Below are 72,089 nucleotides of genomic sequence, written 5' to 3'. Positions count from 1 at the left end.
ACTCGTTACATCGCGCACAGGTGCCTCCGTAGCCAGGTGGCAGGAGCAGCAGTGCGTAGCACACGCTTCTTGATTGGACCGGGGTTCGAGCCCGTGAGCCACCAAATACGGAGGATGCAGATAGGTTAGGGAATGACCACCACATATCCCCAGAGCAATATGGCCTTAGTTGCTAATGCTCCTAAAAAAAAAAAGAAAAAAAGAAGAAGAAAAAACCATCGCGCACGCACAAAGACATTCCCCTTGGCAATATCATGTCCCGTTCGTGATTGCTCCACAAACATCAATAAGCAGTGCATTTCAATAGACTGTGATTCAGAGGACAACCGCCCCCCCACTCCCACCCCACTGAAGTGGGGGGGTTGTCCTCTGAATCTGAAGTCCTCTGAATCTGAAGTGCGGTTGTCCTCTGAATCTGAAGTGCTCTGGTCTGAGTCATGATTTCTATTCAAGTTTTCTGCAATACAAAATATAACCCTAAACCTATATCTCAATGCAGTTATAACACTATATATATGTATTTCGGTATCAAATATTATATCTGAGTTATATTCTGTGACTTTCTTATCCCCTGTCAACTTATATGTATTAATTTATGATGTTATGTTTATAATAACTAGGTCGCTATATTTATTTAGTTAAAAAAGTACAATTCAGTTGACAATGAAATTTAATAAGATTAATAAATTTTACTGATTAATTGATACTACTATACTCGCTGTCTAATTTTCCGTTAAACCTTACACGTTGTATCGTGTAACAATGGTGGCAAGTTACAAACTGTTAATCTACGGACACAAGGTTACTCTAGTATTACTCTAAGATTATGGCTACCCATTGCATTTATCAATGTGAAACTTCAACTGCAATTTCTCAGCCCATTGAACTAATTTTTCTAAATCTTGTTGCTCGTTATTGTTGGTAAGCACCTGTACAATGCAATGCAAAGCAGTGCCTGCCAATCTTTATATCATCTGTGAACTTTGACATTAAGCCTGATATACCTTCATCGGTATCATTAATAAATATTGTAAACAACAATGGACCCGGCACTGAACCTTAATCACAGTAAATGCTAATTAAAGTCAGATTTCGATTTAACTTCAGACAGTTTATGAGAATCTTATGTGCATTTAATCCTTCACCAACCTTACTTCAGTGTATATTAGTAGTAGCAGATGGTGCAAGAAAGCAAGCTTATACGGCATCAGCCAAAAAAAAAATCACCTGTCCATCCCCTCTAACAGTATGTCTAGTTCTTCCTCTCACTGGCTAAAGGCCAAATTCCACACATCTATCCTGCAACCATCCTTCCTCAGTTTGAATTTATGTCCCCTTGCGTGTAGTATGAAGAACTCATGTGAAATACCTTGTATTTTTCAATATTAAACTTCAATTGCCACTTCTCAGCCCATCTGACTAATTTGTCTAGATTTTGTTACAGTAGCACATCCAGACTATTCTCATTAACCACCCTGCCAGTTGTATCTTTTCAGACTTAGATGTTAAGCCTGATGCCTTCAGCAATATCATTAATAATAATATCAACAGTGGGCCCAGCATTGAACCCTGGGGACACTATTAACAACGTTAATCCAAGAAGAGCAGCACCAGTTAATAACCAGTTACTATTATCTTCTACCCAGCCATTACTTTGTGCATAGCAGTAGCTGCAGAATATGGAAACAGAACACAAAAAAATTTAAGTGCAACATTATCAAAAGTTTTTCTGAAATCTAAGTATATGATGTCAGAATTAATTTTTGCATCCAGTTCCTTTGTTACTGCATCATAATCTATAACAAGATTGTTCAAACCCTAACATTGGTCACCCCTTAACAAATCTGTTCTGTGGCTGCAGCATAATTGCATTCCTGTCTAGATGGTCCTTCATTACTTCTTTATCCATTATTTTTCCTGGAACAGAGGCCAATCTAAAAGCTCTTAATTAATAAATTTACACCCTTTGTAAATTGGAGATACATTCACATATCTCCAGTCCATACTGATTTCCCCTGAACCCAAGAATGCTCTCTTAATCATGGCCAAAGGTTTACTTCCCTCCTTTAATATAATTGAATAGATTCTATCCACCCCAGGTGCCTTTTTTAGGTTTAGCTTCAACAGTTTTGCATCACTTTCCTCTGTTATCACAAAATCATTCAGCTTCCTGTTAGAATGATTTAAAGATGTAACTATTGCATAGAAATTAAAAACGAAGACTATGCAGTTGCATTTGCCAAAGCCTTTTCCCTTCCATTTGGCAGTAGTTACATCTTTAAGTAAATCCCACATTGATCATCTAGAGCAGTGGTTTTCAACCGTTTTTTAATAACGGCACCCCTAAGAATTTATTTTATTTTGTGGTACCCCTACTCAATTTTCTTCCCGTTAGATCCAATTCTCTCTCTGTATATAGTTGTTGGGTGCCTTCTACTCTGGCGCGCCTCCGTAGCCAGGTGGGTAGAAGCAGCAGCAGCAGTAATGCATAGCACACACTTCTTGTCTTGATTAGACCGGGGTTCGAGCCCGTCACCACCAAATACGGAGGATGCTGAAAGGTCAGAGAATGACCACCGCATATCCCCGGAGCAATATGGCCTTAGTCTAATCCTCCTAAAAACCAAACAACAACAACCTTCTACTCTACATAGTAGTACTTCAGGTCTGTTTTCCTTCATATATTCCTCTTATTACAACTCCCATACCTATTACTTCTGTTCTATATATATATATATATATATATATATATGATAGTTATTACAATAATATAGCTATAAACAAAATTACAACTCACAATACAAATTATGCATATACTGTATATACATAATAAGTTTATTCTTTATATAGATGTACTAAATAAACATCAATTATAGATCACTACAAAATTAACAAGATACCGTACCCTTTTTATAATGAAATAAATATATAAATTTTTAAAAATTATTCCTAAAATAAGGCCTCCAGACTTGTATGCAGTACTCAAGGCGTGAGCCGACCATTGCCTTATACAAAAGTAAATGCTAAGTGGGAAGCATTCAAGGAATTAATCGTGGATGCTACTAAAAGTTTCATACCTATTAAGAAATATTGTTCAAGGTTTAGGCCTAAATGGTTATCAAATGAACTAATGAGACTCGTAACAGAAAAGAAAAATGCATGGGATGCATATAAATTATCAAGTGACTCAGAAGCCTATGGCAGATATAAGCAAGTCTGTAATCAGGTCACAAAGGAGGTTAGGCAGGCGAAGGCAGATTATGAGAAATCTTTGGCAAAAGATGCTAAGAAAACCAGCAAGGATTTCTTTACTTATATAAACTCTAAAAGGAAGGGGATGAATCTGATTGGTCCACTGGATATCGATGGTTCGGCTGTTGATGATCCTGCTCAGATAGCAAACAAACTGAATGAGTATTTTGCATCTATATTCACACATGAGTTCTTAAAAGTTTGAAAATGGCAGAAGATTATCAAATTGTAGCAGGGTGCTTAATGATTTTGTAATAAATGAGACAAAGTGGAGGAGAAATTGTTGAAATTAAACATAAGTGAGGCACCTGGGGTGGATGGGATCTAGCCAGTTATATTAAAGGAGGCGGCAAAGAAACTAAGCAAACCCTTAGCCATAATTATGAGAGCATCCTTGGACTCAGGGGAGGTCCCCATGGACTGGAGATGTGCAAATGTATCCCCAATTCACAAAGGGGGGGGATCAAAGGGTGACGCAAGTAATTACAGACCAGTTAATTTAACTTCTGTTCCGAGTAAAATAATGGAGTCAATGGTTAAAGATGCATTGCAGGATCATCTAGACAAGACTGCAGCAATAATTCAGACACAGCATGGGTTTGTTAAGGGAAAGTCTTGTCTGACAAATTTGATAGGATATTATAATGTGGTTACAAAGGAACTGGATGCAAAAAATAATTTTGATATATATTTGGATTTCAGGAAAGCTTTTGACACTGTTGCACATGGAAGACTATTGTACAAATTGGAGCAGAATGGTATTAAAGGTAAGTTGCTACAATGGATAAAAGGATGGTTGAGTGGGAGAAGACAGAGGGTGGTAATTAATGGGTGCTGCTCTTCATGGACTAATCTTATTAGTGGAGTCCCACAGGGTTCGGTTTTAGGTCCACTGTTGTTTTGTATATTTATAAATGATATTGATGAAGGTAGATCAAGCTTAGTGTCGAAATTTGCACATGATACAAAGGTTGGCAGGGTTGTTAACAACAGTAATGGAAGTGTGCTACTGCAACAGGATCTAGATAATTTGGGCAAATGGACTAAGAAGTGGCAACTGAAGTTTAACCTTGACAAATGCAAAGTACTGCATATGGGTAGAAGTAACCACAGAGAAACGTACCAACTGTGTGGTACTACACTTAAGGTTGTAGAAAATGAAGAAGAACTGTGAGTAATTGTGCAGTCAGATATGAAGTTTTCTGAACAATGCAGACAGGCTGCCAGGACAGGTCATGGGTTTTGTCAATGATATATAGAAATTTTGCTAGCAGGGAGAAGGAGGTAATTGTCCCTCTGTATAAGGCAATGGTAAGGCCACGCCTTGAGTACTGCGTACAGGTCTGGAGGCCTCATTTTAGGAAGGATGTAGATTTGCTTGAGCATGTACAGAGAAGGGCAACGAGATTGGTGAAGGGAATGAAGGGATCCTCTTACCAAGAGAGGCTTAAATTCTGCAAATTGCAGTGGCTGGAAACTAGGCACCTGAGCGGTGATCTGATTGAGGTGTATAAGGCCTTGAATGAGTTGAGCACGCTGAATTCAGATTGGATCCTTCCACTTGTTCAGATTACGAACCTAATGGGGCATAAATTCAAATTAAGAAAAGACAGATGTAGAATAGATGTGCGGAAATTTGCCTTTACCCAGTGGGTGGTTAATTGCTGGAACAAACTTCCATCTGTTGTTGTGGAAGTTGATAGGATAAATAAATTTAAGGAGGAACTGGACAGACATTTGGAGGGAATGGTGTGATTTTTTTTTTTTTTTTTTGGTTGATGCTATACATGCTTTCATGCATCACATGCCACTACTACTACTACCACAACTATAATCACCTCCTTCTCCTGCTAGCAAAATTACTGTATATCATTGACAAAATCCCATAACCTGCTCTTACAGCCTATCTGCATTGCTCAGAAAACTTCAGATCTGACTGCACAACCAATCCCAGGTCTTTTTCATTTTCTACCACCCTAAGTGTAATACCACTCAGTTGGTATGTTCCTCTGGGGATACTTCTACTCATACGCAGTACTTTGTATTTGTCAGTGTTAAACTTCAGTTGCCACTTCTCAGCACATCTGCCCAAATTTTCTAGATCCTGTTGCAGCACACTGCCATTTCTGTCATTAACAGCCGTTACCAATCTTTGTATCATCTGAAAATTTCAACACTAAGCCTGATATACCTTCATCAATATCATTGATAAATATACAAAACAACAGTGTGCCCAACACCGAACCCTGTGTGACTCTCCACTAATAACATTAGTCCACGAAGAGCAGTGTCCATTTATTACCACTCTCTGTCCCACTCAACCATCCCTTTATCCATTGCAGCAACTTGCCCTTAATGCCATAATGCTCCAATTTGTATAGTAGTCTCCCATGCGCAACAGTGTCAAAAGCTTTCCTGAAATCCAAGAATATGATATCAAAATTAATTTTTGCATCCAGTTCTTTTGTAATCACATCATAGTATCCAATCAAATTTATCAGACAAGACTTTCCCTTGACAAACCTATGCTGTGCATGAATTATTGCTTCAGTCTTTTCTAGATGATCCTGCAATGCATCTTTAACCAGTGAGTCCATTATTTTACCCAGAACAGAAATTCCAGGTAAAATAATTTCTCCTCCACTTTGCTCTCAGTGATTACTAAATCATTAAGCATCCTGTTACAATTTAATAAACTTCTGGTATTTTCCTTCCTTGATATGTGAATCAACTCCTCATGTGTGGATGTAGATGCAAAATTCTCATTCAGTTTGTTTGCTATCTGAGCAGAATCATCAACAGTCAAACCGTCGATATCAAGTAGATCAATCTGATTCATCCCAATTCCTTTTAGAGTTTATATTAGTACAAGAAATCCTCGCTGTATTTTTTAGCATCCTTTGCTAAAGATTTTTTTTAATCTGCCTTCACTTGTCTAATCTCCTTTGTAACTTGATTACAGACTAGCTTATATCTGCCATAGCCTTCCATGTCACCTGATAATTTATATACATCCATTGCATTTTTCTTCTCTGCCACAAGTCTCATTAATTTTCATTTGACTACCACTTAGGCCTAAACCTTGAACAATATTTCTTAATAGGTATGAAAAGTCTAGTAGCTTTCACGATTAATTCCTTGAATGCTTCCCATTTAGAATTTTTATCTGTATTTTCTTATTAGCCATAATTATGAGAGCTTCCTTGGACTCAGGGAAGGTACCCATAGACTGGAGATGTGCAAATGTGACCCCAATTCAAAAAGGAGGATCAAAGGCTGACACAAGTAATTATAGACCTGTGAGTTTAACTTCTGTTCCAGGAAAATTAATGGAGGCACTGGTTAAAGAAGCACTGCAGGATCAGCTAGACAAGACTTCAGTTATAACTCGGACACAGCATGGTTTTGTTAAGAGGAAGTCTTGCCTGACCAGTTTGATTGGATACTATGACAGTCACAAAAGAACTGGATGCAGGAAATAACTTTGATATTATATACTTGGATCTTAGAAAGGCTTTTGATACTGTTGCACATGGAAGACTGCAAATTGGAGCAGTGTGGCATTGGAGGCAAATTGCTGCTATGGATAAAGGGGCGGTTGAGGGGGAGAAGAGAGTGGTAATCAATGGACACTGCTCATCGGGGACTAATGTTATTAGTGGAGTCCTTCAGGGTTCAGTGTTGGGTCCATTATTGTTTTCTGTATTTATAAATAATATTGATGATGGTATATCAAGCTTAATGTCCAAGTTTGCAGACGATACAAAAGTTTGCAGGGTTGTTAAGGACACTACTGACGCTATGCTGCTGCAACAGGATCTGGAAAGGTTGAGCAGGTGGGCTGAGAGGTGGCAAATGAAGTTTAACATTGACAAATGTAAAGTACTACATATGGGAAACAGCAACCCCAGAGCAACGTATCAACTCTGTGGTATTACACTGACAGTGTAGATAATGAAAAGGACCTGGGGTTAATTGTGCAGGCAGATATGAAGTTCTCTGAGCAGTGCAAATGGGCTGCAAGAGTAGCTCATGGTGTCTTATCAATGATATACAGAAATTTTTCTAGCAGAGATAAGGAGGTGATTATTCCCTTGTATAAGGCAATGGTCAGGCCACACCTTGAGTAATCTATACAGGTCTGGAGGCCTCATTTCAAGAAGGATGTAGAGCTGCTGGAACGAGTACAGAGAAGGGCAACAAGATTAGTGAATGGAACAAAGGGTTGCTCTTACGAAGAAAGGCTTAAGTTTTCCAAATTACAGTGTCTGGAGACTAGGCACCAGCGAGGTGATCTGATAGAGGTATATAAAGCCTTGAATGGTTTGAGCATGCTCAATGCTGATGGGATTCTGCCTCTTGCTCAGAATAATCACCTGAGAGGGCATAAATTCAAATTGAGGAAAGACAGATGTAGAATAGATGTCCGGAAATTTGTCTTTAGCCGGCGGCTGGTTTGTTGGTGGAACAGACTTCCATCCCTTGTTGTGGAAGTTGATAGCCTAAATAAATTTAAGGCTTAGCTGGACAGGTATTTCGAACGAACGGAGGGGTGAAGTGGAAGTTTTTTTTTTTTTTTTTCCTGGCTGATGCTGCATGAGTTTCCTTTCTTGCATCATATGCCAATGCTAATGCTATTGCGTGAAGGGTTACTGCTGATAATCATATCAAGAGTACTCTTTTCTCTTGTCTCTCTAACATGCTAATGTAGAAAATATTCGTGCAATAAATGAACAAAAGCCTTTCTAGCATGGGTGACCAACTAATACAACTGACTAATGCAAAAAGGATAGGTGGAACAGGACCAGGGTATGTCTGCCAGGAGCAAAAGTTGATGATGTAGAGCAGATATCTTTTAAGGGCACAAAACGTGACACGTTGGCACTAATGACCTTAAGAGTAAGAGATCTGCAGATTTACTTAACAAGTATAGGTCAATGATGGAAAAAAGTTGCGAGCTAGGATTGAATTTGAAAGTGTCTGAAATTCTTCCCAGACACAATAGAAGGGAGTATATGATTGAGAGCCTTGTCAATCATTTCAGCCCTGGAGAGATTGTGCAAGGCTCATGGGGTGGAATTTTTTTCAGTGTGGTCTGTGTTTGCTAACAGGAGAGACTGCTTCTACAGGGATAGGATACACTTAAATAGAAAGGGTGCACGAATATTTGCTAATGCTATCGAGGCATTGTTAGGTGGGTAAGAAACTGCTAGCTTGGGGGGGGGGATTCACAGACTAAAAGATTAAGAGTAGCTGGAGGCAGAGGCAAAAGCGATTCTTGCACTGCTTCTATTGTAACGAGCAGCTGCCTAGAGAGCAAGTTGCATAGACTTCAAGAGTGGCTGGCAGTAATCATGGGACAAATAAATACATGGGCTGTGTTAGAGTAACTAAGAGTAAGAACAGGTGCATGTACACCAATGCTAGAAGTATAGTAAATAAATTTGATGTGCTGATCAAGGCATCGAAGGGAGTATTGTTGGGATATCAGAGATATGGTGTCACGCAGATATAAGCAGTGCAAATTGGAATTTGGGGATTACAATGTGTACAGAAAGGATAGATAGGATAGGAAGGGAGGAGGGGTTATACTGTTAGTTAAGAAACACATAAAATCTAACGAAGTGCATCCAGTTGACATGGGTGGACAGGCAATGTTGAGTCAGTTTGGTGTGACGTAAACACCGAGAAAGGGAAAATGAGAGTAGGAGTGTGTTATGGGCCTAATGACTCTGATGAGTATAAGGATAATTGTGCAGAAAAACAGAGTGAGCCAGTAAATCAGAATGTCTTGTAATGGGGAATTTAACTTTTCAGATATTGACTGGAATTTGTGGGTCGGTCACTCACACGCTAAACGTTTGTGGATTTATTGTAGGATTGTTTATTACAGAAAGATGTTTGAGGGGCAACCAGAGGGGGTAATACTCTTGATCTGATTATCAGCAGTGATGACTCATGCATTAGGAATTTGCAGATAAAGGAACCATTAGGTGACAGTGATCACAGTCTATCGATATGGGATTTACTTAAAGATGTAACGAACATCAAGGGTGTCCTTGCTTATGGGGGAGAATCCTCCCCAGTGTTCCTTCTGCCAATCCCAATTAACAATCAAGCATATTCTCATAGAGTGTCCTCAATATTCAAGTATCTGGAAATTCAGATTTCCCTCTTTAACTAACTTTCAGGAATCTTTAACTTTACAACACATACAAATTTGTACAGTAAACCCCCGCTATTCGCGGTATCTGTATTCGCGGTTTCGCGTATTCGCGATCGCCGATTTAATATAAAATGAAACCTAAAAAAATGTGAATTTTAAAACGCCGTGAATATTTTCCACCATAAAAAACATGGGCGTGGCTAAAATTATCTTTCCCGGTCAAAACAGCGCTCAGTGGGTGGGGGGAGAGGGGTGAAAAAATCGCGAGCGTGGATGTTTCTCGCTAATCCTTGTTCAGTGTGTTAGTCATGGAAGGTTTCATCGTTTGATTTTAATTTATATGTTTATAAATTGAATAAATTTATCAATTTATAAATTAATATGCTTCCAAAAATGATAACTCTACCGTTTTGCAGTGTAAAACAGACTTTTTCGAGTGCGTTAACGGAAGAAAGTGACTTTATTGTGGTCAAGTTCTTTCTAACCCCTACAAAAACATGGCTACGAATAAAAAGAGAAATGTGAAAATATCAAAGAAGGTGATGACACTAGCGAATAAAATTCAGTTATTAGACGAAATTTCTAATGGTGAAAGTGTCTCCTCAGTGGCAAAACATAAAATCAATGAGTCAACAGTACGATCAATCAAGAAATCGGAAGAAAAAATCTGCCATAGTGTCCGTGAAACCGCGCTAATTGCTTCAAAAATTTGCTCTGTAACTCGTGATGTTAAATTTAAAAAAATGGAATAGCTTTAAATCTGTGGATAGAAGACCGAATTCAAAATAAAATTCTATTAAGTTCACTCATCATTCGTGAAAAGGCAAAACTTCTTTATCAACACTTTAGCGAAACTGGTGATAGCACTGGCGGGATAGGTTTTTTAGCTAGCAAAGACGCTGGTTTGAAAGATTTGTTTGAAATTTCTAATAAATATTACATTTAATATTAAATTGTTTCTTATTTTCATTTCTATGCCTTATGCTTGCATTTCACTATGTACTGTCTATGTACATAGTCATATTATGAAGGTACATATAATACATAAATAGACAAAATTTTAGACTAGTTTTTCTTATATATTTCATACTTTGGGTTTACTGTACTTGGCAATTGTGCAGATTTCTAAGCTCTGTTTCAATACTTGACATGCATAAATATATATAATTGTCTCTGATAACTATAATATAAAATGTTTAGTCATAAGTTAATGATGAACAAGCACAATATGGCCCAGGAGGCTCTTGTGCCAAAAAATTCTCAGCACAACAGCAACAACCATCAAGGGTAAAGGGAAGAGTTTTTGTTTTCGTAAAAAAGGTGACTACAGTGGTCTCAGGCAGTTTTTGAATTCTATATAGTAGGATCAACTGATGATGTTAAACAGTGAATTCTAACTGGGAGGCCTTCAGGGAATTAATCTTGGAAGCTGGTAGGCTTTTACTTCAACTAAGAAATACTGTTCAAGATGTAGACCTAAATGGATGTCAGATGAACTAATGAGACTCGTGGCAGAGAAGAAAAATGTGTGGGATGCATATAAATTAGCAGACTATCTTATATCTGCCAAAAGCCTATAGCAGATATAAGATAGTCTGTAATCGAGTCACAAAGGAGGTTAGGCACGTGAAGGTTGATTATGAGAAATCCTTGGCAAAGGATGCAAAGAAAAACAACAAAGACTTCTTTACTTATGTAACTCTAGAAGGAAGGGGATGAATCAGATTGGTCCACCGTTTGTTTCGACTGTTGATGATCCTGCTCAGGTAGCGAGAATCAGTATTTTTCATCTACATTCACACATGAAGAATTCCGTAAGGAATGGGAAGACAGAAGTTTACTAAAATCTAACAGGGAGCTAACTGATTTTGTAATAACGGAGAGCAAAGTGGAGGAGAAATTGTTGAAGGTAAACATAAAAAAGGCACCTGGGGCAGATGGAATCTATCCAGTTATATTGAAGGTGGCAGTGAGGAAAGTAAGCAAACCCTTTGCCATAATTATGAGAGCATCCTTATATTTATGGGAGGTCATTGTGGACTGGAGATGTGCAAATGTATCCTCAATTCACAAAGGTTGACACAAATAATTATAGACCTGGTACACTCTCTTGCCAGGAGAGGCTTAAATTCTGTCAGTTACAGCATCTGGTGACTAGGCACCTGTGAGGTGATCTGATTGAGGTGTACAAGGCCTTGAATGGTTTAAGCAGTCTCAATATTGATGGGATACTTCCACTTGCTAAGATTAAGAACCTGAGGAGGCATAAAATCAAATTGAGGAAAGACAATTGTAGAATAGATGTGCAGAAATTTGCCTTTAGCCAGTGGATAGTTGATTGCTGGAACAAACTTCCATCTGTCGTTATGGAAGTTGATAGCTTAAATTCATGGAGGAACTGGACAAACAGTTAGAGGGAATGGATGTGCAAAATGGAGCGTGTCCGCTCACCTCGAACGCCAACATAAGTTTGCTACATAAGTTTGCTTTCTTGCATCACATGCCTCAACTACTACTACTCCCTCCTGGCATGTCTAGAAATTATATGGATTACTTTTGAATGTGATCCCTTATTTAAAGTTTTTTTACTTTTTTTTTTTTTTTAAAGTTATTTAAAGTTTACCATTTTTATGGCTTTATACGTTTTTTGTTTTTGTACCAACTGCAACTTGACATTTTAGGAATCCAACCTTACATACTGCGTATAATGAAACTGTGTATTTATTGAGCTATTTCGTTTAAATTTCAATTAAGCTTAAAAGAGATCTAGAAATGTTTCCAAATTAGTTGAGTAAGTTTATTGTAGTGGAGGAAAGATATGTGTTAATGCACACTACCATGATTCTCTAACCAAATATTTAGTACAGTAAATGTAAAATAATTCATGTTGTTGGCTAGTATTTCATCCAACAATATTTGTTTAAAATAGTGTTCAAATTTATAAGGGTGTATCTCATTTTTTTAAAAGGAGTATCACTTTATTTTCATTCCTGTTTACTTATTATTCTACATATAGGTAACATTTTCATGTAGTTAAACTGAATTATTGTGTGTCAGTTTGTTTATAATCTAAATAATTTTTTTAGATATTTTGTACATTTTATTGCTTCTTTTTTCCTCTCTTCCAGAACCCTTTGAACACACAAACACAGCAAGGTCAGTATATGATGAAGGTGCGTTTCTTCGTATACACCAAGCATTTAGGACAAGCTGGTCTAGGTTAAAGAATTCCAGGACCCTGTCTTCCGTACTTTGTATATAATTGTAAATTTTGAGCCCTGGGTTCACTGATTGTATGGTCTTGCCAGTTGTTGGCAATAATGTAAAGTTTGATGAGAGAATTAAGAATTCTGATTGTGTTTTCAACCTGACACGTACCAGTACTTCTGACTTCCTTTCAAGAGATTAAAAATGCATGAAAGAAATGCAGTGATTACACCAGTGTTAGAAGAACTGAGAACTAAATGAGAACAAAACATTAGTGCAACATTTTATTATTCCCCAAAGTGTTGAGTGCACAATAATTGTAGTTTTAATTTTCCCCCCTTTGTTGTGGTATAAATGTAAACCAAGATCATCACATGGAAGTGGAAATGACTTTTAAGTATGCTCATTCTCAGAATATGAACATACGGTTAAACACTTTTGTGGGAACGCCTGCTACACATTTTGATCAATGGCCGAAACAATAAAAAAAAATAAAAATAATTTAATTCTTGAGATCCAGTTAATGTATTGTGAGGGACTTGAGCACGAGGATCCAAGAAGATCCACTTATGGTGGATTTTATATTTTGTATCTATGTATGTACAATTAATAAAAGATTTATACATTGTTGAAACTGTAATTTTTGTTTGTTAGTTGAGACATTACTGGAATGTTTTTTCGTAAATTCAGTTCCTTACCATAATTGAAGTCTTTTTACTTGCATTTCTTAAGCAGATAAAAATGTTGCTTTACTTGACACATTGAAATGCACCTGTTATAGCAATACAGTAAGTACATTCTTTTCTAACTTGTAATTTTTCTTGTCAAACAAAATACTGAAGTATCTAAACATGTATCCTTCACACTAATATATTTTGGTTAATTTCTTTAAAAATTTTAATTCAAGAAATCTGTGTATCTCGGAATGTCTTTTAAACCTCTAAGGGTTGTTTAGAAAAGTTCAAAAGTAATCAAAAGTTGTCATTTTTGACAGATGGCAGTAACCAAAGTGATGCCAAGCTATATTCCATTCTGATGACTTTTCCTAATAAAAAAAAAAAAAAGTTTTCAAATCAAAAGTAGCTTACTCACACTGCCAGCATTGGAAAGTGACTCTCTTGGATATAATATTAGTAATGAGTGGCAAAATAATGTAAGGAAGCTTACTTCCTTGCATTATTTTGTCACTAATTTTGCCTTATACCCCTAATAGGTTTAATCTGTCATTAAATTTATTCAAACTACCCACTTCCACAACACCAGATGGATGTTTATTCTAACCATCAATCGTTCTCTGGTTAAAAGAAAATTTTGGCACATCTATCCTGCAACAATCTTTTTCCAATTTAAATCTGTCTGCTTGCATGTCATCTGCGAAAGACTAAGTATGCCATTATTTTGTTTACTCAATCCATTTAAGGCTCCTGTTAAGATGACTGATCCTGCATTACAGGTCTAATTACTCTCTTCACCCTTTGATCTTCCTTTGGGAATGTAAGGCATATTTGCACTTCTCCAATCTATAAAAACCTCTCCTGAATCCAAGGATGCCCCCAAAAATTAGGGCTAAAGGTTTGCTTACCTCTTTTGCTGCTGCCTTTAGTATAATTTGGATAGATTCCATCAGCCCTTATGTACTTATCTTATGGCTTATACCAGGAGTTCCCAAACTTTCTCGGTTCACAGTGCCCTTAGTGTCTCGGTAATTTTTCAGGCACCCCTAGGCCAAAAGAAATGCCTAACAGTTTCATTTATTAAATAGTTAGTTCCAAACTGCTTATTAAGCTATGTTGAAACTGTGAACTACCTTGAGCTAGTAGTTCACACGTTGTCCAACAGATGTCAAGTTTCGCTGTTTCCCTCAAAAATTTAAAATATCCTGTGGCAACTGTGAGTTCGCTGCCTTATATACTTATATTTAACAATATCTCTTCCAATTTTCCCTCAGATATCATAAAATTATTTAATTCCCATTAGAAGCAAATATACTTTTGGTAACCTTGAATGTAGATGCTTCTTTTGTTTGGGGCCCAAAAAAGATCATCAGTACTTATGCCATTCCTTTCCACTAGAACAGGGTGCCGCAACGACATTCCATGTGTGCCACGTAATTTGGGTTTAAGTTACTTAAACTTATTTTTTTTAATTTATGTTTATTTCATTATAAAAAGGTGTACAGTATCTTTTTAATTTTGTGCTGATCTAAAATCTACATCGAGTATTGTATCAACTGCCAAGGAGAACACCCTGCATACTCTCAAGCATGCCATAGGTGGAAGTAAGAAAAGGAAATACAAAGACTTAAGACAGAGCTGAACATATATCAGGAGGCAAGAAAAGCTGTGAAACCTATAAATGCAAACTAACCTACCTATGCTCAGAAGGCAGTAGAGAGATGTTCTATCAGAATAAGACCAAAATTCCCATCTCACCAAAAGTGTCATTCACTCACACACTACCTGTTAAGCCCAATAAAACCCGCACAGAAGGATCAATCAGCTGCCACTACTATATCCATACCTCCTAACACTCCACCAGTAACAAAAGAAATTACTCAAGAAAAGAATAAGAAACCTGAAGCACATCCTGGCTCAAAAAAAAAAAAAAAAAATGGATGTCAAGAAGAAAGCCTGAGTCTTGCAACTCTTTGCAGAGGAAGAAATGGACACAGGACAGCATCCTTACTTCCCCAGCAGATAAATCCAAGACTGAGAAAAAATAAGCCCTCAACTCTTCGGAAGCTGCTTGATGGACCCAAGAAGCCAAAATAATGGCTAAATTTCTATGATGGAATTGTGATTCCAGTGAAATACTGATGACATCAAGGCCCTCCTGCAAAACCATGAGTATGCTTTTGCTTGCTAGAGACATGAAAACCCATCACTTCATAATGTTAATATCACATATAAGGACAGAACTGGGGATGGACCTGCCCATGGAGGAGTTGCCATCCTTCTGTGCAACCATACCCCATACCAACCTTTACCGCTTTCCACTAACTTAGAAGCAACAGCAATTCACCTTACTTGGGTTTTTATTAACAGTCTGTTAAATTTATTTGCCATCTGGGGCTAACCTTGATAATCTCGTTGTGCAGCTGTTTATCCTATCCTACTTGGGGATTTCAGTGGACATAATACTCTGTGGGGTAGTGCTGACATTAATGGAAGTGGGACATACCATAGAGCATATGCTCACTGAAAATGACCTCTTCCTTTTAAATGTGGGAATTAACATGTTCCACTTGCCTACCCATGCTTTTTCTGTCATTGATCTTTCTATCTGCTCCCCTTCTCTCCTCTCAATTGGGAAATGGAGAACCTGTATGGAAGTGATCACTTCCCAGTGATAACCACACTGAATTAGTGGAAGATCATGTCTTCCTGTTAGGTTACCGAAGTCAAAGATTGCCCAGGTTGACTGGAATGCCTTTCAACATCTGGCAGAATTTGACATCACAGCAGCAATTCAGGAGCCTATCAGTGATGTAAAGTGTTAGTTGTCAAACGGCTCCTGGGGTTCCCCCATCTGCACATTGTGTACCACAGATCTTTGTGAAGGCCAGAGGTTTTCAAAAAGTGTGAAGTGTGCATTAGTGATGTGTGGTGTTATGTGTTGTTCTGGCCATTGTGCCCCCCCATTGCCCACACTTCGCTCTGAGGAGCAGGCCAGTCATAGAGAGAGAGATCGCATTCGTTTCAGAAGATTTCAGTGGCAGGGGCCTATCGCTAACAAAAAAAAAAATCACAAGTTAAAGTAGGGGTAAAGACTGAAGAGGGGGGGGGATTGATAGAGAAGGCAGACCCAGAGATTCAGTGGGGGAAAGCCCCACCAAATGAAAGAGAGGGCAGGAAGGAGGAGGAGACAGAACCAGTTCGGTCTGGTGCTGGTCATAATAAGGTAGGGAATCTGTTTTCTGGGTTGTGAAATACATTAGGAGGTTGGCTTTGATGTTGTTTTGCATCCTCCAAGTGTTTGTCATCTTGGGTTTCCCTGGTCTTTTTTCACTGCTGGCAGTGGGGGAGTAATCTGCCCCCCCCCCTTCTCCTGGTGGGAGAGACATTTACTTCATTCATAATCTGCATTCTCACTCTGCTTGCATTCTATTTTTATGCTTTTTTTCTTACACTTTATAATAATTTTTTTTGTTATGTTGTATATATATATTTTTTTTCTTTCTTTTCACTCATCTTTTTTCTCACCAGGAGGAGGACGCAATGGTGTGTAATGTAAATACTAATGCATAATAATTAAGCTAAATAAGTAAGAATATAAAAGATTAAAACTAAGGTTAGTGTGTACTTAACTGTAACATTTATGGTTTGTGTTCTTTCTCTCACACACACTCATTCATTCTTATGACTTTCATTTAATTTGTTTGACTCTTGCTTTCTGCACTGTACTCTCTGGGCACCAACTTTCTGTTATTCTTCACTTGTGGTGCAAGCCTAGCTGAAAGTTTTTGCAGGCCAGGGGAGAATGCAGTGGTAGTGTTTTTGTTAGTAAATGTTTGTTAGTACTGTATATATAAAGTAATATGTTATTATTAACTTTGTATTCTTTCAGCCAATTACATTTGCTCTTTCACTCATTTCTGTTCACCAAAATTGACATTTATTTCCTTTTACCGTAATTCACTCAGTGCCCAGCCCATTCATTCTACATTGTATCTCCTTGCTACTGGCTTAATATTTTTCAGCTAATCTGCTTTCCTGGCTACCTATATATCTCCCTCCCCTACATGGTTACTTATTTGATGAGGGCACCAGGTTCCTACACATGGCAGGATAGTCCTGTGGGATAATCAAGTCAATCCGGTTTTGTCATGTCAGGTTTCTGTCAGGGTGCAGAATACTGCTATCCTGACAGTTTTAAAATCATCGTCTGGGCATGGTGGGAGACACCGGCAATTTTAACTATTAATTATTGTTCGATTATTGCGGGGGGGGGGGACTGAATTTCTTTGGATAGTTCTGTGCATTTCAAATACGTTCTGTGTGAAAGTTGTTAAAGGCTTTATAATTTTCCTCTTCTATGATGAATAGATGTTCTTGTCCCCTGGGAAGGGGGCCAATCTGTGCTATTAGCTGTGTTCTGGGTATGTCATAAATTATACATTCATTCATATAGAATGTGTGCTCTCTCACCACAGGGCAGTTTGGGTCATCAGTCAGCTCGAAGGAGGTTAGTTTCACCTTTAGGGAGCAGTGACCTGTCAGTATAAATGTTGTAAAAATTCCAGGGGAATACCCATTGCCCATCTATGGCAGAAACCTTTTGGTAACCAGACCTCTTGTTTCCTGCTCCCAATTTGTTTGCCATAGCTTATGGAGCTTTGTGGCTTTTTTTTTCAGTCAGGTGAGTTGACTTCCATCTTTTTTTCTATCATCTCCCACTCAGTTCCCTTTGTTTCCACATCTTCTCGAATCTGATCTTTCCATTTCTTCCTCATGGCTTCTCCTTATCCATTTTCATCTCAAACATTCTTCTTCTTGGTAATCTGTCCAAGTTCATTCTCTTCATGTGCCCAAACAATCACAATCATGATGTAATCATCTTCTCCCTCAGACATTCTTTTCCCAAATTCATTCTTATGTCAGTATTTTGTATTTTATCTCTTCTAGTTTTAGCTAGGATAGTCCTTAGCATGTTCATTTCCATTGCTTGGATTCTGCTAGAATCGTTTTTATTCATCCTCCACATGTCATCAGCATAGGTCAATATAGGGACCTAATATGCCATATTTATCAACTTTTTACACTTCATTAGAACTTCCCTAGCCCATAACAGACTACAGGCGGGCCTCAATTAACACGATTAATTCGTCCCGCAAGCGCATCGCGCAAAACGGAAACGCGTTAATCGAATATAATAACCAATAGGAAAAATTATAATTGGTCCTTGACCTTCTGGAATGTCCATAAAGAATTTTAAAAATACTTTTTAAATAACTTTTTAACTGTATATAATATAAAAGATAATGAAAATAATTATGGAATTAAATGTTTATTGCATAAAACAGCGGTTCTTAAACTGTGCGCCGCGGAATATTTTAAATTTTCGAGGGAAACACAGCGATATTCGACATCTGTCGGACACCGCGCGAACTACTAGCTCGAGGTAGTTCACAGTTTCAGCATTTCTTATTAAGTTGTTTGGACCTAACTACTAAACGAAACTGTTAGGTATTTCTTTTGGTCTGGGTGCACCTTGAAAAAATTACTGAGACATTAAAGGCGCCGTGAACCGAGAAACTTTGGGAACCTCTGACATAAAATACACAATGAATAAATTACTGTTGCGGAAATATTTGAACAGTGTTGACTTTCTCTTTTCATCAATCAATTTCCGATAGCCGACAACAATCTTCTCTGGGCCCTGGCGAAATAAATATCACAGAGAACATCAAACCTTTTGTTTGAGGTTCTATGCGATACGAAAGATTTCATCTAATTCTTTTACCATTATCTCCTTCGCGGTAACATTTTCATCTGGCTCATTTAAAAATTTGAATTTTTAAATGCAAGTCTGCATTGACTTTATTAGCAGGAGACAAACATCCGATGGTTGATGGAACACACCGAGGTGGGCAGCAGGCAAACGTTTGTTTATTGACCATACGACTCGCGGTAAGCTTAACACATGATTCAAATCTTTTTCAACTATCGCATAAAAAAAAAAGATTTAACTGGAAATTTGCATCGTGTAAAGTGAAAAGTGGTATCATTTTTCAAATAGCGTTAACTGAATATCGCATTAATCGAACTCGCGTTATGCGAGGCCTAGCTGTATTAGCAATACAGAACAAACTCTGACTAGCTCCTATTCATTTCCATATCAAGGCTGCCATCCTTTGTTAATAAAATCCCTAGGTACTTAAAATTATCCACCACTTCCAACATTTCCTTCTCCAATTTTAAGCCTTTTACACTCGCCTCTCCTCATCATCATCTCTTTGCTTTTCTGGCTACTTACCTTTAGCCCATACTCACTAAGTACTCTTTCCCAATGTGTTAATTTCTCTTCAAGTTCTTCCTCCTTGTTTTCCCAAAGGGCAACATCACCTGCAAACACCAATGTTTCACCTTTTTTATCAACCACCTCTGCAAGAATATTGTCCGTGACAATAATAAAAAGTAGTGGTGGAAGTATCTTCTAAGTCCATTGGACAACAAAAACCAAATTGAATCCCGAAATTTTGTCCTCTTGCAACTTTCATTATATATTTTTAATCTTCACTATCTATTACCATTTTCTCCACACTTTTTCTCTTTGGGCACTTATCATGTGCCTCTTGAAGTCCAAGAATACCAGAAAAAGGCTCTTGGCAAACCCCCAGTGTCTTTCTAGCAATTCTCTTAAGGCAAATATCAAGCCAATCATTGACCTTCCTCTTCTAAATCCATATTGTTCTTCACTCATTCTCTTCTATTTTATTCCTCAATCTTGTCTCAAGAATTCACTCAGATTTTAGCACAGTGGCATAATAGGTTTATTCCCCTATAGTTATTGCATTCTCTTCTGGACCCTTTCTTAAAAAATTGGTATAATGATTTCCCTTGTCCAATCATCTGTTATTCTTTTCTCTTTCCATACTTTTTTTTTATAAAAACCCAAAACACGAGAGTTATTAGGAACTATAGTACTTAGTACCGTGCTTGGGTTGGAGGTTGAGAAGACGAAAGAAAATATTTGTTGACATTAGACTTGAACTTCTGTAGAATGTAATTTTCAGGAAATACATATGAAGGAAGATTGTTCCAGAAAACAGCAGTTGAATGAATAAACGAGGAAGATGAAAAGTTTGAAGTTGGACACTAAATGGATGTTGGCTGCACGTGTTCGGACTGTTTTGAAAGAGAGCAGGAATTACAGTAGCCAATTCAGAAGAACAGTACCCATGGAATTATCTGTAGAAAAAGGCATGCAGCAGAAACAGTATGCCTATGAGACAGCGAGTGGAGAGACTCTGTTAAAGAGGAGTCATTAATTAATCTAACTGCCCTCTTCTGAATGAAGCCTGAGAGGTTTTGGGGACACCGCCTGAGATGTGGGAACAATATTCCACAGTAGGGCAGATTTGTGATTTGTACAGTGAACAGCTGTTCACTGTAATGCTGAGAGCGAAAGAGAAAACCAAGTTTTTTAGATGCAGAGGAAGAAAAATTTGTAATGTGCTTGTGCCAAAAGAGATTAGAAGTTAGCGTAATCTCTAAAAGAGATATATCAACTAGAAATCAGTGTTACCAAAGATAAGCATAGGAGCAGAAGAATCATTTTTGCAAGATATAAGACAAGACTGATTTTTAGAAGGATTGAAATCAACTAAGTTGTATTTGCCCCACTGGAGATCGGCATTTAAGGAATTGGTAGCGGATATTCGAGAAGTTGAAGCTGATTGAGCAGGGCAAGGTTTCTCAAAATGGAAAGTAGAATGCAATGTGCTATCATCGGCAAAACTATGGATAGGATTTCTAGTCAATCGAAGGCGGTCATTAATATACAAGAGGAAGAGAGTAGGTGGAAAGAACTGAACCTTGGGGGACACCGGCATTAGTGGAGAAGTTAGAAGGCAGAGAGACATCTACCATCACCCTCAGTGAGCGATCAGAAAGAAAACTGGATAACCAATTACAAAAAATAGTTGGAAAACCATAAGATGAAAGCTTGTTTAGAAGATCTTTATGCCAAACACAATCGAAAGCCTTTGAGACGTCAAGAGCCACTTCTTGTGTTTCACCGAACTTTTCCATTGAATTTGTCCATAAATGGGTAACATAAGCCAGAATATCACCAGTGGATCGACACTGATGGAATCCATACTGGCGATCATTGATCAGACGGAAAGTTTCTAGGTATTTTAAGAACCGAAGGTTAATTGATTTCTGCATTACTTTAGAAAGAGTAGAAGTAATTGCAATGGGATGATAAATGGATAGGAGGGATTTGTCACCCTTTTTAGGAACTGGTTGGATATGAGCAAATTTCCAAGCAGAAGGAAAAATACCTTTGGAATAAAAAAGTGAAAAAAGGCGGCAATGAACAGGAGCACAGGTTTTGAGTGAAGAAATACCATCAGGACCTGGAGCTTTCATAGCATCAAAATTCGTCAAAATCCTTCTGACATTCTTTTAACGGAAGACCACAGGAGGCATTGAATGGTGGAGAGTTTTACCAAGATCATTAGTACATGAGTTGGAAGAAAAATGGGATGCTAGCAGGTCAGGTTTATCCTTGGCCGAAGTGGCAACAGAACCATTTGGTTTTGACAGAGATGGGCAAAAGTTGCGGCCAACAGCTTTGGCAAGAGACCAGAATGCTCGGCTACCATTAGGGCAAGAAGCAAGTTTTCTATTCTTAGCCTGTTCAAAATCTAGTTTGGACTGATTAATAACTACTTTACAATTGCTCCGAGCTTTGGTGTGGGCAGAAAATGAAACTGAAGATTTGGAAACAAGCCAATTAAGATATGCAATGTTCTTCTCTTGAACAGCCTTAGCACATTTATTGGAAAACAAGGTTTAGATAAAGGACGAGATTTTAAAGTGGAGTGTGGAATAAATGATTCCATTCCTACAAGAATAATTTCACTGACACGATCTGAGCAAACACTGACATCAGAAGTTTTGAAACAGTAGTCCGACAAAAGAAAGGAAGAAAAGAAATTTTGCAGGTCATCCCATTTTGCATTCTTGTAATGCCAAACAATATGAGGTTGGTAATAGCCATGAAATAAAGGTTCCATTGGAAAAAGAGAATCACCAAGTTGTGAACTGAAGTGTCTAAAGGACCACTCACTTCGACCATGTACTTAGAAGGGTTGTTTGTAAGAAAAAGATCAAGCGTGTTGGTTGTATGATTAGGATTGTCTGGTATTCTTGTAGGTAAATGAACAATCTGTTCATTTACCTCGACCAGTTGGGTCGGTGTGACTAGAAAATGGAAGCAACTATAGTTGTGAACATTAAAATCACCAAGGAAGATTACCTCATTGTTAGGAAAGTTGGACTGGAGAAAGTCAAGTTGCAAATAGAGGAAGTCAAAGAGCTCCAAGTGATTGGTGGAGCTGGGAGAACGGTAGAGCCGACTGATGAATATGACACAATAAGGTAGGGAGATTTTAAGCCAGAGAAGATCGAAAAGAGGAGATTCCAAATTACTAAGTTTCTGACACAGAATATCGAAATGGACATATGCACATGTAACACCTTTGAGGCGAAAGGAATCGTACAGCGAATAATTTGGGCAACTGAGATGAGCAGTAGTTGAATCAACCGATAACTGAGATTCTGTCAGAAAAAGTACATGGGCTTTGGCAGACTGCAAGTGGAAATGGACATTGTTGAGATTAGAATTGAGACCACATATATTTGCAAAATGAACTAGGAAGTGTTTGGGAGGTTTAGATCTTTTTGCAGATAAATTTATTCTATTAGTTTGACAATTCATGGTGTATTCAATAGTAAGAAAAAGTGGGGGGGACATGCTGTATGAAGTAATGAAATATTTGGATATGATGTTCACATGGTAAGAATATACTCATATTCTTGACATGATGTGGCCTCGAAAATCCCCCCCCCCCACGCATACACACTACTCGGACTCCCTCCAGTCACTGTCTGGCAGAGTAGAGGTAACAAGATCCGGAAGCCTCCTAAAGAGTTTCCAATAGGTTCGGTCCGATTTACTAACTAGCAGCCGGACTGCAAACACAGTTTTAGAGCTGTTGTTGTTTTGGTTTTTAGGAGCATTAGTAACTAAGGACATATTGCTCCGGGATATGCGGTGGTCATTCCCTGACCTTTCCACATCTTCCGTATTTGGTGGTGATGGGCTCGAACCCCGGTCTAATCAAGAAGCATGTGATACACACTACTGCTCCTTCCCATCTGGCTACGGAGGTGCCCATCCGTTTTAGAGCTGTACCCTCAAAATGTAAGGAAGATTGGATCTTGCCACGATGTTCACCATAACCTCAAGAGTCAGTAGTCATACTGCATGATGGAAGAGATGGGGAAGGGTTGACAGGAACTTAGCTCTGGGGACTAAACATGGGTTCCACCACTTCAAGCCTCCAATAAGCAAAGTGGTGGTATTGCACCGGCTGATGAGAGTCATCTACCACCTAATGCCATTTTAGTCCAATATTGCCTGCTGCCCTCATCTACTCCAAGTGATTTTCCATTCTTTTATCTTTTTCATTGCTGTTTTTACTTCATCAAGACCAACTTTTGAGCTCTCTTTTCCCAATTGGATTCTGCTCTTCTTACACCATCTTCCTTCCCATCAGCCTTACCATTAAGCAGGGTTGCAAAATAGTCCTGCTTCTCTTTCCCTTCTCATCAGTGACTAATTTTCCATCTTTATCACAGGAACCCAGGTTCTTCGTTGTTCCTTTTCTTATTCATTAACTACTGCTAATAACTATTATTGTATTTAATTTTTTTTTTTTCTACTAGACATTTTTCTGTGAAACATGCTTTATGATAAAGCTCCCCTGTGTGTAAAAATTAGTTCACACCAGAATCTTCAATAAACAAACAAAAAGCCTTATTTCATTTTGCCCCACCAACAAGGCACAATTAAATGTAACATCATCAACAACACAATTCTCGATTGTGTTAGGTAAATTAAAGAATAAAACTACAACCTGAATACTTAAAAATCAAAAAGAAACAAGCATGAAAACTAAACAGGCTGTATAGCAAAATTCAAAATATCAACTTAAAACCTCATTTTCATAGGATCAAATTTGAAATCATTGTCCAAAGATAGCCTACATATGTGGCTACCTGAAGATGGTAATGCCCATCTCCAGATAGCCACATACCTCTTTGCCTAGCCTACAAAAGTTCTATTGAACTGAAACCACCATTTGCCTACATACGTACATCCAAGAGAAAGATCATCCCAGAGTGTATGCTGGTGTCAAATTTATCCCTGGAGATTGAGTTGGTGTGATCCATATGTGGTCATTGTAAACATCCAGTATTCCTACCATTCAGAGGTATACCTCATTGGTTTACAACAAGTTTACCTTCAACCAAGGGGTGGTTGATTGCTGAAACAATCTTCCATTTGTTGTGTGGAAGTGAGTAGTTTGAATAAAGAAAGAATTAGACAAAACTATAGGTGAAATGGTTTGGTGTTTTTTTTTTTTGATGATGTTGCATAAGCTTGCTTTCTTGCATCATTTGTCATTAGTAGTACTAATACATCCTTAAGAAATTGTAATTGCAGTGCTGGAAGAGCTAGTATAGAAACTTCTGGTCACCAAGCAGAATCCCTCATGCTACTCTTTCAAGATGTGAAAAGAGTTCATAAGCTGGGGCCTGCAAGGATGTTGTGCTCCTTTTCTGGTGTTCAGACTACATCTAGACATAAAACCAAGTCTAAGATGCTGAATGGAATTAATTCTATTCTCTGGCTGCAATCAACCATTCATATGCATGTTAGAAAGAATGGTATTAAATGGAGAAATTAGGGCAATAATAATCTTTTGCAGGCCAGAATTATTTTTTGTCTTCATCTGTCGTTCATCTCTTAGAAAGTGGGGAGGGGGGGGGTGAACATTCAAAATGTGATGTTCAAAAATTATTTATTTTTAGGTTTATGCAAGTTACTATATAAAACTACGTGATGAAATACTTTAAAAACTCTTCAGACACTTTAAATATCGTTAATTATATGATTTCAGTTTTTCGTATTTCTCGTCAAACCATTATTTCACTTATTTTTCCATGCTAATACTTGAAAAGTATCCTGATTTCAAAAACAGGATAACTGTGTCTGTAAGGTGTATATTTAATTTACAAGCTTTTTTTTTTGCTAGTTGAATACTGGCATAAAATTGGTAAGCAAATAAATGAAATCCACTAACTTGAATACAAGATGTGTTAAAAATTTCAAGGACTGACTGTACCTTAAAATTGAGGCACAGTAGTGGCTTGTCACAACATGTGACTCAAGTAGGCAAATAATACACATGACTGGCCATTTATCCACAGTTAGCACATGAATTTAGCACATATTTAATAGAAGGTGGGTTAATTGTTTTGATATGGTATATTTATTTTTCCTAATCCTATATAGTAAAGATACTCATTCTCCTGTGTTGTTTCTTGCAATATAATTTATTTAACTATATAATTTGACATTTTGATGTGTTCTATTACACTTTTGTGAGGAGTCTTCTATGTCTTTTTCTCTTTTGTTGCCTTATACAGTGGTCCAGGTCTTTGTTCAACTGCTTTTTCTTCTTTTTACAGGAGAGTGGATTAGGTCCTTTAATCTTTTTTCGTTTTCTTTTATTCTGTTGAGATTCACCAAATGTTTCTCTTTTTAACTGTTTCAAAATGCTTGTCTGATATTCTGATGGTTTAAATTTCTCAATATTTTTTTTGGCAACTAGAGCTTCAGTAATTTTGGATGGTTTTTCCAATATGATAGCATTAAACTTCATATAGAGAAGGGGAGTGCCAATATTTTCGCGTACCTGTAAAATAAAGTTTCATGAGAAATAATTACATGCTAAACAAAAAAAAAAAGTAACTTTTTATTTACAGTTTGAAAAAAAAAAAAGGGCATTACATACATCACATAGTATATTACCTATAAATATAAAAACACTTTTTCCACTACACAAATGCAGTTTATTGAATTATAAAAGTGAGAAAACTTAAAACTTTTACAAGTTTTCTAACCCTGTATAGTATCCAAATAGACTATATAAAAAATGTTTCTGAATTCTATCCAAATGAGGTATTCATAAAATTATCACCACATTAGTTTATATGACACCATACAAGGTTAGGAAATTTGTAAACATTTTTCTATTTTCAATCAGTAAACTATAATTTTCATCACACAGAGAAACTATATTATTTACTAAAAGTAATTTTATCTTGCAATTTCATACTACCGACACTACAGCAATACACAAAACGTGAATTCAAATGTATGCTAATAAATGCTCACAGCTTGTCTGCAAATAATACAATTTATACTCATATTTTATAGCACAGAGAATTAAAAAAAAGCAAAATGTGATGGTAACCTTAAATTTAAGACATCAGCACCTTTCATTAGACTTATAACCTCTTTTTCCACTTGTAGCTACCAACTTTTGAATTTCAAAAAAGCTAAAGATCAGGCTTTTGTAAGCAGAAGCAAAACAGCAGGTTTCTGGGCTGCAAAGGCAGTAAAAAACAAGATGTTTTTTGCAAAAATCAGGCTCAAATTTTTTTTTTTTTTTTTTTTTTTCCAGAAAAGGTAGGAGGCTTTTCTGAAAAATTCAATTTATAATTAAAATACAGCTAGAGGATTGTGTACTAGTACAGTATACTTTTAAACATCAACTTACCTAACATTCTACTGTTTTTTTTTAACAAAAACAGAACATGCTACAAAGCACCCAATTACAGTGCATATGTAACAGAATAAAATAATTATACCAATACTATAAACACTATGCTATATAATACAATATATGATTATATATACTATATACAGCCACTCCCTGATTAGGTTACGGGTTGCATTCCACAGAACTCTACATAAGTTGGAATTTCCCCATGCTTATGCAGCACTCACACCTGCTTGCTGAATTGATTGAATCAAAAAAGAAATGTTCGACAAACATGTGAAGAGAATTATTTATTGTATTTATTCAATTTTTTTTTTTATCTCATGCATAAGAAAAATTACGAAAGTTTGCAATTTAAAAATTATAAAATTACAAAAAAAAAAAAGAGGAGACAGGTGCATAACCTCAGTAAGTTTTACCTCTCGAGCATCATTGCCAATATCGCCATCTTCAGCTGATAAGTATGCCACTGTGGAGATTTAGAAGGGGTTGGCCGCTCAACCTTATGACAGAACATATTAATGGATGACTGGACGGTAGATTTCTTTGTAGCAAGAAAGGATATTATTCACCCCTCTGTTAACTTCTAAGAATCATTCGCTGTGAGGATCCAACTTCTCAAATCTCGCCATTGCCACCTCTCTGGTGATGAAGTGTCTCAGCTCCACATTTGGTTCATCTTGAGCTTTGTCAGAATTTTCTTCTTTCACTATCGCTGCCTGCAAGTCAATAAGTTCTTCGTTAGATAATTCCTTCTCTTTTTCCTCTATTAACTGCTCCATATCTTTAGCATTAGCATTAGTAGAGGCATTTGATGCAAGAAAGCAAGCTTATGCAGCATCAGCCAAAAAAAAAAAAAAAAAAACCCACTTCCACTTCACCCCTCTATTCGTTCAAAATACCTGTCCAGCTGAGCCTTAAACTTATTTAGGCTATCAACCTCCACCACAAGGGATGGAAGTCTGTTCCACCAACCAACCACCCACTGGCTAAAGGCAAATTTCCGCACGTCTATCCTACATCTGTCTTTCCTCAATTTGAATTTATGCCCTCTCAGGTGATTTTTTTGAGCTAGAGGAAGAATCCCATCAGCATTGAGCATGCTTAAACCATTCAAGGCTTTATACACCTCTATCAGATCACCTCGCTGGTGCCTAGTCTCCAGACACTGTAATTTGCAAAACTTAAGCCTTTCTTCGTAAGAGCACCCCTTTGTTCCATTCACTAATCTTGTTGCCCTTCTCTGTACTCGTTCCAGCAGCTCTACATCCTTCTTGAAATGAGGCCTCCAGACCTGTATACAGTACTCTAGGTGTGGCCTGACCATCGCCTTATACAATGGAATAATCACCTCCTTATCCCTGCTGGAAAAATTCCTGTATATCATTGACAATACTCCATGAGCTACTCTTGCAGCCCGTCTGCACTGCTCAGAGAACTTCATATCTGCCTGCACAACCACCCCCAAGTCCCTTTCATTCTCTACCACTGTCAGTGTAGTACCACAGAGTTGATACGTTGCTCTGGGGTTGCTGTTTCCCATGTGTAGTACTTTACATTTGTCAATGTTGAACTTCATTTGCCATCTCTCAGCCCATCTGCTCAACCTTTCTAGATCCTGTTGCAGCAGCATAGTGTCAGTAGTGTCCTTGACAACCCTGCCAACCTTTGTATCATCTGCAAACTTGGACATTAAGCCCGATATACCATCATCAATATCATTTATAAATACAGAAAACAATAATGGACCCAACACTGAGCCCTGAGGGACTCCACTAATAACTTCAGTCCACGATGAGCAGTGTCCATTGATTACCACTCTCTGTCTTCTCCCCCTCAACCACCCCTTTATCCATAGCAGCAATTTGCCTCCAATGTCACACTGCTCCAATTTGTGTAGCAGTCTTCCATGTGCAACAGTATCAAACGCCTTTCTAAGATCCAAGTATATAATATCAAAGTTATTCCCTGCATCCAGTTCTTTTGTGACTGCATCATAGTATCCAATCAAGTTGGTCAGGCAAGACTTCCCCTTAACAAAACCATGCTGCGTCTGAGCTATAACTGAAGTCTTGTCTAAATGATCCTGCAGTGCTTCTTTAACCAGTGCCTCCATTAATTTTCCTGGAACAGAAGTTAAGCTCACAGGTCTATAATTACTTGTGTCAGCTTTTGATCCTCCTTTGCGAATTGGGGTCACATTTGCACATTTCCAGTCTATGGGTACCTCCCCTGAGTCCAAGGAAGCTCTCATAATTATGGCTAAGGGTTTGCTTACTTCCTTTGCTGCCTCCTTTAATATAACTGGATAGATCCCATCCACCCCGGGTGCCTTTCTTGTGTTTATCTTCAACAGTTTCTCCTCCACTTTACTCCCAGTTATTTCAAGATTCTGTAGCTTACTGCTAGAGTTGAATACACCTCTGGTATTCATTTAGTTTGTTAGCTACCTGAGCAGGATCATCAACACTTGACCCATCAATATCAAGTGGACCAATCTGATTCATCCCCTTCCTTCTAGAGTTTACATAAGTAAAGAACTCTTTGCTGTTTTTCTTTGCATCCCTTGCCAAGGATTTCTCGTAATCTGCCTTCGCCTGCCTAACCTCCTTTGTAACTTGGTTGCATATCAACTTGTATCTATCATAGGCTTCTGTGTCATGTGTTAATTTGTATGTATCCCATGCATTTTTCTTCTCTGCCATATGCCTCATTAGTTCATCTGACATCCATTTTGGCCTAAACCTTGAACAATATTTCTTAGTTGGTATGTAAAGCCTAGTAGCTTCCAAGATAAGTTCTTTGAATGCTTCCCATTTTGAATTTGCTGTTGGTAACATCATCAGTTGGTCCCACCGTATAGACTTTAAATACTGTCTCAGTCCATCGTAGTCGCCTTTACGGAAGCAATAACCCTTCCCTTTACCCCTAATGGTAGTTACCTCTTTGAGTAAATCCCACTTCAGCACACTGTGATCACTGCCACCTAGTGGTTCATTTATCTGCAGATTCTTAATGCATGAAGAATCACTGCTGATAATCAAATCAAGAGTATTACTCCCTCTAGTTGCCTCCCGAACATGCTGATGTAGAAAACAATCATCCAATAAATCCACAAAAGCCCTGCTAGTGTGTGAGTAACCAGCCCCCAAATTCTAGTCAATATCTGGGAAATTAAAATCTCCCATTATAAGACACTCTGATTTACTGGCCCACTCTATTTCCCTGTACAGTTCCTTATTATACTCATCAGAGTCATCAGGCCTATAGCACACTCCTACTCTCAATTTTGATCTCCCAATGTTTATGTCACACCAAACTGACTCCACACTGCACTGTCCAGCGATGTCGACTGGCTTTACTTCCTTGGTTTTTATGTGTTTCTTAACTAATAGCATAACCCCTACCCCCCTTCCTATCCTGTCTATCCTTTCTGTAGACGTTGTACTCCCCAAATTGCAGTTCTGCATCCCTTGTATCTGTGTGACACCACGTCTCTGATATCCCAACAATATCTGCCTTCGATGTTTTGAGCAATACCTCAAATTCATCAAATTTATTTACTAAACTCCTAGCATTGGTGTACACGCAAGTACACGCATTGGATACACGCAAGTATCTTTGGCAACAACCTCCAACTGAAGTAGGAGGTTGCTATATTTTATTGCTATATTATATTGCTATAATTTGCTATATTTCAAGCTTTCTTCTGCACTTGTCACTTCCTCAACCAGAGACCACTGTACATCAATTCTTTCTTCTTTCATAATACCATCTGGAAGTTCTCATACTGAAACTGATGCTACAAAATGTCTGTTGCTTCATCTATTTATTTATATTTAAAATCAAAAGTACTGGAAACTTGTCAATAAAAATTTTCAAATTCGAAAATGATACACTGCCAACTGATGAAATTTTTACTACCTTGGCATTTCTAAGAACCTCATTTTTAAATGGGTACTTGTGCACCATGTGGTCATTATGCAGCCATAAAGTATTTCCCCACTGAGCTAAAGACTCCACAATTTTGGCAGTAGAAATACCTAAGTCAGAATCATCTGGTTTAGTCTATGGTAATCAATTTGCAAAATATTGGCAAAATAAATTTGCACACACAACATATCTAAGGGTAATGACCTGTACATGGATGTGGGGTGTACTGGACTGGACTGAACAGCTGTCTATATCTTCAAATATTGGTAAAAGATTTAAAAAGAAACGAGCAAATTGTTTATTAAAGCCAGAAGAGAAAATATGTACACTTTCTTGCTAGAATTATCTGCCTATAGGATTACTTGCAGCAGAAGTTTAGTTCTTTTTCTTGGGGAATTCATTAATTTGTCTTCTTTTAGATCATGAAATATATTTGGATATGAGTTGGTGACTGCTTGTCACACTTTTCAAAGTGATAACTGTGAAATGTTCTTATGGCTTTTCTAATCTCTTCTTTAAACATACTTGTCAAAGGTTGCAATTGTTCTACCAGTCTAGTTACACCAAAGAGAGCCAACATGCTTCTTTTTTTTTCTTTTACTTCAGTAGCATGAATCAGTTGAAACTATTTAAATGTCTTTTCTTTTAGCACTTCTCTCCAAATGTCCACTAAATATTTGTCTATTTTCACAGGAAAGCATGCAGTTCCCTTTTCAGCACACAAATTAATGACAGCAAAGAGAACCTATTACCACAAAGGTTTCAATCTCCTCTTGCCACTCCCATTTTTAGACCTACCAAAACAGGCACACTATCAACACTAAGCGCCAGACAGTTCTTTGAAGGAATCCCACATGCTTTCTGGTTGTTCACAACATCTCATGTCACTTTCCAATAATGGAACATAGAATTCTTTTTTTTTTTTTATTACAAAAAGTTGCTGCAATGGGATATAACTTGGAATGGAATTACTATGATTACTGCCATCTACATAGGGCAATTGAAAGGAGCCATTTTTCACAGAGCCATCACTAAATCTTCTTTCCTGTGCAATTTGGAGCTTGAGGTTGTCACAGACATTCTCTCAGATATCCCAGACAAGCTGTATTTGCTACCTGGGAGTCTGAAACACGGATGGAACTGATATTTGGGTGACACACAAGTCGAGTGGACTCAATTTCGGCAAAGTCTGGATGGTTTGTGACAGCCAAATCCTCTGCTTGCACCTTCATGATGGTGGGACTGTTAGTAATCCTGGGTATAACCCACATGCACAAGTATACTGTGAGTGACCACCCAGGCATGAACCAACGTAAGCAGGGGTCAAGTTGTACAGCCCACACCACATGGAGGAATGCTGCCCCTCTGTGTTACCAGGCAATACTAAGTGGGAAATGACTCTCATCAACCAGTGCAATACCACCACTTTACTTATACTGATATGTTAATCTTGGAGTAACATATCAATTTGGTCTCTTCTCTTAGTCCTTGGGGGTGTCGCAGGCATTCTCTCAGATATGCCAAGCTGTGTTGCTACCTGGTAGTCTAAAACAATGATGGAACTGATATTTAGATGACACTCAAGTCAAGTGCACCTAATTTTGGCGACATCCAGTTGGTCTGTGACAGCCAAACCCTCTGCTTGCACCTTCATGATGATAGTACTGTTAGTAACCCTGGAAACCAAGTGCTAGTCATGAAATGCAGCACCTAGAACACAGTGGGTGACCACCCAGGCACAAACATAAGCATAGGTTGAGATATGGCACCCACACCACACAGAGGAATGCTGCCCACCCCTCTGAGTTACCAAGCATTACTAGGTGATAGATGACTCTCATCAACCAGTGCAATACCACCACTTTTCTTATTTGAGGCTTGAAGTGGTGCAACCCATGTTTAGTCTACAGAGCAAAGCTCCAGCAAACACTCCCCATCTCTTCCATCATGCAGTATGACTGATGACTTTTGAAGTTATAACAAGATCCAATCTTCCTTACATTTCGAGGGTACAGCTCTAAAACGGTGTTTGCAGGCTGGCCACTAGTTAGTACACCAGACCAAACCTATTGGTAACTCTTTAGAAGGCTTCCAGATCAGCTAGTGTATAATCTTGCTACCTCTACTCTGCCAGTCCGAGTAGTGTGTATGCGGGGAGCATTGTCGAGGCCACATGGCCTCAACAACAAGAGAGCAATAAATTTGATCTGATTATCAGCATTTATTCTTTAAGAATCTACAGATAAAACAACCACTAGGCTAGGTGGCAGTGATCATGCAGTATGACTGATGACTTTTGAGGTTATGGTGGACATCATGGTGAGATCCAGTCTTCCTAACATTTCGACGGTACAGCTCTAAAACGGTGTTCGCAGGCTGGTCGCTAGTTAGTACACCGGACCAAACCTATTGGAAACCCTTTAGGAGGCTTCCAGATCAGCTAGTGTATAATCTTGCTACCTCTACTCTGCCAGTCTGAGTAGTGTGTATGCGGGGAGCATTGTCGAATCCACTTTATGTCAAGGATCTGGGTATATTCTTACCACGTGTAACGCCATATCCAAATATTTCATTATTTCATACAGCATATCCCCCCCCACTTTTTCTTACTATTGAATACACCATGAATTGTCAAACTAATAGAGTAAGCTTATCTGCGAAAAGATCTAAACCTCCCAAACACTTCCTAGTTCATTTCACAAATATACGTGGTCTCAATTCTAATCTCAATGACGTCTATTTCCACTTGCAGTCTTCCAAACCCCATGTACTTTTTCTGACAGAATCTCAGTGATCAGTTGATTCAAATACAGCTCATTTCAGTTGCCCAAATTGTTCACTGTATGATTCCTTTTGCCTAATAAGGTGGTACTTGTACATATTCTGTTCCGATATTCCCTGTCAGAGATTTGTAATCTTCTCTTTTCGATCTTCTCTGGCTTAAAATCTCTCTACTTCGTTGTGTCAAATTCATCTGTCTCTACCATTCTCCCAACTCCACTAATCACTTGGAGCTCTTTGAATTCCTCTCTTTGCAGCTTTACTTTCTCCAGTCCCACTTTCCTAACAGTGAGGTAATTTTCCTTGGTGATTTTAATGTTCACAACTCCAGCTGGCTTCCGTTTTCTAGTCACATACCGACCCAGCTGGTCGAGATGCTGAGGCTTTCGCAATTACTAATGACCTTGCACAGATTGTTCATTTATTTACAAGAATACCAGACAATCCTAACCATACAGCCAACACGCTTGATCTTTTTCTCAGAAACAACCCTTTTAAGTACATGGTCAAAGTGAGTTGTCATTTAGGCACCTCAGATCACAACTTGGTGATCGTCTCTTCTTCAATGAAGCCTTTATCTCGTGGCTATTCCCAACCTCATGTTGTGATTGGCATTACAAGAATGCAAAATGGGATGACCTGCGAGATTTCTTTTCTTCTTTTCCTTGGTTGGACTACTGTTTCAAAACTTCTGATGTCAATGTTTGCTCAGATCGTGTCAGTGAAATTATTCTTGTAGTCCTTGGAATCCTTTATCCCACACTCCACTTTAAAATCTTGTCCTTTGTCTAAACCTTGGTTTTCCAATAAATGTGCTAAGGCTGTTCAGGAGAAGAATGTTGCATATCGTAATTGGCTTGTTTCCAATTCTTCAGTTTCATTTTCTGCTTACACCAAAGCTTGCAACAATTGTAAAGCAGTTATTAATCAGTCCAAACTAGATTTTGAAGGCTAAAAGTAGAAAACTTGCTTCTTGCCCTAATGGTAGCCAAGCATTCTGGTCTCTTGGCAAAGCTATTGGCTGCACCTTTTGCCCATCTCTGCTCCTACCTCTGTCAAAACCAGATGGTTCTGTTGTCATTTTGGCCAAAGATAGAGCTAACCTGCTAGCATCCCATTTTTCTTCCAACTCGGGTATTAATGACCTTGGTAAAACACTCCCACCATTCAAAACACGCTCCATTCAATGCCTCCTGTGGTCTTCTGTCAAAAGGATGTCAGATGGATTTTGACAAATCTTGATGCTATGAAAGCTCCGAGCCCTGATGGTATTTCTCCACTTGTTCTCAAAACCTGTGCTCCTGTTGATTGCTGCCTTTTTTCACTTTTTTATTCCAAATGTATTTTTCCTTCTGCTTGGAAATTTGCTCATATCCGATCAGTTCCTAAAAAGGGTGACAAATCCCTCCCATCCATTTATCATCCCATTGCAATTACTTCTACTTTTTCTAAAGTAATGCAGAAATCAATTAACCTTCGGTTCTTAAAATACCTAGAAACTCTCCGTCTGATCAACGATCGCCAGTATGGATTCCATCAGTGTCGATCCACTGGTGATATTCTGGCTTATGTTACCCATTTATGGACAAATTCAATGGAAAAGTTTGGTGAAACACAAGCAGTTGCTCTTGACATCTCAAAGGCTTTCGATTGTGTTTGGCATAAAGATCTAAACAAGCTTTCATCTTATGGTTTGCCAACTATTTTTTGTAATTGGTTATCCAGTTTTCTTTCTGATCGCTCACTGAGAGTGATGGTAGATGGCTCTCTGCCTTCTAACTTCTCCACTAATGCCGGTGTCCCTCAAGGTTCAGTTCTTTCCCCCACTCTTTTCCTCTTGTATATTAATGACCGTCTTCTATTGACTAGAAATCCTATCCATAGTTTTGCCGATGATAGCACATTGCATTCCACTTTCCATTTTGAGAAACCTTGCCCTGCTCAATCAGTTTCAACTTCTCGAATATCCGCTACAAATTCCTTAAATGCTGATCTCCAGGTAATTCTCCAGTGAGGCAAAGACAACCTAGTTGATTTAAATCCTTCTAAAACTGAGTCTTGTCTTATATCTCGCAAAAAGGATTCTTCTGCTCCTGTCCTTATCTTTGGTGACACTCCGATTTCTTGACAAGTTGCTATATCTCTTTTGGGGATTAACCCAACTTCTAATCTCTTTTGGCACAAGCACATTACAAATATTGCTTCCTCTGCATCTAAAAAACTTTCTTTTCTCTTTTGCTCTCAGTATAATTTTTCTTCCAAACAGCTGTTCACTCTGTACAAATTGCAAATCCATCCTACCATGGAATATTGATCCCACATCTGGGGTGTTGCCCCCAAAACCTCTCTCAGGCTTCTAGATTCCATTCAGAAGAAGGCAATTAGGTTAATTAATGACTCCTCTCTAACAGAGCCTCTCTACTCGATGTCTCATAGACATACTGTTTCTGCTGCATGCCTTTTCTACAGATACTTCCATGGGCTCTGTTCTTCTGAATTGGCTTCTGTAATTCCTTCTCTCGCTTTCAAAACAGTCCGAACACATACCGCCACCACCAGCCATTTACTTCCAACTTCAAACTCACAGAACAAACTTTTCATCTTCCTCGTTTATTCATTCAACTGCCATTTTCTGGAACAACTTTCCTTCATATGTCTTTCCTAAAAATTAGTCTACAGAAGTTCAGGTCTAATGTCAACAAATATCTTCTCTCGTCTTCTCAAACTCTGAGCACAGTACTAAGTACTATAGCTTCTAATACCTCTCGTGTTTGGGGTTTTCATAAAAAAAAAAATTTCATTAATAATGCCTGCTGTTTTTGTTTTTCCACAATAGTATTTTTTTTTTTTTTTTGTTATTTTACTATCAGGAAACGTATTTCTTAAAAAATGCACCTGCATGATCAGCAAAACTCAGAGGATGATTATGTTCTATGACAAAAGATGCAAATAAATATTCAGCATGCATGACATCATCAACATGAAATGCAACATCTATTTTTGTATTTATTTCTATGCATTAAACAGTCTTAATGTTTATTGGTTTGAAAACATCTGATTATGTCATATTTGCCGTTGTTTGAAATTGATTTTGAGATTGAACTATACACAAGACAAATGTGTTACTTTTTTTTCAGATTTAAAAATGCATGAAAAATTATTATATGTCCTTCAAAATTTTATATCATGTTTCATTGGCATCTTACTGAAAGATACTTAATTAGCTTTGCAGTACACAATCGAAACAATTAATGAAATGACTGCACATAACATAGCTTATCATGGCACACTTCCTAGTCAATTCATTAAAAAAACTAAGCAGAAATTCACAAAATTTGAAAAAATATCCAATGCTAACATAATTTCATAATTATTTTTGCAAAAGAAAAACTGAGTGTTTGCAAAAAAAGAAATTCTCTGTCATCAACTATATTTAATGGTAAAAAGACAAAGAAGGGTCAAATTGGTTAAAAAAAGAGAATCTCCTTTGTAAATCTAGAGAGCTGGCAGCTATGCATACAATTGCTGAACTTTTGTATTATTTACAAAAAGGCTTAGACATTAACCAATTTCTGAAAATTTATTATTCACACCATTTGGCACCTATCATCTTGTGAGTTAAACTGTCAATATATCATCAGATGTGGTACTGATGAGGTGCATAACCTCTACTCACTGCTCTGCATTAAAACATATAGAATAATTTCTAGAATCACACACAACGTACTGAGACAACCATGTGTCCTTTGTGATTGTGTTTTGAGTTTTGGATTTGTGAATTAAAAGGCTGAAAAATAAATAATTAAATACAATTAATGTTTGAAGAAAAAATTTTGTATGTTTTTTTATATTTTATGTAATTATATGAGTCTTGTCAATTAACACTAGACTGAAAGATTCTGCAGGGTTTAATATTTCTCAGCATGGCTTGCTGAGAAATATTGGATGGGATATGGAATTCACTTGAGTAGAAAACATGACTAAATATAAAACTGTTAATTGGGGGAGATTTGTCCAATTCCCAGTGTTCTACTTAGCCTAGTGACATGAACTAAGATTTATGCATTAGTTTGTACTTTCCTGCTATAGAGTACCTCTGCATGTTGAGTATAGAACCTGCTGGTGAGGTTCATTCCATAGACAACAATAATTTTAATTCATAAGGGGGAAAAAAAAAAAAAACTGCATGTGTACCAGTACATACGAAAGATGTTTTATTTTATGTGAAAACATGCGTGGCTTGAACTTTGAACAGCTAGAACCAAAATTATGAATGATGTAATGTTTTATACTCATGCCTGCTACTTACTCTACCAAATCAACATTAGTGACTGAGTTAGCATCATTTAAGAAGTGACATTTCTGTCTTCCATTTTCTTTACCAATCAATTTTACTTCAGTGTTAGTGACTGAGTTAGCGTAATTTGTCTCGCATTTTTGTTACCATTTGTTTCACTCGGTTTGAAATATTTAGTATGAACGATGTAACGTTTTATGCTCACACCCACTACTTACTCTACCAAATCAACATCAGTGACTGAGTTAGCATCATTTTCATTACCAATTGGTTTTATTTCACACCGAAAAATTTAGTAGGTGCTGCCTACTAAATTTGTTTACAAAGATGCTTTCACATCAAAAATATTTTAGAAACAGTCAAATATAATAACAAAAATAATAATAATAAAAAAATCATTTCCCAGACTGCCTTAAAAGTCAAATTTTGGCCAAGAAGCAAACAAAAAGCAAAACCAAAATTAAACTCTGTGGAAAATTAATATGGTAAGGTGCTCTTTTATTGCAAACTGGAGCCTTAAGAGAATTTTTTACAGCTATAGTTCTCCTATAAAAAAAATAACAATTTATGATGCAGTTGGATGACTTCAAGAATGCTAAAATATTCATATTTTTTAAAAAATTCATACAAAATTTTTGTTTTGAAATGGAATCTCTCTCATGAGATAGATTCCATTTCAAATGGGAACTCCCACTCCATGCATTTTCCAAGTGACTACAGCTCTCATAACAGGTTCACAAGCCCTCAAGCCCCAATGATGTCCCCCCCACCTAAACTGCATTCAATAGATTTATACAAGGTTACAAAAGATTGTAGTGAGGAGGACAGCTGTGAACAACACGGAACCTCAGGTAATGGACACAATATTCTGACTCCTTATAGCCTTAGTTGCTTTGGCATGAAATCAATTGACCTGTGTCCTGCATGTGAAATATACATGATTAAGTTGGAAATCTTATAATATACAACGTACAGGTAGCCCTCATTTTGCACCGATTCACAATAGCACCGGTCACTAACCACAAGGCCATTTTTATTTTTATTTATTTATTTTTGCAATTTTTTTATAAATTGAAAGTTTAAAATCGTCAGGCAAAATCTATAGGCATCGTACTGTACTATGCATCATGCACTATTCACATGATCAAGAACAATCTGCATTCAGTTGGTTGTTGTTTATGCTATGTACACATGTTGGAAATTTATTATGCTAACACTGTTTATTAATTGCTATTAATAAATTAAATAATAATTAATAATAGTGATAGCCATGTGCAGTTTATGCCAATAGTGATAGTTGTGTGCAGTTTATGCCAATCGTGATAGTGATAAACATGCACAATTTTTGCCAATCATGTTATAAAGTTTTTAATTTAATAGAATAAAGAGATGTCATGTCTAGTAAAAGAAGTTCAATGAATACTAGTGTAAATTAAAGCTTGAAAAAGGCATGTCAATCTCCACATTGGAAAATAAGATGGAGGTTATTCGGAGGATGGAAGCTGGTGAAAGCTGCCCTAATGTGTGTACTGCTATGAATATGTCTCCATCAACTATTACTACAATTATGAAGAATGCTAATAAAATAAAACAATCGATGCAAAGTGCTACCAGAGTAGTACTACACAAGTTAGTTACAGCTGAAATAAGCTTTTGGAAAAAATGGAGCAATTGTTGACACTTTGGGTTGATGAATTGAACCAAAAAAACATTCCCTTGACCCAAACTGTATTAACTGAAAAGGCTATGGCAATTTTCAAAGACTTAAAGAAGAAAGAAGGGTAGTGCAATGAAATATTTTTGCCTAGCAAGGGGCTGGTTCATGAGATTTAAAGCAAGAACCAAATGTAGAAGTGTGAAAATTACTGGCGAGGCAGCAAGTGCAGATGTTGAGGCAGCTGTGGCATTCCCTGCAGAGTTTCAGGCCATAGTACAGGAGGGTGATTACCCTTCAGATCTCATCTTTAATGTTGATGAAACGGGCCTTTATTGGAGAAGGTTGCCCTCAAGAACCTTCATGGCCCATGAAGAAAAGTCAGCTACTGGATTTAAAGCATCAAAGGACAGGCTGACACTTTTGCTGGGAGCAAATGTGTCAGGCAATTTAAAATTGAATTTGCCTGTGTACTGGGAGTCAAACAAGAAGGCTTGGGTGACACAGGACATCTTGGATTGGTACACCAACTATTTTTGCTTTACTATTCTCAAATTCTGCAATGACAAAAATTTACCAACCAAGGCTATTCTTCTTTTGGATAATGCCCCTGGACATCCTACAAATCTGGATGAAGTCAGAACACCTCTTAAAGTTAATGTTGTCTACATGCCCCCTAATACAACATCAGTTTTGTAACCATGGACCAGGGGGTAATTGCCAGCTTTAAAGCTTAATACCTACAGCAACCATTTACAGAAATGGTGAAAGCTGTGGACATGTCAAACATTACCATCAGAGAATATTGGCAGTTGTTTGATGTCTTAAAGGGCATCAATCACATTAACACAGCCTGGCAAGAAGTGACTGTCAGTTGTCTAAATTGACTGTGGCGTAAACTTCTCCCAGATCTCATGCATGACTTCAGAGGATTCGAGCCACAAAATGTTGTAGAAGACATCATCAGGCTGGCACAAGAGGCAGGGTTAGAATAAGTTACAGCTGAAGATGTAAGTGAGCTCTTGTAAGTGATGCAGAGACTCTTTCAAACAAAGACCTTGAAGAGTTAGCTGCAGAATTTAATCAACAGCAAGAGTAAGACTCTCCTCTAAAAATTATGAAGACCAGTGATCTACAACGGATCCTTGCAAGTGTAGAGTCCCTCACTAATGAGCTCTGTGACATTGATCATGACTGGGAGAGGAGTGCCACGGTTAAATGGGGTGTCATGTCAACCCTTAGCCCTTATTTTGAAATTCTTAAAGAAAGGAGAAAGAAATCCAAGCAATCAACACTTGATCCTTTCTTCAAAAAAAAGGCAATCTTCTCAATCAGGGCCATCAACAGAACATCATCAACCAGGGCCGTCAACAGAAGATCCTCAATCAGGACCTTCAAAAGTGAACTAAAACTTCGGCATTACGCCACTGTCAAAATGTTTTTATGTATGTACATATTAATTTATTTTTTATTTACATGTACGTACTATTATATTTATATAGCTCAAAAATAAAACTTTTTTAATTAAAAAAGTTTATTTCTGTTTTAAATATACCAGTATTGAAAAGGGTAGTAAACTTTTTGGTGCCTGGAACCTAACCCTGTGATTTCCCATAGACTCCATGATATAAATGGTTCCATTTGTGCCTTTTCCCCCCAGGAACCTAACCCCAGCATAAATTGAGGGTTACCAGTATATATAACTACAAACAGATGTCTGGTTTAGATCTATATGCATGATTTTTGAATTTTCCTTTACTTAATGGATTTAGCAAAAGGTTTTAAAATAGACATTACCTACAAGGTGAATTAAGCATTCATCTCTCTTCCCCCCCCCTCCACATGCAGTTATGTATTTCAATATTTTTAAGTTTTGTGGTTCCTTGTTTTTTTTTTTTTTTTTTTAAACTATAAATACTGGCCAAATTTATTGAAGGTTTACAAAACCGAACATTATCACAAGATTATCGCATTATTCCAATAATGCAATAATTATTCCAATGGTACGCCGTACCAGCACCTTTATTAACAGTGACGTGTGAATATTGGAGCAGTGCACTTAAAATTTTTTTTTTTACATACTTACCTATTATTCAAATAAGCTTAAAATTATTTAACTAAATTTGCATTTTTTACTGTCTATTTTTAAGATATTTTCTATATAAAACTGTATAACCATTTTTTATAATTCTAAATTACTCAGTCAGACCTCTGTTTAACGAAGTCCTTTTATAGCGAATTATTTTGAATTCCCCCTGGAAGTTACATTTAAAATAGTTTCTGTTGAGCAAAGAAAATTTTCATATAGCGAACAGATTAGGAGAGAATTAACGCGGTACGCACTGTTCGCATTTCTTGCCTTCAGGCAATTAGTCCTGATACGTGAATTAAGAGAGCTAAAGCATTCTACAACTTGGTAAAACCTGTCTGACCACCAGTCCAACATATGGAGGAGTCGCAATAGTCAACAGTGAGTAGATCAAGGTGTATTCCCAATGGACTCTGGCCAACCTTCTACTGCAGTGGTGTCCAACCTTTTCCCGTACAGGGGCCATATTCAAAAAAATTCAAAGTTAGATTTCTTTAATGTGTTACTTTTTCATATCTTGTTGCATGTAAAAGAAAATTTAAAATATTCTAAAATTTTATTAAGTACAATATACAATTACATTTACTGGACAAAACATTTAATGAGAAATTTTTTTTTGATAATTAATAAAATTTAAAATGCTGTTTTAGTTCACTTTCCTCGCGGGCCGTAGGTTGGACACCTTTGTGAATCAACTGTAAGAGCCCAGTTCGAGAATTAGAAAAGCAATTTTCTTTTACCCCAACAAATAATCATCTGTTGTTTCGCGGAAGTGCATTATCCACATTTTTCCGTAAATTTTCGCTATCTCTGTTTACGTGGTCACAGTACCTGAATATCCGAATGACACCGACATTTTGGACAGTTTAAAAAAAAAAAAAAAAAAAAAATTCAAATTTAAGAACTAGTGACAATACCGATGACGACAGAAGGAAAACAAGGACAACGAAGGTATTAATCCTTCTAAACACGAATTGTTGGCATTTGGTGAAAGTGAAGTTAGAAAATTGTCAATTAGGTTACAGTTAAATGAAAGAGATGCAATTCGTGGATTTCGGGGATATCTAATTGATAAGAAGGTTCAAAAGAATTGAAGCATTTGATGAACGCTCCGAGTACGATACCAATTTCATCGAGTGAATGTGAATGAGGATTTTCACAAATGAATCTGATCGCCAGTCCAACCAGCGCTTCGTTAATGACAAAAACAGCTTCTTCACTACTGTTCCTTAAAATTGTAGGCCCACCACTGACTCACTTCGATCCAGCAAAATATGATGATTCGTGGCTGCTTTGAAAACATCATTCAGCAACTGACACAAAGTGGAAGAAAAGAAGTCGGCATTGGACGGGTCGGCAACCTGTGGGCTTGCGAGCCACATGCAGCTCTTTTAACATGTAACTGCAGCTCTTTAACTTTGCAGTTCACATGAAGCACAATTTGAAATGGAGTTAGAGGACTTAAAAATCAATGACATGTGGAATGCAAGACTAAAATGCCTTAAAACTGAAATTGAAGATTTGGAGAGGAAAATGGACGGCGACAGATGACTTTAAAATGCAGACCAAATTGTGTTCGATGTGTGGAGTAGCTTACCAGACCCACATATAAATTTGAAAATATTTGCGTTTTGACTTCTCAGTTTTTGGTTCAACGTATTTCTGCGAGCAAATATTTTTGAACATGAACTATATTAAAAATAAATCAAGAAACCGTTGTCTGAACAATGTGAGCATGTTTAAAGCTCAACATGTTTAATTACGACATACTCGCATGATATTGAGAGACACTTGCTCAAGAAGTTTATCAGCAAAAGTCACATTAAATTGTACCTAATTGGATGTTTGTTACGTTTTTTAGTATTAATAAATAATATTTCAAAATATATATATATATATTTTTTTTTTCAATAAACACCTCCCCACTATTCCCTTTCTTAAAAAACTCTGCCCCCCTCACAGCTTGAGCTGAGGTGCGGCTCTTTGGATTCTCTCTTTTTTTTTTTAAATTAGTTAAAAAATGGCTCTTCACTCAAAAGATTGCCGACCCCTGGCATAGGGTTTCGGATGAGAACTTAATAAAAATTTTGGAATATTCTACAAAAACTTTAATATGAAATCATTTTTACTTATGTTATTATTTTTTACTTGTTTTACTCACATTTTACTTATTTTTTTATATACTTGAATAATAAATTTATGCTTAATAAACTGTGTTAATACACTTAATTTGTTGTTCTTATTCTAAAAACATTACTACTAAAGTAACAATGTCAGGGAAAAAAATATTTTCAGAGTACTTTTCATATCCTTTTTAATTTTCAATTTTTCCTGATAGCAAAGAATTACTACCGGCACCTATTTTTTTTTTTACAAAAAAAAGCACTTCTCATAACTGATAGCAAAAATGATTCATCATTTAAGAATAAAATCATTACCATTTTTATCAGATGTAAAAGCAATTATCAGATGTAAAAGAATGACAAAAGTTCAGAGTGGAAAAAAATGCCAAATTGTTAGTTTTACTGACTTCCAAATTTATCTATTCGAAATTTAATACTGGTTATTCATGGATACTTTATTGGTGTTATTACAGACACGAGTTACGTTTTAAAAAAAAAAATGCTGATAATTTTTTATAAAAAGCTAAAAATAATTTTGGATTATTCATGATTTTTTATTATTAGTTCCTTTCCCACTGGGACAGATAATCAAGAGTTTACTGTACCTATATATATATATATATATATATATATATATATATATATTATTCTTTAGTAATATGATAATTTATGTTGTATTTTACTTTTAATATACTTTTATAGTGGTTTTCCTTAAATTATTTCTAGATTTTTCTGTTGTCCCAGTAGCTGTTTTAGCAATGCCCGGGTACGAACAGAGTACATATTATTATTTTATCTTTCTATTGTGGTTTATTGTGTTTATTTTCTTAATTACGGGTGTTTTCTACTCATAGGTATTATGGTTAATACATTACTGGTCTTTAAGCTAGCCTAAACTCGGTTATCTTAAATGCCCAGGGCCTATTCATTTATTATTTTTCAACTTGTTACGTATTGCTAAAGAAATTGTCATATTAATTATAGATGAAAAACTGTAGCAATACTACTTTATGACAAAATGATAAAATATTAAACATTTTTATACATTTATTGTATTACATCTTTATACATATTTGTATTACATCACATGGTCGTCAATCCCCTACTTCATCGGGGGCTTTGAGCGGATTGACGGTCCATTCGATGTAATGCATTACTTACTTACCCGTTTCTGTTTGTATCTATCACAGCTTTGCTATTTTGTCCGATACTGAATTCTAAGTTTCTTTTAAATTCCCATTTTTGTCCCTTTCCCATTGCTATTAGTTAAATAGGTATTATTTATTATAAATTTATTATGAACCGAATTAATATCCCATAATTTCTACAGCAACTGTGATAGAATACACAAAGCCCAACGGGTGAGTTTTTTAAAAAATTACAATAACTTTACTTACTTGTTGTGTATAAGTGGAGGTCGTAGTGTCGAATCAGGAAAGTTTCCCATCCTACTTGATGTGTTTCGGTGGAGGTCGTCGAGTCGAAAAAGGAATGTTTCGCACCCTTAACTTGTTTTATAGATGGCTATTTTTATGGCTTTGTCGCTTTAGCGTTTTCCTGTGTTCCAATGGTGTTTTGGCGGAAGTCCCCGAACTTCAGGCCAAGGTCTATTATGGTGGTTTTGTGGCAGGTTAAATGAATTTATTTAGTTGTGTATTTACAATATTTTTACATTTATTTTATGTCTCACCTCGGACAGTGCCGGTACCCGCTTTTCCAAGGCGTAACAGCACTTGTTTGTCCAGAGGCAAAACTATATACATATATACAGCCTCTTACTATGGGAGAGGGGGGGGGGTTAATTTTGGCAATAGGTTGTAGTGCAGTCAGGCGACGAGCCTCGCCTGAGTGCAATAAACCTAGTAAATAAGGGGATACTCTTCTGAGTAATTACTATTATATTTTTAGTTGGCTTTTGATAAAAGTATATGGGTCTACATTGGGATGGTGTTTTCTAATATTTGCGTATATGGCAGTTCTTACGTGATATCTACTGTATTGTTTGGGAATTTTGTTTCTATCCAGCGTTATAATGAGTTTTTTAATGGCTATATTTCCACTATTTATATTGTTGCGTATTTGTAATAGTCTGTTTGTCTGATTTCTTATGGTATTACCATGTATATGCTTTGCTATGTTACTTTCCCAGTGTGTGAGTTTTATTGTTTCGAAATTAAAATGATCTCTTTTATCATGGTGATGTGTATATATTTTGTCTGGGTGGATGGTAATTTCGCTGTCTAAGTAGACAGCTTTTAAGTTGTTATCCGGATTTGTACATTCTATTTTAAGGTCTGCTGGGTAATAATTCTTTGCAATATTTATAAAGTTGTCATGGTTGAATACTATTACGTCATCAATGTATCTGTAGAATTTTAAACTGTCCGTAATGTTACTTTCATAATGGTGTAAGTAGAGGTTAGCCATGGCACAAGAACTGCTGGATCCCATAGCTATACCCCTGCTTTGTAAATACACTTTGCCTCCCATTAGAATGTAGTTTCCTTTGACGCTGATTTTTGTAAGGTCATTCCAGTATTGTTTTTTGCATTGTAGTATGTTGTGATATTTTTGGTAATATATCTGTAGTACTTCTATTAGGTTGTCATGCGATATGCTTGTAAAGAGGTTTTTAAAGTCGTATGTGTTTATACATTTAATATTATTGTTTTGTTTTTTTAAATAATCCAAATATTCTTTGTTGTTGTTGATAATTCTGGTGTTTTTAATTTCTTTGTTGATGTTTTTTAACTTGTCTTCCATGATTTTACTGGTATATTTGATATAGCTGTTTTTACCTGAAGTAATGAATCTTTTTCCCGTAGGAATCTTGTGATATTTTGGAATCCAATATATGTAGGGGTATTGCATTCTGTCTATTTTAATTTTAAGCTTTTTATGCATGGCCAATACTTTTTTGCTGATGCTGTTTGGATTGGAGTCTATGTACTTGTATGTTTCATTGTCATGCAATTCCTCTTTGATGGCTTCTATGTAGAATTTTTTGCAAATGATACTGAAATTATTGCTTGCTTTGTCGGTTCTAGTAATAACAAATTTGTTTTGTATTTCTTTGATTTTATTGTTGATATTTTTTAAATTTAAGTGATTGTTTTTTATATGATGTTTTTGCTTTGTTATGTTTTCCTTGAAATGGTCTAGTATGTTTTCAGTATTGGCGTTTATCCAACATTGGAATGATTCTATGGGTTCATTGTTTTTGTATGCGGCTTTGAATGCAAATTGTAACAGATCTGTGTATATTGATTTTTTAATATTTTCCAACCTAATTGGGGTGTTGGGTCTGAATTTTGTACCCTTTTTCATTGTTTCTCTTAGTGTTTTGTCTTCGATAATATTGAGGTCTCCTGTTACTATATGATTGTAATGTGTATTAATGAATTTTTTATATCTACTTTCCTGGCAGTGACAAGGTTGTTCTCCTTCATTCATATTATTAATGGTGTTTTTGTAATTGCAGATGGTTAGTCCAATTGGCTTGGTGTATCTGTATCTAATATTTATTTGTGTGTTTTTGATGGGTAGGTAACATTTGTTATTATCTATGATATTACTTATATTAACTGTGTCGTATAAACGGTTTTGGTATTTGATTATGCAGTACTCTTTTTTAGTGCTTTCGTTGAAATTTATGCCTATTCTGAATTTAAATATATCTTCAAGTATATTGTTGAGGTGTATATTCTGTGTCTTTTTCTTTTGGTATATTTTGTTAAGTGCTTTAAGTTTGCTTATTTTAATAGAGAAAAGTATGTTGTGTATATTTTTGATGTTTATGGGGTTTGTATCCCATTCTGTTAATAGTTTTTCGAAGTCATTTATATTTTTTGGTATTTTGTTGTTGTTTTTGTTGTATACCTGTAATTTTCCGTTTTTAATCCCGTTATATTGCCAGTTTTTGCTGATCTGGAAGATTTTGTAAGTACATGTTTCTGGGCTGGTGAATGCGAAGTTCCTTCCATTGAACCGATTGTTTAATCCATAGGGATATAGGGATTTGTATAAAAGAATGAACATATCTTCCATGATTTCTCTTTGTGTGTTGTTATCGATAATGGTTAGAATGGCAATGGATACGTTGGCGAAGTCATGCATTTTGAAATGTCTGTATTCGATTTCGTTATTGTATTTGTCTGACCTGTTTTGAGCGTCTGTTGCAGTGTTTTCATCATATCTGTTTATTTGTGATCTGTGAAGGTTCATACGAAGGTGGAGCTCTGTACTTGTTTGACCGATGTATTGTATCCCACATATCTCGCATGTAATTAGGTAGATTACATTTTTGGTGTGACAGAATGTTGGTGCTTCTTCAGAATTTAGATGGTGTCTGTGCATGTAGGGACAGGTTTTACAGAGTTTGCTGTTGCATTTTTTGAAATTGAGTTGTTTCATGTGTAGTCCGATATTTTCATTGTTTAGACGTTTATGGTAATATGCTTCTTTACTCCCATGTAACATGCTGTACGGGTATCACAGCATAAATTGCACCCCGGGACCGTATATGACCACACGGGATCCGTCTCTTCATAGCAATGGTCACTTAGCATACAATGCTGTCACACCACATGGGACAAACTGCCCAAACAAAGGGAAAGAACCAGCCTGTGCAAACTGCAAGTGGCAGAAGCTTCCCCACATGCACTCTGTTCGAGACAACAAATGCCCAGTATACGTAAAAGCCAGAAGTGCACAACAAATAAGAATAAATTATGGGAACTCCACCTAAAAGGTACAATAACAGCTGTATCAAATTTCTTCAACTGAATGCGCAGCGGGCTATTGCTGTAGCTGGTCAAATTAGACAAAAGGCCAAAGAAGAGAACCTGAACATCCTCCTGCTGCAGAAGCCCTACACCTGCACGGGTGCCATCCGGGGTTACCCACTCAGTTACAAAATTGTTCAGATAGAGAGAGCCCCCTGAGCTGCAGTGGCTGTCAGGAATCCTTACATAACTGTGACATGAATAACATACCTGTGCTCGGAGTGGGTGACCTGCGCTCACATTGTTACTCCATTGGGAGAGCTACGATTACAAAATTACGACAACTACGATTACTGGCCGTGATTACAAAAATTGCAAAAATAAGTCTCAGCAGCCAAAATGTGCTACCTGCAAGGCAGCACGGCTGACTGATACTATACACATAGTATCAGGGATGATAAATGCCCCAGTTATAAAAAAAATGGCAAAATTTATACAATCTATGGCCAACTATAGGTCAGATTGAAAACATGAATGTAACTAGGGCTCTAAATCTCATCCAATTGAATGCTCAAAGAGTAAGAGCTGTTGTAGATCAGATCAAACTCAAATTAGAATAACATAATATAGATCTCTTGGTACTCCAGGAGCCATAAACACATATGGTTAGGGTTCAGTGATACCCAAGAGGCTATAAAATAATAGAATACACCTCAGATGTCCCTTCTACAGCAACAGTAGTTAAAAATACTGACCTTACAGGTGGGTCACCTCTGCTCCCCAGGGTGTGTGTGTGTGTGTGTGTGTGTGTGTGTGTGTGTGTGTGTGTGTGTGTGTGTGTGTGTGTGTGCGCGCGCGCGCGCGCGCGCCCATATCACCAGTACTGTAGGACAGTTTTACATTATTTCATTATATTCCAGACCAGGTGAAGATATAAATCCAACTATTCAATACCTACAAGTAGTCACAAACTTGCTCCCTACTGCAAATATCATAGTGGGTGCTGATGTAAACTGCCAGTCAGACTTATGGCATAGCTGTACGGAAGACAGAGCAGGCACACACAACGACCAGATAGTTTCAGACTATATAGCCACCTCCTCACCCTTTCAAGTGCTAAACCAACCAAATAACCTCCCAACCTTTTAGCAGTATCATGTGGGAGAGTGGCACTGATGTTACTCTTGCTACCAATTCAATAGCTTATAAAATCACAGACTGGTGTGTCCAGCCAGCCTGGACCACATCAGATCATAGAGCCATTTCCTTCAAACTAAACAGGCAATTACAAACAACCCAACACTCCCTGCTGGATATTAAAAGGTATAACCTTAAAAGACAAATTGGCAGATTTTTGCAGAACATACAACAGCTGAGCTGCAAAAACAGGAAAATGAGTGGTCTAGATCAGGCAGCTGTAGCCCGGACGAGCAAGCACTGACTATGACAAACATTTTAACAAAAACAGCAACCTTGTCTATCCCGTGGAAAAAACCGAGGAAGCAGGCAGTCCCCTGGTGGTGCCACGAACTGACTGTACTCAGGTGAAGGGTATACCAGGCAAGGAAACATTTTCAAAGAGCCAGAACATCTTGTCTACAAAATGAGGTGGATGCACTGAGAGATTCTTATAGAATCTCTCGGGAATCAGTATACAGCCCTCATAAGAGACAAGAAAAAGGAATGCTGGAGGCATTTGGTGGGAACTACTGGAAACAATAACCCTTGGGGAGTTGTCTACAGAATAGTGACCAACAAGCTGCCTTAGAAACTACTATCAAACCAGATGGAACCCCAACCCTGCGTTGGGTGGATTCTGTAAATAAGAAACCCCTGCTAATCATTTTAAAAATCTACATCTTGCAGATGAATATTAAGACCTTCATATTGATTGTTCAGATGCTAATACTATCGCTTTTAAGACTATAATCTATGATAAATAGATAGGTACAGTTATTATCCACCTAGAAGCAAGATTTCCAGATATGCCAATCATTTCCTGTCAAGAGTTTTCAATCCAGAAAGCCATGATCAAAATAAGACTTCTGAGATTCTTCTTGAGCATTATTCTAAAAATGGAAGTACTGCAATTTTAAACTATGAAAATAGCAAACTAGAATGGGCAGTTGCATCAAAATTGTTTAAAGGACAGTCATACAAAAATCTAAAGACAAAACAAATAATACTTAAATTTTCAACAACACCTGTGCTCAAAGAATCTTTAACAAATTTAGCAAAACTAGCTGCCAAAACCAGCCAATTGGACTGGCTATACCTGTAATCACAGCTGAATATCAGAGGATTTTCCACTCTAAAACGAATCAAAACCTGTCTAAGGAATCGCATGAAGCAGAGTACACTAAATAATCAGATGCTGATTTCACTAGAAGGTCCAGACCCAACAGACTGATTATAAAAAAGCTGCAGACAACTGGGCCTCTAAGAAGAGAATTAATATATAAAATGTTAATCTTGAGTTAAAATTATTGAAGGATTTAAACTTTTCATTATTTTTTTACATCCAATTCTAATAAAGTTGTTTTTTTAAATTTGTTATTAAAATTATTCTACTTTTTAAATAAAAAGTACCTTATTTGTTAAATTTAGTGTGTTTATGTATAAGTGTTGGAATTTTCATTGTTCAGTTAAAAAATATAACACTGGCCAATATTAAATTTTTTCAATGTTTGTTGCACAAATTATCATTAAATCAATATAATGTTAAATTATGCAATCAATTTTTGCTCTGGATTTCTTAAGTCACATAACGGTATGGTTTAGGGCTAAAGCCTCAGGTTGCGTAAATAGTCTAAATTACTCCACACCATCAAGCATCTCTCATATTGTGGATTTATACTTCGCAACTGGGTTGTCATCATTGCAACACCAGGGTACCTGCCCAACCACTGATGAGGAGCCAACAAGCTCCAAAACGGTGCCGTATGGGTATTTTATATATTATAAAATACCCATACAGCACCGTTTAAACATTTATAAATGTGCGGAAATTTGCCTTTAGCCAGCGGGCAGTTGGTTTGTGGAATAGACTTCCATCACTTGTTGCTGAAGTTGATAGCCTAAACAAATTTAAGGCTCAGCTGGACAGGTATTTCGAACGAACGGAGGGGTGAAATGGGAGTAGTGGTTGTGTTTTTTGTTTTTTGTTTTTTTTTTTTTTGGCTGATGCTGAATAAGCTTGCTTTCTTGCATCATATGCCTCTACTAATGCTAATTAATTCTCTGTTGCTGAGAATAAGTAACAATATTCTTTTCCTATGGTGAAGCGTTATTTATTTGAGGTAGTGAAATATCAGGGCAACTCGTGAAGGTATTCACATTATGAGATATACTTAATGATGCCAATGCACTAACTTGTACATTACATCACATTTATAAATAACAGAAAATTTTATAATATTGCTTAGTATAACACTTCCCCAACCGGCTGGCGAAATTTTCTGGGGAGAACACATATATATTTATATATATAAGGATATATATATTATATGGAAGTTACCTTATCACTGAGCTCTGGGTCCTGTGTAGCCACAATGTAATGGCATTGGTTGCCATTTTTTAGCATAGAAAGAAGACATTCAGTGGCAGATACTGGATTTTTCTCGTGTCCACATTCTCTTACTAGAAACTGCTTTACAACTGACATTGCACCAAATACTCCAGACCCTATAAATCCATGAGGATATTATATAGATTTACAATGGAACCTTAAAGTACAGCAATAAAAAATGCTAAATATGATATTAAATTATATTTGTAGATCTGAGGATACTAGAGAAATAGGATTGGTTTGGTGTTTAATGGCACATTGGCAACTTAGGCTATAATGTTCCAAGTCAATTAGAGAAATAGGAAACTAGTTGAGGCAGAGTTAAGAGATCTGTAAGAAAGAAGGTATGAAAAAAAACAGGTTTCAAAGAAATTAATTAATTCTGTAGGAAGCATATTTAGCACAGTAATAAAAGAAAAATTAGAGAAGGAAAATGAGAGTAAATTCAGTAAACTAGGGATTAGTTTGTCCACCTATATAAATACACTCCCACCTAAAAGTTTGTAATCACAGCATATGACAAGTTTTCATTAATGTTCCTGAAAATAGCTAATACAATGTAATGCTTAATATAAAAAAACAACACACTGAAAAGTATTTTAAGAAATTTTATTACGCATTAAAAAATTTAATGCCAAAAAAATCTTGAAATGATTAATATTAGCAACTATACTGAATTTTCATCAAAATATCCTCCATATCTGTATCATATTAAGTCAGGCAACTGGGGTGATCACACCATAATCTGCAATACCTCCACCCACCCTGTTTAGTTGGACAGCTTAGTTGAACCAAAGCACAGCTTAGAACTCTGCTTTGGGTCATTTTCTTGTTATAATATAAAATTTCTTCCACAAAGTCAAAGTCCAGAATATATTGCATTATGTTCAAGAATGTTTTTATAACCTTTTCTTAAAATTGCTTCAATTCTGACAATGTCACCACTCCAGAAAAACAGAAGCAAACCCAGATCATGATGAAACCACCACCATGCTGGACTGTAGGTACTAAACAATGTGGCATCAAATTTTCTTCAGTTCATTGCTTCACATAAACTCTACATTTAGATCCAAAAATTTTAAATTTGGATTTATCCATCTACAGTACCTTTTTTTATGGCTTTTTTTTAAAAGCCAATGTTGACTGCTCTTAGCCCAAGCAATTGTTTCTTTCGATTTTCCAGTTTTAACAAGGGATTTTGGATCACTACACAACTATGAAGTCCTGCTTGTTTAAGATGAAATTTTATCAGTGGATGTAGACACAGGAGTTTTCCTGTTTCTATTGAAACAGGAAAACTCCTGTGTCTACATCCACTGATCTAGTACGTTGTCAACTTACAACCTACTAGACCTGAAAAGATGAGAACAAGGTAAGACCATAACAAGACTAGACCAGAACGCTGATTTAGAAATCAGTGTTATGGTCTTATCTTGTGCTTTCGTTGTTACATGTAGTTGTATTGATTGTGGTTTGTCCTTTAAACTACCAGACTCCCTGATTCATCTAATGATAATTTGTACTCCATTAAATGAAACACCTATTTTTTTGCCAATACTTCTGGTGGAATAAATTTCTTTATACAGAGTTGAAATAGCACTTTTTTTCAACACTCAGTTCCTTATTTCTTGCCATGTTTATCGCGAGATACACGAAGCTTGTACCAAACTCTTAGCATTAGTAGAGGCATACGATGCAAGAAAGCAAGCTTATGCAGCATCAGCTTACTTCCTTTGCTGCCTCCTTTAATATAACTGGATAGATCCCATCCACCCCAGGTGCCTTTTTTATGTTTAACTTCAACAATTTCTCTTCCATTTTGCTCTCAGTTATTACAAAATCACTTAGCTCCCTGTTAGAGTTTGATCAACTTCTGGCACTCCCCCTCATTGAATAACTCCTATCTTATAGTTTGCCAACTGTTTTTGTAATTGGGTATCCAGTTTTCTCTCTGACTGCTTACTGTGGATGATGGTAGTTGGCTCTCTGTCTTCTAACTTCTCCGCTAATGCTAGTGTTCCCCAAGATTCAGTTCTTTCTCCCACACGTTCCCTCTTGTATATTAATGACCTTCCGCTGACCGGAAATCCTATCTATAATTTTGCTAATGATAGTACATTACATTCCACCTTTCAGTTTGAGAAACTTTGCTCTGCTCAAACAGTTTCAACTTCTCAAATATCCACTACCAATTCCTTAAATGCAGATCTCCAGGTAATTCTCCAGTAGGGGCAAATATAAGTTAGTTGATTTCAATCCTTCTAAAACTCAGTCCTGTCTTATATCTCACAAAAAGAATTCTTCTACTCCTATGCTTATTGGAGATGACACTCCGATTTCTAGGAAAGATCATATATCTCTATTAGGGATTACCCTGACTTCTAATCTTTCTTGGCATAAGCACATTACAAATATTGCTTCCTCTGCATCTAAAAAATTGGAATTTCTCTTTTGATCTCAATATTACTTTTCTTCCACAGCTATTCACTCTGTACAAATCACAAATCCATCCTACCATGGAATATTGTTCCCATATCTGGGGCAGTGCCCTCAAAATGTCTCTCAAGCTTCTAGATTCCATTCAAAAGAAAGCAGTTCAAAGAGTCTCTCCACTCTGTCTCATAGATGTTTGTTTTTGCTGCATGCCTTTTCTATGGATACTTCCATGGGCACTATTCTTCTGAATTGGCTTCTATAATTCCTGCTCTCTCTCTCTCTCTTTCTCTCTCTCTCTCTCTCTCTCTCTCTCTCTCTCTCTCTCTCTCTCTTTCAAAGCAGTCAGAACACGTGCCACAACCACTCAACATCCTTTTACTGTCTAACTTCAAACTCACAGAACCAAGTTTTCTTCTTCCTCATTTATTCATTCAACTTATGTTTTCTGGAACAACCTTCCTTCATACATATTTCCTGAAAATTACAACCTACAGAAGTTCAAGTCTAATGTCAACAAATATCTTCTTTCATCTTCTCAACCTCCAACCCATGCACAGTACTATAGGTTCGAATACTTCTTGTGTTTGGGGTTTTAATTTAAAAAAAAAATAAAAATAAAAATTTGGTACCACTCAACTGATATGTTGCGCTGGGATAACCACTGCCTATATACAGTACTTTGCATTATTAATGATAAACCTCAACTGCCACTTCTCAGCCCATCTTTTTCAATTTTTTTAAGTTTTGCTGCAAAAAGTATGCCAATAAATTCCTAACATTAACTATCCTGCCAACCTTTGTATAGTCTGAAAACTTAAATAATAAGCTCAATATACCTTCTTCAATATCAATAATAAATACTGAAAACAGTAAAGAGCTTAATACTGAACCCTGTAGACTCCACTAATAATATTAATGGAAGAAGAGAAGTTCCCATTTGTAACCATCCTCCAGCTTCTGTCACACAACCAACTTTTATCCACAGCAATAACTTGTCCCTAATGCCACACTGCTCCAATCTGTACCACAGTCTTTCATGTGGAACAGTGTCAAAAGCTTTACTGAAATCTAAGTCAAAATTATTCTTTAGCATCCAGTTAATTTTTGTACTGTGTCATAATACCTAACCAGACAGGTCAAACAAAATCACTCCTTAACAAATCTGTGCTACAATTTCCATCTAATTCCATTCCTATCAAAATGATCCTGCAATACTTCTTTAACACTGACTACATTATTTTCTCTGGAAGAGAAGTCAAGCTTACAGGTCTATAATTACTCACCTCACCCTTTAATTTCCTCTTTGTGAACAGCCAAGACATTTACATATATTATATTCATTTAATATAACTGGATAGATCTATCAGCCTCAAGAATAAATTAAAGACAGTCTTGAAAGCCAAAATTCTACAGAATTACAGACACCGATGACCTGAAATATAGAATCATTACTGTAGCTATCACAGATGTCAGTGTGCTTGAAAAAAATATGAGAAACAGTATGAATTTGACATAAATCCTTCACACCACTGACAACATATCCAAGTGTTTTGGTTTTCTCAAATAAAACTATTACACCCTATTAGTATTCAAATTAATCAATAAAGTTGTTCCTTTTTTTTTCTGGAACACTTTACACATACATTTATCATATATAATACCTTAATATATAACATATATTAAACATATATAATATACCTTAATCAATGTACAACTATTCAGGAACATAAAAAGGATAATTTATTATTTAGCAACTCTGAGCCTAAAATATAATTTTTATTACTCATGATGCTTTTTAATTTTGAGTACTCAAGTATCTTTCATTTTTTGTAAATCCAAAAAATTAAAGACAGGTGAGCACTCAGGCTTGCTGATATATATTAGGAACTCTTTATAGCTATTAAAATTAATTTCAATGCAAATTTCTAATAAGATTAGTTCTGCTCTCATTTTGTCAAATATATAATATTAATGAGAAAATATTTTCTGCAAATGCATTACTTACAAGAATTCTATTTTGAGGACTATGCAAACTACTCTTTACCACTGAATATTTTTATCTATTTAATATCAGCTGGGGGTTATGAGTTACTTGTAGTTCCCATAACTGGTATCACACAATGTGAATATTTGTTAAATTAAACCACGAAATTTCGGGTTAAATAAAAAATAACAAACTGGAGTGAGAAGAAAGGAACAAGTTCATACTTGTTTCTTTCTTTCATTCACACTATCATAAAATCATAATAAAGGTTGACATTAATGGACACGACATACCGAATACCAGGCGAGTATAACACAGATTATAGAGTTCTTTATGTCTGTGCAATAAAAGAAAAATTGCTTCTCAATTACAATGGACAGGCAACTTAACCTCGACCAAAGGTCTGTGGATGTTCTGCTCAGAAACAGAGAACTGCACTTTAAAGGCAGCAAAGCTATCACCAGTGAAATATCTTCTTGCCATGAAAGAATGAAGTTAAACATAAGAAAGGCACCTAGGGTGGACAGGATCTATCCATTTATATTAAAGAAGCCAACAAAGGAAGTAAGCAAACCCTTAGCCATAATTATGAGAGCATCCTTGAATTCAGGGGAGGTACCCATAGACTGGAGAAGTGTAACTTTATCCCCAATTCACAAAGAGTGACACGAGTAATTACAGACCTGTTAGTTTAACTTCTGTTCTAGGGAAAGTAAAGGAGTCACTGATTGAAGACACAATGCAGAACCATCTAGACAAGACTGCAGTTATAGTTCACAACACATAGTAGAGGTTTGTTAATCAAAAATCTTGCCGGACCAATTTGACTGGATACTACAAAGTGGTCACAAAGAAACTGGATGCAAAAAATAATTTTTATATCATATACTTGGATTTCAGGAAAGCTTTCGGTGTTCTCTCCAGAAAATTTTGCCAGCCAGGTGGCATTATGAAGAGTAATACTTTGTATTATAAAATTTTCTGTTATTTATAAATATGACTTAAGTGATCCAGAACAAAAATTAATTCCACAATTTAACATTATATGCTCCTATCGCATTCACCTCAATCACATACAGGGTGGCCACTGAAAGACTGAAGGGTTTGAAAAAGTCACAACTTGTTCATTTTTAATCTTTTTTATTTTCTTTTTTTACAGGTTATAGAGAATCCCTTGGAGATTGAAATGGCTACGTATGATGTCTTCTATTCTACAAGTGAAAGATCAATTATTGAAACTCAGAGAAAATACCGGCAACATTTTAAAGTCCTAGCGATAAAATGATTCGGAACCTAATCGCCCAGTTTGAAAGAACTGGATCAGTCAGCGATCTTCCAGGAAGAGGTCCTAAGTGCACTGTGCACACTGACGCAGCGGTGGAAGCTGTATGGCAGAGTGTCCTTGAGGATCCATCTGCCTCTACCCGTCATCATCACTCTGCTCAACTAGGCATCGCCAGAACATCGCTTCAGAAGATTCTGAAAGGGTGGTCAGTCTTTCAGTAGCCACATTTTAATCTCCAAGGGATGCTCTATAACCTGTAAAAAAAGAAAATAAAAAAGATTAAAAATGAACAAGTTATGACTTTTTCAAACCCTTCAGTCTTTCAGTGGCCACCCTATACTATGTTTGAATTAATATTGATTGAGATCAGTGAGCAGTACAATACAGTACCAAAAGAATTGCTTTAATTTTAGCTGGGCGGTTCACCCAGTCAATAGGTCCTGGGGAGAACACTGCTTTTGATACTGTTGAACATAAAAAGTTGCTGTACAAATTGGAGCAGTATGGCATTAAGGGAAAGTTGCTGCTATAGATAAAACAGTTGAGTATCAGTGGTTGAGTATCAGAACACAGGGCAGTAATCAATGGACACTGCTCTTTGTGGACTAATATTATTAGTGGAGTCCCCCCCCAAAAGTTCAGTATTGGGCCCATTGTTGTTTTCTATATTTGTCAATGATATTGATGAAGGTGTAACAGGCTTAATGTCCAAGTTTGCAGATGTTCCAAAGGTTAGTGGGGTTGTTAATGATAGTAACAATGGCACACTGCTGCAACAGGATCTGGAAAAGTCCGCAGATGGGCTGAGAGGTGGCAACTAAAGTTTAACATTGATAAAGTACTGCATATAGGTAGCAGTAACGCCAGAGTAATGTGCACAAACTGTACAGTACTACAATCATGGTAGTGGAGAATGAAAAAGACCTGGGGGTAAATTGTGCAGACAGGCTATCAGAGCAACTCATGGGGTCTTGTCAATGATATACAGAAACTTCGCTAGCAGAGATACGGAGCTAACCCTTTGTATAAGGAAATGGTCAGTCCACATCTTGAATACTGCATACAGGTCTGAAAGCCTCATTTTTGGGAGGATGTAGGACTGCTGGAATAAGCACAGAGAAGGGCAATGAGATTAGTTAAGGGAACAAAGGGATGCTCTTGTCATTAAATGCTTAAGTTCTGCAAACTGAGGTGTCTGAAGACTATACATCGATGTTTTTTTTTTTTATTTTTTTTTATTAAACCCTCAAACACGACAGGTATTAGAACCTATAGTACTTAGTACCGTGTTTGGGTTGGAGATTGAGAAGACTAGAAAAGATATTTGTTGACATCAGACTTGAACTTCTGTAGACTGTAATTTTCAGGAAAGACATATGAAGCAAGACATGTGTTCCAGAAAACAGTTAAATCAATAAACGAGGAAGATGAAAAGTTGGTTCTGTGAGTTTGAAGTTGGACAGTAAATGGATGTTGGCTGGTGGTGGCACGTATTCAGACTGTTTTGAAAGAGACAGCGGGAATAATAGAAGCCAATTCAAAAGAACAGTGCCCACGGAAGTATCTGTAGAAGAGGCATGCAGTAGAAACAGTACACCTATGAGACAGTGAGTGGAGAGAGACTGTTAGAGAGGAGTCATTAATTAACTTAATTGCCCTTCTTCTGAATGGAATTTAGAAGCCTGAGATTTTCCTCAGATGTGGGAACAATATTCCATGGTAGGGAGGATTTCCCCAGATGTGGGAACAATATTTCATGGTAGGGAGGATTTCCCCAGATATGGGAACAATATTCCATGGTAGGGAGGATTTGCAATTTGTACAGAGTGAACAGCTGTTTGGAAGAAAAGTAATGCTGACAACAAAAGAGAAAACCAAGTTTTTTAGATGCAGGGGAAACAATATTTATAATGTGCTTGTGCCAAGAGAGATTAAAAGTCAGGGTAATCCCTAAAAGAGATATATCAACTTGTCTAGAAATTGGAGTGCCACCAAAGATAAGCATAGGAGCAGAAGAATCCTTTTTTGCGGGATATAAGACAAGACCGAGTTTTAGAAGGATTGAAATCAACTAAGTTGTCTTTGCCCAACTGGAGAATTATCTGGAGATCGACATTTAAGGAATTCGTAGCGGATATTCGAGAAGTTGAAGCTGATTGAGCAGGGCAAGGTTTCTAAAAATGGAAAGTGGAATGCAATGTGCTATCATTGGCAAAACTATGGATAGGATTTCCAGTCAATGGAAGAAGGTCAATAATATACAAGAGGAAAAGAGTGGGGAAACAGTTAGCAAACCATAAGATGGAAGCTTGTTTAGAAGACCTTTATGCCAAACATGATCAAAAACCTTTCAGTATCAAGAGCAGCTGTTTGTGTTTCACCGAACTTTTCCATTGAATTTGTCCATAAATGGGTAACATAAGCCAGAATATCACCAGTGGATCGACACTGATGGAATCCGTACTGGCAATTGTTGATCAGACAGAAAGTTTCTAGGTAGTTTAAGAGTTGGCGGTTCAATTGATTTCTCCATTACTTTAGAAAGAGTAGAAGTAATTGCAATGGGACGATAATTGGATGGGAGGGATTTGAGCAATAACCCCAGGGGTTCACATCTGGTGAGAATGGGCTTGGCAAACCCAGGGTCCTGAGCTGGATATCATCATTCTTCTCTTTCTTGGCGATTCCTTTCTACTTCTCTCTCTCTCTCTCTCTCTCTCTCTGAAATTTTTTTTTTTTTTGGATGGTGCAGCATAAGCCTCAGTCTTCTTTGTACCATATGGTTAATAATAATAATAATTTCAAAGCAGAAGGAAAAACACCTCTGGAATAAGAAAGTGAAAAAAGGTTGCAAAAAACAGGAGGAAGTTCAGGAGCACAGATTTTGAGAACAAGTGGAGCTTTCTTAGCATCAAGATTCATCAAAATCCTTCTGACATCCTTTTGACAGAAGACCACAGGAGACATTGAATGGAGCATGTTGGGAATGGTGGGAGGTGTTTTACCAAGCTCATCAATGCATGAGTTGGAAGAAAAATGGGATGCTAGCAGGTCAGCTCTATCCTTGGCTGAAGTGACAACAGAACCATCTGGTTTATCAGCAGTTATTCTTTAAGAATCTACAGATAAAAGAACCACTAGGTGGCAGTGATCAATGTGTATATATGTGGGATTTACTTAAACATTTAACTAACATCAAGGGTAAAGAGAAGGATTTTTGCTTTCATAAAGGAGACAACAACAGTCGCAGACAGTTTTTAAATTCTATACAATAGGATCAACTAATGATGTTACCAACAAAAAATTCTAAATTAGAAGCATTCAGGGAAATAATCACAGAAGCTACTAGGCTTTTCATACCAACTAAGAAAGAAATGATATTCAAAACTTAGACTTACATGGATGTCAGATGAACTACTGAGACATGTGGCAGAGAAGAAAAATGCACGAATTGCATACAAAATTATCAGATGATGCAGAAGCTTAGGGCAGACAAACTAGTCTACAATCAAGTTACAAATGAAATTAGGAAAGCCTAGGCAGATTACAAGAAATCTCTGGCAAAGAAGGGCAAGAAAAGCAGCAAAGACTTGTTTACTTATAATAATAATAGAAGGAAAGGGTTCAATGACACTGATCCACTTGAAATTGGTTTGAATGTTGACACCCCTGCCCAGGTTGCTGACAGGCTGAATAGGTATTTTGAATCAAACATTCACATGAGAAATTTCTTTTGGAAGAAGTTTACCAAGCTAACAGGGAACTGAATGATTTTGTGATAACTGCAAGGAAATTGGAAGAGAAATTGTTGAAGTAAAACATAAAAACGGAACCTGAGGTGGATAGGATCTATCCAATTATATCAAAGGACATAAGCAAACCCTTGGCCAAAATTATGAGAGCATCTTTGGATTCAAGGGAGGTCCCCATGGACTGGAGATGTGTGAATGTATCCATAATTCACAAATGGGAGAATCAAAGTGTGACAAGTAATTACAGACCTCTTAGCTTAACTTCTGTTCAAGGGAATATAATGGGGTCACGGTTAAAGAAATAATGCAGGACATATTTCTTTGCAGGACAGCAGTTATTCTGCTGTTCTGCACTCCTATCTATATTTAGATAGGAGTGCAGTTATACTTCAGCCATAGGATGGGTTTGTTAATGGGAGATCTTGTCTGACCAATTTGATTGGATACTATAAATGCAATATAAAAGGAACTGGATACAAAAAATAATTTTTATATTGTATACTTGGATTTCAAAAAAGCTTTTGGTACTGTTGAACGTAAAAGACTGCTGTAAGGATCGAAGCAGTGTGGCATTAAGGGCAAGTTACTGCTATGGAAGAAGGGATGGTTCAATAGTGATCATTGGACTCTGCTCTTCATGAACATTATTAAATCACACAGGGTTCTGTGCTGGGCCCATTGTTGTTTTCTGTATTTATTAATGATACTGATATATCAGGCTAAATGTCTAAGTTTGCAGATGATACAAAGCTTGGCAGGGTGGTAAATGACAGCAATGAAGGTATGCTACTGCAACAATATCTAGAAAAATTAGGCTGAGGAGCTGAGAAATGGCAAGTGAAGTTTAACATTAACAAATAGAAGTACTACATATGGGTAGCAGTAACCCTAGAGTAATGCATCAACTGAGTGATACTTCACCCAGGGTAGAGGGAAATGAAAAGGAACTTGGGTAATTATGCAGTCTATGAATTCTCTATGCAGTGTATATGGGCTGCCAGCACAGCTCATGGGGGGGTTTGTCAATAATATACATGAATTTTGGTAGCAGGGATAAAGAGGTGATTATCTCATTGTATAAGGTAATATTGTATCTGTTCTCTTATGTTTACATCTTGAGTACTGGATAGAGGTCTAGAGGCTTCATTTTAGGAAGGTTGTAGAGCTGTTGAAATGGATACAGAGAACAGCAAAGGGTTTTTTTGAAACTTCTGAAATTAGAACCTCTAATTTCAGAAGTTTCCAGATGCTGCAATTTGCAGAACTGAAATTAGAGGTACTAATTTCAGTTTCACAAATTGCAGCTTCTGGAGACTAGGTACCCACAAGGTGCTCTGATTGAGGCAAACTCAATGCTGATGGTATTCTTCTTTTTTCTCAGTTATGCACGTGAGGGGGCATAAATTTAAATTGAGGAAGAAATGGTTGCAAAATATGTGTGCAAAAGTTCGCCTTAAGCCAACAGGAGGTTGATTGGTGGAACTAGCTTCCATCACTGTTTTTTTTTTTTTTTTTTTTTTTTTTTTGGCAGATGCTGTATAAGCTTGCTTTCTTGCATCATTTGCCAATATTAATACACTTAAAACACTGTAATGCAATGCCGTGTTTGTTCCACAAGTTTAAATATTCATTTAAGCAATTTTTTCCCATATATATTTTTTGTTTATCATTTACGCTGAAAAATAAGGTAAGAAAATTTCGTAATTATGATGCTGTTACAAGAGAACTTTTCAGGGCAGAACATAATCAAATGTTAAAAAAGCTAATGAGTCACGCAAAATCCAATTATCAGGAAAGAGGAAATATAGTACAAGTATTTAACAAGATAAATCAGCCTGCCAAATATGCATACTTATTTTTTTCTTTGCTGTATAAGAATAACACCATTTTAATCACCGTTTGAAGGAAAAGTCCAATTTTCAGTGTAATGAATAAAGTTTTTGCAATATTACTACACTTAAGATCATATTGGTTTCTAGAAGTATTTGCTTACCAAGTTCTTCGGTTTCAGTTATAACACAAGCAGTTGTCATTAGCTTCACTTCTCCATCCACATATTTTGGCAACTGTTCTCTTATGTTTACCTTAAACTGTAAAGCTGCAAAGCAAAATGTACCATCAACGAGAACCTGATATGGTAAACGAAATCCAAAGTTCGTTTTATAAAATGTTAAATAACGATTCACGCGCTTCTGCCTAGTAATTTTCATTGTAGAAAACACAAATACCAAAACTATCAAAAATTCACACAGGACATATCACAAAGTATTAACATATTATTACAGCTCTGCGGGACATATGGTGTTGCACATCGAGATGTGGCGGGACAATCGAAGATTTTAAATAGACGAAAAAAATCTCGGAAACTGTTTACACGGACGCCAGTTTTCGCCGACTTCTACTGGTAGGACAAAAGATATGAGACACACAAGTCAGAACTACAGTATAAACAAATATTTCAATGCAATATTTTTACTAATGAAATAATTTTAATTTCAAAATAAAAATACAATATGTGTATAACAGAGGCTATTTAACTGCGGTACAGTCAGGGCCGTACCGTGCAGAGCCATTTAAGTCCCGGAGGCAAAAATAACAAACTGCACCATCCCCTAAAATATTAATTTTTTTTTAATCAAAAGAAATATGACTTATTAAAAATGCGTTTCTGGTAGACGTTTTATAAAAATAAAAGTATGCAAAAAAATAAAATACATTAAAAACTGTTTAAAGTGATTTTCATTCTGGTAAGCAGTTTCATTATAAATATATAACAGATTTGTAATAAATATAAATGCAACAAGGCATAATACTATAAGAGCTTCAAATTATCTATTAAATATTAGTGTAGATACACCATAGATAGCTCTTAAACGGAAACTACTTCGTAGTGTAAAGGCACCATTTTAGTTTTATCTCATATTGTGATCATCCTTCACAACGTTACCATAACCCCAGGGGTTCACATCTGGTGAGTATAGGCTTGGCACACCCACGGTCCTGGAATTTTTCTTTGACTGGTGCAGCATAAAACTTAGCCTTCCTTGCAACATATGGCTAATAATAATAATAAGCTCACCTGCACACACACACACACACACACACACACACACACACACACACACACACACACACACACACACACACACCTAGCAGAGCAGTTCGCTCAAATGATAACCGGCGACAATCCCGAAGTTTCTCACTGAAGGAGTCACATATCTTTTGTCTGCGCGGGTAGCACAGTGGTATCGTCACCGTCCTCCCACACCGGGTGGAAACGGCTCGGGTTCGAATTCCGTCGTTGACGTGAGAAACTTCAATGGGCATTTGTCATATCGTGGCTGAGTTAGTTGATCTCAGGCGTAGATAGCAAGGTTTTTTGAGGGGGAGAAGACAGAGAGTGGTAATCAATGGACACTGCTCATCGTGGACTAATGTTATTAGTGGAGTCCCTCAGGGTTCAGTATTGGGTCTGTTATTGTTTTCTTTATTTATAAATGATATTGATGATGGTATATCAAGCTTAATGTCCAAGTTTGCAGACGATAAGGTTGGCAGGGTTGTCAAGGACACTACTGACACTATGCTACTGCAAGAGGATCTCGAAAGGTTGAGCAGATGGGCTGAGAGGTGGCAAATGAAGTTCAACATTGACAAATGTAAAGTACTACATATGGGAAACAGCAACCCCAGAGCAACGTATCAACTCTGTGGTACTACGCTGACTATGGTAGAGAATGAAAGGGACCTGGCGGTGGTTGTGCAGGCAGATATGAAGTTCTCTGAGCAGTGCAGACGGGCTGCAAGAGTAGCTCATGGTGTATTGTCGATGATATATAGGAATTTTTCTAGCAGGGAAAGGAGGTGGTTATTCCCTTGTATAAGGCAATAGTCAGGCCACACCTAGAATACTGTATACAGGTCTGGAGGCCTCATTTCAAGAAGGATGTAGAGATGCTGGAACGAGTACAGAGAAGGGCAACAAGATTAGTGAATGGAACAAAGGGGTGCTTTTACGAAGAAAGGCTTAAGTTTTGCAAATTACAGTGTCTGGAGACTAGGCACCAGCGAGGTGATCTGATAGAGGTGTATAAAGCCTTGAATGGTTTGAGCATGCTCAATGCTGATGGGATTTTTCCTCTTGCTCAGAATAATCAACTGAGAGGGCATAAATTCAAATTGAGGAAGGACAGATGTAGGATAGACCTGAGGAAATTTGCCTTTAGCCAGGAGGTGGTTGGTTGGTGGAACAGACTTCCATGCCTTGTCGTGGAAGTTGATAGCCTAAATAAGTTTAAGGCTCAGCTGGACAGGTATTTCGAACGAACAGAGGGGTGAAGTGGAAGTGGTTATTTTTTATTTATTTATTTTTATTTTTATTTTATTTTTTTTTTTTGCTGATGCTGCATAAGCTTGCTTTCTTGCATCAAATGCCTCTACTAATGCTAATGCTAATGCTATCTGAAGCCTAAAGACGAAGATACAGGAAACTCGGCGAAATGCGAAATACAGGCCAATCACATGCCTCCCAACGATGTACAAGATCTTGGCCAGCTGCTATCCGATGCAAGCGGAAGAGCAAAGGATGCAAGGAGCAATTAACCATAGATGCCGCAGTTGTGGAACAAGCCTACGAGAAGCACTGCAAACTATACACGGCCTACATCGATTACCGCAAGGCGTTCGACTCCCTACTACATAGCAGGCGAATAGAGACCCTGAAAATCTACAAGGTCAATCCGATAGTGACAAACTTCCTAGGTACAACAATGACGAAATGGAGTACTACCATTAAGGTCGAGAACATCACAACCAGGCCAATCCCCATTAGAAGAGGAATCTTTCAAGGAGGTGCTCTGTGCCCATTGTGGTTCTGGCTGGCCCTCATCCACCATGCTTAACGGCAGCAAGTATAGATATAATCTCAAACAAGGAAGAAAGAACCTGTACACCCTCACCCACCTAATGTATATGAATGACATCAAGCTCTATGCGGCAACCGAGAAGCAACTCCAGCAATTACTCCGGATCACCGACAATGCAGCAAGGACATCAAGATGGAAATTGGTCTAGACAAATGCAATACCCACACACTGCACCAGGGAAAATTAGTTGGCCGAAACTACCAGCTACTGACTGGTAAAGTGATCGAAGCTATGACAGAAGGAGAGACTTACAAATACCTAAGGTAATGTAGACTCAGCAGTTAGAGCACAAGGAAATGAAGAAGTTCCTGACCGAAAAATATCAGCAGAGACTCAAAAGCCTGTTGAAAGCAAAATTGAAGGAGGGAACACAGTTAAAGCCATAAACACCGATGCGGCTCCAGTACTAATATACACCTTCTGAGTCAGAGATTGGACTAACACCAAGCTAGAAGATAATATCATTTGAAAGACAAGGACAATGATGACCAAGATCCGCCAACATCACCCGAAGTCAGAAGTGGAAAGATTAACAATAGCTCGGAAGGGGCCTGATAGAGCAACAGAAAACAGCGATAGTTGACCCGAAGGATTGCTTCGAGAACAATAGAGTACCACTCCACCAGGCCATAAAGAAGATAGATAAGTGGTATACCCCACTCAACCTAAGCGAGGAACCCCCTCCCGCCCAGACGGCACAAGAAACGAAATTAGAAAGATAGGCAAAGAAGACACTCCATGGCAGACACTACAATGGCCTCCATCAAGATCACATCGATAACATTGCTTCCAATGTATGGCTCACAAGCGGGACGCTCTTCTCCGAGACTGAAGGATTCATGCTGGCCATCCAAGACCAGGTAATCAACACCAGGAAGTATAGAAAATACATCGCCAAGGAGCGCGGAGTGTTTGATGACACATGTCGACAATACCACCTGGCCTCAGAAACGATCCAACACATCACCGCGGGGTGCAAGGTGATCACTCATAGACACGACCAGGTAGCCAGGATAATACCAGTTGACAAAGAAAGTGTACCATTAAGAAAAATATATACATACAATGATAACCCAGTTAATTTAATATAATAAAATATATAATAAGTAGCAGTAGCTTTCAAGACTAACGAGTCTCTTTTTTTAATACAACGGATAAGTGCAATTAGCTGAGAGTGAAGCAGGTTATTCATTTTCTATTGTTGTTGCACAGACGTGCGCTGTTTTACTTCAGTGTTTATCCAGCATTAAAATGGTTGTCTCTAGAATTGGGTGTAGTCGTATGCCTTTGTGGCGTTTTATCGGCTTTGGATTGTTTAATATGTTAAGTGACTCTAGCCATAGGCGGTGACGAAAGTGTCGTGAGTGGTCTACTATTTCAAAGTCACGTTTGGGATCGAAATGGTGGCCCAAAAATGTTCCGCGACTGCGGACTGGTCAGTTTCGGCAAGTCGGATCGCTCTGTCATGTTCCGTAAGGCGATCTTGGAGACGTCTTGATGTTTCTCCTATGTAGCAGCTGTCACAGTTTCTACAGGTGATGCGATATACTACATTGCTGCGTAAGAGAGGTGTGACAGGGGTCTTCACACTGCAGATAAGTGAACGTAGGTTTCTGCAGGGTAACTGCACGCATTTGATGTTGTAATTTCTGAGGATTTTAGAGATCCGTCCTGACACGCCTGGATAACAGGGAATGTAGGCGGACGGTATACCGTATTGGTTCGGTGGTCTTGGGTGGGATGTGAGTTCTTGTGCCTGTAATAGGCACCTGTTTAGCACATGGGATGGATAACCACATTTGGTTAGGTCCGCCTTCACACAGGAAATCTCGTTACGCCTAATTGCATCATGGGTGCCCCTGTTAGTTCCATAGTAGCCAACATCGCCATGGAAGATCTGGAGGAGCAGATACACGTGAACCCACCTGTACCTATTACAACATGGTGCAGATATGTTGACGATATTTTTTGTAATACCACGTGGCTCTGAAACAGCACTACTGGAATACCTCAATTCCCTGTCTAATTTCATCCAGTTTACCATAGAGTTAGAGGTCAACGACGCGCTCCCGTTCCTGGATGTTTTAGTGCATCGCGTAGGCCCACATCTAGAGACTTCGATATACCGCAGACCTATGTGGTGCGGACAATTTACTAACTACAAATTCGGCCACGCATCCGGTCATCTCAACAGCACTGCCCGCATCCTATTCTCCAGAGCTGGGAGCCATTCCAGCATTGATGCAATTAGGCGTAACGAGATTTCCCGTGTGAAGGCGGACCTAACCAAATGTGGTTATCCATCCCATGTGCTAAACAGGTGCCTATTACAGGCACAAGAACTCACATCCCACCCAAGACCATCGAACCAAGACGGTATATGCCGTCCGCCTACATTCCCTATTATCCAGGCGTGTCAGGATGAAAACCCCAGTCACACTTCTCTTACGCAGCAATGCAGTATATCGCATCACCTGTAGAGACTGTGACAGCTGCTACATAGGAGAAACATCAAGACGTCTCCAAGATCGCCTTCCGGAACATGACAGAGCGATCCGGCTTGCTGAAACTGACCAGTCCGCAGTCGCGGAACATTTTTGGACCACCATTTCGTTAACCATGGAACGGAGTACACCAGGCCCATTCATTACAAAGTGTAGCATACTACAAGTACGAACCCCAGGCAGTACTAGAGACCCGAACCCACAAGCTGCACAGGGACAGCGCATTAATAATGGCTAAGACCATCCCAAACAACCGACCGGACCCTTGACCCTTGTGTTCAAGATGGAAAAGGCTATCCTGATTGACATAGCGGTGCCCAACACTACCAATGTCCAGAAAAGCCATAAGGGAAAATTAGGAAGTACACGAACCTGAGACATGAGGGCAAGGAGATGTGGCATATGCAAGAAGTATCGACCATCCCAATCATCGTGTCAACCAACCGTATGGTGCCATAGCAGCAATAGGTCTCCCAGAGAACACCTAAAAGGAACGCCAGAAATTCGCAATCCTAAATACCTCTAAAATAGTCAGAGATTTCCTCGACCAACAGTAACACCAGACATTACAACCACCCTGTGTACTCGGCAGCAGTACCCATCACGGAGTGGAATCCCCAATTAAGGAGAAATAAGATAAGAATAATAATAATAATAATAATATTGCACCTCCTCGATTAAGTAACGCTTGCTCTAATAGAGAATACTTTTGTTACTTATTCTTAGTGGGCACCACCAGCCAGACGGTACAGCTCAAGACTAGTTGGCCTTTCGTTGGCGGGTGGGCAGGTATCGTGGTATTGCAATCATGACGTGTGAAGTTAATCCCACAATACATGTATGTCATGATTGCAATACCAGGGTATTTGCCCAGCCAGCAATGTAAGGCCAACGAGCCTTGAAAGGGTACCGTCTGGGTGGTGATGCCCACAAAGAATAAGTAACAATAGTCTGCAAAATGATGCCTTTACAGTAGAAATGGAGTTTTCAAGTAAGAGCTATATGTGGTGTATCTACGCCAATATTTAATAGATAATTTAAAGCTCTTATAGTATTATATTATATTATAATATCTTATATTATAATATTATCAAATACACCTTTTAGCATCTCGCATATTGTGTGATTAACTTCACGATTGCACTACCAGGGTACCTGCCCACCCACCGATGATAGGCCAATATCCATGACGCATTCACTCAGGGAGCATGATGTTCACGGAATTTACGAGAATAGGTAACAACAATCTTCTCTAATGGGGAAGCGTTGCCTATTCGAGGAATTTATGAGTTTTGAGTAGCATAACCAGTGTCAGCTTAGCATTAGTAGAGGCATTTGATGCAAGAAAGCAAGTGTTCCACAGGCTTTTCCGTCATATTATGCTCTTGCCTATCAATATACTCGTGAATCCTCGCTATAGCAAGTCAGCACAATATCATGTGAATTCCAGAAAAGCCTGGGTTTCGAATGATCTATCTAGTGGTTCAAATTAGGACAAAATCCTGCGCCCTCAAGTCTCACTCAACATGTCACAGTGAGCGTACTCGCAGCGACAGAATTGCGTTGTGTTTTTCATCCCGAAACAACTCTTAGCTAAAGGCTGGTTCGAAATGCCGCCATAAATGATTCTTAAAAATAATTATTGTTCAGTGAATTGTATGTAATTTAGAAAGAATGATCAGAACGCAAAATAATAACAAACAAAATAAGTTTATTTAACATATATGTATACAAATGAGTACAATATAACTGGTAAATAAGTTAGATTAATTGGTATTTAATTGTTAGACAAATTAATTGAATGCAAGCATTATCTTGCTGTTAGCTATATTACAATGTTGTAATATTCTTCATATGGTTTTTCCACTAATTCCTTAGCAAGTACAAAATAATTAGTGTTTGTCATAACATATCACTGTTCAAAATATGAAACAGGTAATTATATTATCTTAATAGTGTAATTAGTAATTGACAATTAAATTAATAAGTCGCATTATTATTAAAGTTGAATACTAAGAAAATAATACAGTTGTCGGGGTATATTTATGTGAGGAAAGGTGTCTTATAAATATAAATGCATTAAAACGTATGCAACTTGTAGGTTCTGCTTTTGTGCAATTTAATACCGTTTGTTATTAAACAATAGGGGTGACTTACCCGAAAATATTCTGCACCGCCTCGAGGGGGGGGGAAATCTGTTCCAGACATCAATATAGTTCTTTTCTCATCTTTTCCCTCGTAATTATTAATTTACATCTTCTTTACACAATGACAAAAATCGGCCAACACTATCACTGATCTTCTTGTCATGTTCTACTCATGAACTTAACTGTGTGTCCGTCTGTGTTTCTCTCTCCCCCCCCTTTTTCACCTTCAAATATATATATATCTCTGCATCCTCGGGGGGGGGGGGGTTAGAAATGAATTGATACCGTACCATGCACGGCGTCGTAGTGACAATTAATATCTTTATAAAGGTCTTGTTATGCAAGACCTGCTGTGTCTTGTTCTGGTAATTTCTACTCATATACAATTCACCGTTCTTCGGACCTTTGCATTCGATCAACATTCTTGTCCGCTCAGGAGAACGGGTGACGTCACTGTGGTGTAGTATTACGGCGAGCGCACCCCTGGGGTGTTTGAATTCGAAAGTAAAAGCTTAGCTCAAGTGACGCTATCGTTATATAATTTAGTTGTATAGGCCGTGAAAAATATATCAGGCATTATTAGGCCAAATACCTCTTGAAAATAAGTGAAAGGGCTGAAAATGAAAAGTATTTTTCACACACCTTCCCCCTACGGATAAGAAATTCTGAGCGCCGAGAATTTCACAAGCTCAAAATTTCTCAAGTTTTTTTTTTTTTTTTTTTTTAAAAAAAACGTGTAACATGAATTCTACCGGTGTAAAAAAAAATGAAGTGACAGACATCTTTCCTCTTACAGAATTCGGATTGTTCTCCACTATGATAAATGGTACCCCAAACAAAAAGAAATAATGTGTCTACATACACTTTTCAAAATCTTCTGAGTCCTCTAATCCTACC

The 72,089-nt window shown here is 37.4% G+C and overlaps 2 protein-coding genes across 2 annotated transcripts in view; one reads left to right on the top strand and one right to left on the bottom strand.

Annotated features, from left to right (window-relative positions):
- LOC150091576 (poly(A) RNA polymerase gld-2 homolog A-like) overlaps window positions 1-13,156 on the top strand; it is a 359,740-nt gene extending 346,584 nt beyond the window's left edge. Inside the window, exon 13 of the mRNA XM_090384638.1 lies at window positions 12,547-13,156. Within this exon, the coding sequence (XP_090240764.1) occupies window positions 12,547-12,680 (134 nt within the window). The 3' untranslated portion in view covers window positions 12,681-13,156. The remainder of the gene's footprint in view (window positions 1-12,546) is intronic.
- Window positions 13,157-25,739: 12,583 nt separating this feature from the next.
- Window positions 25,740-63,887, bottom strand: LOC150091575 (rRNA-processing protein UTP23 homolog). The gene is made up of 3 exons (XM_090384622.1): window positions 63,610-63,887; window positions 52,109-52,275; window positions 25,740-26,120 (listed from the first exon to the last, which is right to left on the bottom strand). Exons 1-3 carry the CDS (start codon window positions 63,824-63,826, stop codon window positions 25,797-25,799), a joined length of 708 nt encoding a protein of 235 aa, XP_090240748.1. The 5' UTR covers window positions 63,827-63,887; the 3' UTR covers window positions 25,740-25,796.
- Window positions 63,888-72,089: the final 8,202 nt, after the last annotated feature.

This window comes from Mastigoproctus giganteus, chromosome 1 (genome assembly GCF_048544385.1).
Source record: "Mastigoproctus giganteus isolate SK-2022 chromosome 1, ASM4854438v1, whole genome shotgun sequence".
NCBI classification, from domain to species: domain Eukaryota; kingdom Metazoa; phylum Arthropoda; class Arachnida; order Uropygi; family Thelyphonidae; genus Mastigoproctus; species Mastigoproctus giganteus.
The sequence above is the reverse complement of the archived record's forward strand: the minus strand, read 5'-3'. Positions and strand labels throughout refer to the sequence as shown.

Excerpts from the sequence above, each read along its gene's own strand:
- LOC150091575 (XM_090384622.1), bottom strand. The coding sequence starts at position 63,826 with ATGAAAATTACTAGGCAGAAGCGCGTGAATCGTTATTTAACATTTTAT. Across the intron at positions 52,276-63,609 it reads AACTGAAACCGAAGAACTTG|GGTCTGGAGTATTTGGTGCA; the intron begins GTAAGCAAATAC and ends ATGGATTTATAG. Across the intron at positions 26,121-52,108 it reads ACCCAGAGCTCAGTGATAAG|GTACGCGAAAATATTGGCAC; the intron begins GTAACTTCCATA and ends TTTATTTTACAG.